This window comes from Pleurodeles waltl, chromosome 6 (assembly GCF_031143425.1).
Source record: "Pleurodeles waltl isolate 20211129_DDA chromosome 6, aPleWal1.hap1.20221129, whole genome shotgun sequence".
Taxonomy (NCBI): Eukaryota; Metazoa; Chordata; class Amphibia; order Caudata; family Salamandridae; genus Pleurodeles; species Pleurodeles waltl.
The window spans coordinates 414889213-414961301 of NC_090445.1; the positions used below are offsets into that span (position 1 = coordinate 414889213).

The 72089-nt window shown below is 45.0% G+C and overlaps 1 protein-coding gene across 1 annotated transcript; it reads left to right on the forward strand.

The window, feature by feature from the left end:
- The first annotated feature begins 32039 nt into the window (after positions 1 to 32039).
- PSMA5 (proteasome 20S subunit alpha 5) lies at positions 32040 to 59913 on the forward strand. The gene is made up of 9 exons (XM_069238371.1): positions 32040 to 32203; positions 35401 to 35467; positions 45816 to 45942; positions 53909 to 53976; positions 55888 to 55995; positions 56516 to 56574; positions 56852 to 56954; positions 58843 to 58929; positions 59605 to 59913. Exons 1-9 carry the CDS (start codon positions 32175 to 32177, stop codon positions 59680 to 59682), a joined length of 726 nt encoding a protein of 241 aa, XP_069094472.1. The 5' UTR covers positions 32040 to 32174; the 3' UTR covers positions 59683 to 59913.
- Positions 59914 to 72089: the final 12176 nt, after the last annotated feature.

A 72089-nucleotide genomic window follows, 5' to 3' on the forward strand; every position in this document is an offset into this window, starting at 1 on the left:
CACTCTCTGCCACTCCACTATTACTCTCTACTCCGCTCTTCGCCATTCCACTTTACAACACTCCTGTTGTACAACATGGCATAGGCGAGACTTATTGCCTTTGCCACTGCCTGTTGTTAATAGTGAGCCTGTGCTGTTGTTCTTTAGTCCTTATGTGGTTCCTCATTGTAAACCTTAGCGCTATTATGTAGCTTTGGCATCCTATGCTACTCTGACCTCCTAGTGCCACTGTACTGGTGCTTGGTTTTTGCTCATTATTAAAAACAATAAAGAGTTTTAAAAAAACATAAACATTACCTTCGCTTGCTCAGTTACAAATTGCTGAAGTTTTGCTACAAAGTGCAAGTTACATTGAGCAGTAAAAGTTTTGAAGTGACTTGGATCTCTGATACACTTTTCAGGTCTAAACAGAGCAAGAGTATGGTGTTGGCCCTGAATGACTCAGTACTAAATTACTTCCTCCTGTATCTGAAGTGGTATTGATCCAGAGAGAAGCAGTGGAATTCATACCTCCTGCCCTCAATGTGCTAGGAAAGTAAAAACAGCATACAACTGCTTCAGAACCATTAAACAAGGTCTCTCTTCCCATTTGTCTTTTTTTCTGTCGATTTGAGCAACACCACATGAATACTACTTGGAAACGTGATGTACAAATGATAAAGCTGTCACTCAATGTTTAAATATCTGTCTGAAAATTTTCAATACAGATTATTTAAAAAATAAATTAATGTGCTGGGAGGCTTGATCATGTCATTCCCCTTTTCTGGGTGACATATGCACACTTGTTGGGCAACTTCATGGTTTATTTTGGATCTTACTGGTCACACATGCCATTGCCTGCAGGGGATTGGCCTCAGACTCCATTTTGTGGGGTCTGACAATCTGCTACAATTGCAATAATAAGATCGAGGCCAACCCATCTGCCCCTTCTTAAATGTCAACTCAGTCCCTTGTTCTGAGTCAACAATACCTTGTACTGAGTCAACGCAGAGATAAACCCACTTCTGAAGAAGCCTTCCGCAGACCGATCAGAGCTGAAGAACTACAAACTGATCTCACTGCTCCCTTTTCCAGCCAAGGTAATCAAAAAAGCAATAAACACTCAGCTTGCCGAGTTCATTGAGAAAAACCACATCTTAGATCCCTCCCAATCCGGATTCAGGAGCAACTACAGCACTGAAACCGCACTACTAGCAACCACGGATGAACTCCATGCCCTATTGGAGCACGGTGAAACACCTGCCCTCATCCTTCTTGACCTCTCTGTCGTTTTCAATACCGTCTCCCATGACACCTTGTGCACCAGACTGTACAACGCTGGTATCATCGGCAAAGCGCTGGAGTGGAACCGCTCCCTCCTCAATGGCCGAACCCAGAAAGTCAGACTCCCACCTTTCGCCTTTAAACTGACAGAAACCAGTTGCCGAGTACCCCATGGCTCCTCTCCGAATCCCACCCTCTTCAATGTCCTCATGACCACGCTCTCCAAGATCATCAGACACCACTGGTTTAACATTGCCTTATATGCTGAACACACACAGGTAATTCTCTCCCTTACCAACAAACCATCGACAGCCAAAAGCAACTTTCACAACATGAAGGCAGTCACCGACTAGATGAAAGACAGCTGCCTCAAGCTCAACTCAGATAAGACAGAGATCCTCATCCTGGGCTCCACCCCCACTGGCTGGGATGACTCCTGGTGGCCCACTACCCTCGGAACTGCCCCATCTCCCAGTGGCCACGCACGCAACCTCAGCATCATTCTCGACTCTTCACTCTCCATAGCCCGCCAAGTCAACACCGTCTCATCCTTGTGCTTCCACACTCTCCCCCTGCTCCTGAAGATTTTCAAGTGGATCCCCATCTACGCGAGAAGAACAGTCACCCATGCACTCATCAGCAGTAAACTTGACTACGGCAAAGCACTCTGTGTTGGCATCAACAAGAAACTCCAAACAAGACTCTAGAGAATACAGAACAAGGCGGGCAGACTCATCCTGGACAACCCCTGCCACAGAAATAACTCTGCCTACCTGAGAGACCTAAATTTGCTTCCCATCAAAAACTTCATTACTTTCAAACTCCTGACATGCTTACGAGGCCCTTCACAACATCGAACCTACCTACCTCAACCACTGCCTCTCCTTCTTTGCACCCACAGGCAACTCTGACCTGCTCAACTGGCCCTCGCCACCATTCCAAGGATCTGGAAGAAGACGGCTGGAAGAAGATACTTCTCCTACCTCACCACACAGACATGGAACACGCTGCTACTTCACCTCAGGCAGTCACCCTCCTTGGCTCAGTTAAGGAAGGATCTCAAGACCTGGCTCTTTGACTGACCCGCATACCCCTTCAGCGCCTGAAGAAACCCCTTGGTGATAAGCTGCGCTCTACAAATGTTTGATTGATAGATTGACTGATTGATTGATCAAGCAATGTTAATGAAGACACAGACTAAGGGAAAATAAGGTGAGGAGAAAGAGAAAGACACACACTCCTGCAGGCTGTTGTAACGTTACAGTTCAGTGTGATAAAAATATCTGTTTTTTTGTTTAACAAATTTACTGTAAAAAGCAAAGGTTAAAGTGAAATTATAGTTAAGTGAAATTTCAGTAACACCATAACTTTTCAACTTCAAAAACTATAGAAATTCACCAGATATATTTATCTCAAGTAACTATAACATGTGCCTTGAGGTAACTATAACTCATGCCCTTGCCATGCACTGCTAATTACCCCACATGTTACACCACTCATTACATCTATGATAATATTGATAATATCATGGCAAGATTTGCAATGAAATTATTGATGAGAAAACTGTGCATGGTTGGGGCGTGACTGAGTCCGGAGGCCTAAGATGACTACCACCACTCCTGGTTGATGTGGTGGCAGCCAATCCGATCTCAGCAGATCTGTCTGCTCTGCGGTTACTTCATGGCATTAAATAAACAATGTTTTGAGCATTAATTGTTCAAAAATGGATTTAACCCAAATCACAAAAAGCAGTTCTGGACCAAGATTTAGCTTTCTTCACAATTTGGTGTGAATCGGTACAGCAGTTTGGGCTGCAGCTGTGTCTAAAATATCTATAGATGAATGAAAAGGGAAAACGCATTTTGGGAGCCCCCTTTTTTCTCAGCTTTCACTAAATAGCTCACCCAAAGCTTTCCGTGTGCAAACAAGTAAAAAAGTAGCAGTTTTTTGGAACGTTTTGTGGACATTCGTCAAACAGAGCCAAAGTTATTAGCAACACAAAAAAGGCATTTCCTATGGACACATGATCCCGACTATAACACGGCCCAACTACCAGGGGCGACTGCCACCAGGGTAATGTGTGCATGTGTGTGTGTGTGTATATATATATATATATACATATATATATATATATATATATATATATATGTATATATATATATATATGTGTGTGTATATATATATATATATTCACTTAAAAAAACAAAGGTTACAAGGACATTATAGTTAGTCTCGCGTTTTAAAAGTATGAAACCAAAGAAATTCACCTGATATAGTTAGAGTTACCTCAAGAAACTATAACTTGTGCCCTAAGGTAACTATGACTCGCGCCCCGCCATGCAATGTTTTTCATCAAAGCTTTTACTGCAAATATTACATTGATATTATCAATGATGTTAGAAAAGTAATCATTAGCAGTGCATGGCTAAGGCACTAGTTATAGTTACCTTAGGGTGCCATAGCAAATGGGTCCGGGTGTCGGTACCCTGGCCCTTCTTCTTTTTTTTTTTTTTGCATTTTTCTCTGAGACTCGGCTCAAGCCGAGTCCCAACATGGCTGACAACACTTCCTTGTTGAAGTGTTGTCAGTCAATCAGATCTCAGATGAGATCGGGAGAGGATGGGAATCCTTTGCACCTCTATATATACAAATTTGGATTTCATGTCATTTCTCTAGAACTACTGAATGGGTTTACACCAAATAATAGTAAGGGCTCTTTCTGGACCGAGGGCTACCTTTCTGCCAAATTTGGAGTAATTCCATCCAGTGGTTATCGCTGTTCAAAACCCCTATGGAAAAATGACTGGGGAAAATGTGTTTTGGGACCCCCCTTTTTCTCTGCCCCTGCTAGACGGATCACCCCGAAACTTCCCAGACAGCAGCTGAAGTGAGGGTGAAAGTTTTTTGCAAATTTTTGTGCAGATTTGTCAAGCAGCGCCAAAGTTATTAGCTTTTTCTTCAATAATGTAACTTCTAATGTTTCATTGATATTTTTATTAATGTTAAAAAAGTTGTCATGAGTGCTGTAACATCTGGAGTAATTAGTAGTGCATGGCATGGTGTCCCTACCCTGGCCCCTTTTCTTTTTTTTCACTTTTTTTAGGGCCTCAGCTGAAGCAGACTCCCAAGATAACTGCCAACACTTCCTGGTTGAAGTGTTGGGAGTCAATCAGAGCTCTGCAGATCTCTGCATGAGCTCTTATTATTTGCAAAGTCATCGGGGAGGATCAGCGGCCCTAGGTATACAAATTTGTATTTCCTTAATTTCTCTCAAATTTATGAACAGATTTACACCAAATAACAAAAAGCGTAAACTGTGGATCAAAAGCTACCTTTCTGCAAATTTGGTGGAAATCCATTCAGTGGTTAGGGCTGTAGTCATGTTCAAAAGTCCTATTGGAATTAACATGAGAAACGTACATTTTTTTAACCTCCCCACCCCTTTTTTCTCAGCCCCCGCTTGACGGATCATCCAGAAACTTTCTGTGCACAACAAGAATCACCGGCACACATGTTCTGAAAAGTTTTGTGAAGATTTGTCAAATGGTGCCAAAGATATAGGCAAGTCAAAAAACGCTTTTTCTATGGAAATATAGTCCTAACTATAACTACTTGCTGGTGACCGCCAGTAGTTAACAAATATATATAACTATATATACACATATCTGTGGGTGTGTAGGGGATTAGACTAGTCTAATAATCTATTAAGAAAAGTAGGGATGTGTGATGTAAAATACTTTGGGTTTTTCCAATGTTCATTTGGATTGTATGTAATGACTGCTGAGACTACCATAATTATTATCATTCTGATACATTAAACTTATGTGCTGAGAGCATGTAATAAATAACCTCTTATTGTAAAAGGGTAAGGGTCCTTGGAAATGAAAGACCTGGTTGTTGGATGTATAACAGAACATCAGCCATATATAGGGAGCTGCGATCTTTCACACTACCTTCCCATTGTTTGCCCAAAGCTGTGCATCGCTTCCTATCCATTCCACCAGAGGTTCTATTACCAAGGCTAAAACAGGGGGGAGAGGGGACAACCCTGACTAGTGCCTCATTATATCGAAAATGTCCAGGACAGTGTACAACTTATACTAACTCTCACCCATGGGGAGCAGTGCAACAGCTTTAGACAGTTTCGAAAGTAGGGACCAAAGTGTATTCATTAAAGTAGTTGGTGAAGGAAGGGTCATTACACAGAGTCAAAAGCCTTTTCAAAACCCACTTTTATCAGTGCTGTCTGCTCCATCACACCCACCTTGCCAGCCAGCACTATTTATAGGGTTCAAATGTAGTGTGTCATTCCCCTAAAGGGCACAAACCAGTTTTGATACTTATCAACTAAGGATCTCACTACCTCGTCACTATCTTCACCTCTATATTTACAAGTGATATCAGGCTATAAGGGGTTTTTGGGCTGTAGAATACCAGCCACTGTAACACCACATAAGTCCATGGGCAGTACCATGATGATAGGCACAAAGGTCTAATTAAGGTCCAGTGTCATCTTTTATACCTGCACCTTTTCTAGTCAAATGTTCTTTTTAAACACATTGATAGAGATGTAAATATCTCTAGTATGAGGCAAATAAATATACACTTGCATTTCTGCAATAGTTTTTTGGAGCCATTACATTTACAATGCGTTCACTACAATTAATGTCACAGCAGCATTCGATCACATGACCAGAACCCTCCTCTGCCCAAATTTTGAAACTGGGAGATACAAGTATTTGCAATGCAATAGATCTCCCATTTTCCAGAGTTAGAGCTATTGGCATTGTAAATTCACAACTGGACTTTTCTTGCCACATAAATTGGTCAACCTTGCCTCATAATTTTGTTTTTTCCTGCCATATATTTCCAGTGGCCGAGCATTTAACTAAAGCACTTCCATTTACCTTCTTTCTCTATCTTAAAACATATACAATTATCATATGAACCTTTATCAGAAATAAACGTTTGGCATTATAGTGTAATCCTCACAACACCATAACAAAAATATAATTTGGGATGGATTGGAGGGTGAAAGGAAATAGGGAGTCGGGAGTAAAGATGGAGAGGACAAGTGGCGTAGTAACGGTGTCATGGGCCCTGGAGAAAGTTAGAAAAATGGTTGACTGCAATTTTGGTAGGAAAATACAGCAGTAATTAGAGTTGAGTGAGGTCCATAGGTCTTTGGGCCCTGGTGCCACTGCACCTGTTGTTCCATTGATAACCAGGCCTCAGGAGAGAAAGAGAATGGTGCAGAAAAAGAGAAAGAAAGAGAAGGGGTTGCAAAGAAAAAAAAGAAAGAAGGGAAAGAAAAAACAAGAAAATGAAAACACAACTAAAAGGAGAAATAGAGCAAACGTGTGAAACAAAGGAAAAAAGGGAAGGAAGCTAGCGAGCCTAATGAAAGAAGAATGAAAGATAAAAAGGAAACATAATGGGAGAAGTGTGAAAAGAAAGAGAAAATTTAACATTAGAGAAAAAAAGAGAGATGGTGAGAGAAACAAGCAGCGAAAGAAGCAGGGCATGTATGTACTAACACATTTCCCACAGACAAAGAATGTGAAAACCACTTTGACACTACGGGCCCCGACAAGTAACTTGTCGCTTCCACATATAGACAGGAAAAAGAGGGATTTATAGTAGAGCATGAAATGACAGATAAGAGATAAGAAAAACACAAAACAAAGGAAGGAAGAAAGATCTAAAAAAACTGACTGAAATGACGCATACTGAGTCAAAGGTAAGAGCAAATAAAAAAGACAAAGAAAGAATGAAGGGAAGAGAAAACAATTGTGAAAGAATGAATGCCTGATGAAGAAAAACGAGCGGAACAAAACAAGAAAAGTAATAACCAAGTTTTCGCAGGTTTGAAAGAGGAGGTAACAAGAGGAAGAGAGAAATTAAAAAAGAGAGAGGTAGAAATGAATAGTTGAAAGAAAGAGTGAAACTGTTAACATATCAATTTTAAAAGCTGGAAAGAGAAAAGTGGAGGAGAAAGGAAAAATTAAAAGTAAACAGAGTAAAGGAAAGAACGGAGTGAGATAGGTGAAACAGACCCTGCCAAATAAAGATGGTAGCTAAGAATAGATTTAATTGGCTGCCCCACATCCTCAAACAGAAGTCAGAGTGTGGAACAGCTGGAGGCACTGCAGAACAGCAGGCGGTGTATTAGCAGAGTTGTATGTGAACTCCAATACAGCAATATTGGAGCACTTCAGATCAGGATTGGGGATATAGATATAGCTGTTTCCTGGCCCAGATAACAGAAAAGCAGCGGGTGAGGAATGAGAAACGGGGTGCTGTGTAATTCTTGGTATTGGAATAATGGGGCACTACAGGATAGGGTTGAGGTGCGCTGACAGAGTTGTATGTGGGCTGCATTACTGGAATAGTAACAGGCACACAAGGTCAGAAGTGAGGTATGTTATTGGAACTATGTGTGGAACCTAGTATTGGCGTGCCAGTGTTGCCGAGTGTTAGAAATGGGGTCTTTGGTTGACAGTCAGGTTACCCCCTGTTCAAGCAAGGACCCTCACTCTAGTTAGGATAAAAGAGAATCACCCTCAGCTAACCCCTGCTTACCCCCTTGGTAGCTTGGCAGAGCAGTAGGCTTAACCTCAGAGTGCTGGGCGTAAAGTATTTGTACCAACACACACAGTAACTTAATGAAAACACTACAAAATGACACAACACCAGTTTAGAAAAATAGGAAATATTTATCTAGACAAAACAAGACCAAAACGACAAAAATCCAACATACACAAGTCAAGTTATGATTTTTTAAAGGTTTAAAATAAAAAGAGTCTTTAGGTAGTTGTAACAACACACTAGCGCTGCTAGCGTGAGAATGTACCTGGTTTGCGGCAAAAATAACCCCGCACGGGCGGTGTGCGTCGAAAATAACCCGGCACGGGTATATGCGTTGAAAACAGCTCGGCTCGGCGAGGCGCGTCGAAAAAGCCAGCCACGCGACGGTCCGAAGTCCCGCGGCGCTGGTTGCGATCTCTCAGCCTTCGTCAGCGATGCTGCGCGTCGTTTCTCCTGCTCCGGGCGTCGATTCTCCGGTCGCGTTTCCAGCGGCGTCGTTTCTCAGCTGCGGAGCCGGCGTCGCGTCGTTTTCTCAGCCGCGATCGGATTCGCGTCGATCTTTTCTCCGCACGGTGCGCGGTGCGTGTATTTTTGTCCTTAGGCTGCCAGCCTCTCCTTTCAGGGTCCCAGGAACTGGAAGGGCACCACAGAGCAGAGTAGGGGTCTCTCCAGAGACTCCAGGTGCTGGCAGGAAGAAGTCTTTGCTATCCCTGAGACTTCAATAACAGGAGGCAAGCTCTACATCAAGCCCTTGGAGATTTCTTCTTCAAGATGGAAGGCACACAAAGTCCAGTCTTTGCCCTCTTACTCTGGCAGAAGCAGCACTGCAGGAAAGCTCCACAAAGCACAGTCACAGGCAGGGCAGCACTTGTTCCTCAGCGATCAGCTCTTCTCCAGGCAGAGGTTCCCCTTGATTCCAGAAGTGTTTCTAAAGTTTGTAAGTTTGGGTGCCCTTCTTATACCCATTTTAGTCTTTGAAGTCACCTTCCTTCAAAGGGGACTCACACCTTCTTGTGAAATCCTGCCTTGCCCAGGCAAGGCCTCAGACACACACCAGGGGGTTGGAGACAGCATTGTCAGAGGCAGGCACAGTCCTTTCAGATGAGAGTGACCACTCCACCCCTCCCTCCTAGCAGAGATGGCTAATCAGGAAATGCAGATTACACCCCAGCTCCCTTTGTGTCACTGTCTGGTGTGAGGTGAAAAACAACCCAACTGTCAAACTGACCCAGACAGGGAATCCACAAACAAGGCAGAGTCACAGAATGGTTTAAGCAAGAAAATGCTCACTTTCTAAAAGTGGCATTTCCAAACTCACAATCTTAAAATCAACTTTACTAAAAGATGTATTTCTAAATTGTGAGTTCAGGGATCCCAAACTCCACATGTCCATCTACTCTCTAGGGGAATCTACACTTTAATCATATTTAAAGGTAGCCCCCATATTATCCTATGAGAGAGACAGACCTTGCAACAGTGAAAACGAAATTGGTAGTATTTCACTGTTAGGACATATAAACCACATTACTATATGTCCTACCTTATCCATACACTGCACCCTGCCCTTGGGGCTACCTAGGGCCTACCTTAGGGGTGCCTTACATGTAAGGAAAGGGAAGGTTTAGACCTGGCAAGTGGGTACACTTGCCAAGTCGAATTTACAGTGTAAAAATACACATACAGACACTGCAGTGGCAGGTCTGAGACATGATTACAGAGCTACTTATGTGGGTGGCACAACCAGTGCTGCAGGCCCACTAGTAGCATTTGATTTACAGGCCCTGGCACCTCTAGTGCACCTTACTAGGGACTTACTAGTAAATCAAATATGCCAATCATGGATAAACCACTTACATACAATTTAAACAGGAGAGCATATGCACTTTAGCACTGGTTAGCAGTGGTAAAGTGCTCAGAGTTGAAAAGCCAACAGCAACATGTCAGAAAAATATAGGAGGCAGGAGGCAAAAAAGTCTGGGGATGACCCTGCAAAAGCAAAAGTCCAACACCGAGTATTAGCCTGGAGGTGCCCTGGTAAAGCTGTGAGTGAGGCCCAGTATAGGAGAGGCATTGCCTCTGAACCACAGAAGCGAAGAGTCTTGAAGGGTGTGTGTGTGTATGAGCCTTAGTACTGAGAAGAAATGTGCACTGAATGTTAAAATTGATGGATTCTGGCAGAGCTGTTGTGGTTTCCATCCACAGTGGTGTTGGATGATAGACTTGAGGTGCACTGACTAAGCTGAGTTTTGCTATTTTCGGTCCAATATTAGCCTGGCAGTGGGACTGAATATTAGAATTGAGCTGTTGTAATGGAACTGTGTGTGACGGGGTCCCAGTATAAGAAAGGAAGGGATCTCGCTGGGGTAGAACTGAAGTGCACTGATAGAGCTGCGCCAGAGGTCCTAGTACTGGAACAGCAGAGTGTACTGGCTGTAAGAACTGAGGTGCTCTGGCAGACAGCCCACATGCGGTTCTGGCACGGACACGGCTGAGGGGCTTGGAGTGTGTGAACTGAGGTGCACCAATGGAGCTGCGTCTGAGGGTCCCAGTACTGGAACAGAAGTGTGTACTGACTGTCAGAACTGAGGTGCTCTGACAGATTGCGTGTGTGGAGTTCTGGCATGGCTGAGGGGCATGGGGTATGTGAACTGAGGTGCACTGATGGAGCTACGTGTGAGGTCCCAGTATTGGAACAGCAGAGTGTACTGACTGTAAGAACTGAGGTGCTCTGACAGACAAGGTGTGGGGTTCTGGCACAGCTGAGGGCTTAGAGTGTGTGCACTGATGGAGCTGCCAGTGGGATTCCCGTATGTAGCAGAAGTGTGCACTATCTCTAAGGATTGCAAAGCCCTGGTAGAGCTGGGAGAGGGGTCCCAGCACTGGAACAGCAGTGGGCACTGAGTGCTTGGAAAGAGGTACTTTGGCTGAACTGCATGTGGGTAGCAGAGCTGAAAGAATAGGGACGACATACAAAGGTTTCCTAGGTGACATCAAATTACATCTGGAGGTGGGGCCTCTGGATAGGGAAAAGCTCCTATATGCTTTTTGGGACAAAAGTGGAGATAGCAGGTTAATTTACAAAGCATTGAATTACTTAATTAGGAAATGTCAGGCACATCTCCCTAAGAAAGCAGGAAATGTCAAGCAGTCACAGTTTATTTCAAAGTTCATGAAAACTATTTGGTGGTGTGCAGATAACACTGCTAATTTTGTTGTAGATCATGATATTAGAGGTCCTGGGCAGCTAGGCTATAAACAATTACAAGCCATCCTCCCTTGCTCTCAGCTCCAGGGACCACAGGCAGGCAGACCAAATGTGACCAAGATAACACCATGATTTATAGCCTTGTTCACAACAAACCTCAGAAATTCATGTGCTGTGGCAGACAGCATGTGTGGGATTCTGGCACGGGTACTGCTGAGGGCTTGGAGTGTGTGGACTGAGGTGCACTGATGGAACTGCACCTGAGGTTCCAGTACTGGAGCAGCAGTGTCCTGACTGGAAGAACTGAGGTGCTCTGGCAGACAGCGTGAGTGGGGTTCCTGGCCCTAGCACGGCTGACGGCTTGGAGTGTGTGAACTGAGGTGCACTGATGGAGCTGCACCTGTGGTCCCAGTACAGGCGCAGAAGAGTGCACGACTACAAGAACTGAGGTGCTCTGGGAGACAGCGTGTGTGGGATTACTGGCACTGGCACGGCTGAGGGCATGGAGTGTGTGAACTGCGGTGCACTGATGGAGCTATGCCTGAGATTCCAGGACTGGAGCAGCAGAGTGTACTGACTGTGAGAACTGAGTTGCTCTGGCAGACAGCGTGTGTGGGCTTCCTGGCATGGCTGACGGCTTGGCGTGTGTGAACTGGGGTGCACCAATGGAGCTGAGCCAGAGGTCCCAATGCAGGCGCAGCAGAGTGTACTGACTGCAAGAACTGAGGTGCTCTAGCAGACAGCATGTGTGGGGTTCCAGGCACTGGCACGTCTGAGGGCTTAGAGTGTGTGAACTGCAGTGCACTGAAGGAGCTGCGCCGGAAGTCCCAGTACAGGAGCAACAGAATGTACTGACTGTGAGAACTGAGGTGCTCTGGCAGACGGCGTGTGTTGGAATCCTAGCACTGGCATGGCTAAGGGCTCGGAGTGTGCTACACCCGAGGTCCCAGTACTGCAGCAGCAGAGTGTACTGACAGCGAGAACTGAGTTGCTCTGACAGACATGTGTGGGGTTCCTGGCACTGGCACGGCTTGTAGTGTGCGAACTGTGGTGCACTGATGGAGCTGCGCCAGAGGTCCCAGTACGGGAGCAGCAGAGTGTCCTGACTGGAAGAACTAAGGGGCTCTGGCAGACAGCGTGTGTGGGGCTCCTTGCACTCGCACGGCTTGGAGTGTGTGAACTGAGATGCACTGATGGAGCTGCAAGTGGGATCTCAGTATGGAGCAGAAGTGGGCACTCTCTCTAAGGATTACAGAGCCCTGGTACAGCTGGGTGCATAGGCTATAAGTAATAACAAGCGATCCTCCGCCCTTGCTCTCAGCACACTGGCAGGCACACTTGATAAAGAAATTCCAAGTCAGAGAAGGGCAGGAGAGAGGGTGCAGAGAGCACAAAAAGACCAAATGTGACCAAGATAACAGCTTGATTTCTCACCTTGTTTACAGCTAAGCTCAGATGAAGGCTGCTCTCCAAATGAAAAGGGAAGCTTCCTTGGACAGCAGCAGGAAACAAAGTTAAAAAAAAAGGCTCCCTACAGGCCAGATAAACAGGACAAAGCATAATAATACAGTAGTTGGTCAATGCTCCCACACAGAAGAAGGCAGGACAAAGAGGCATGACTGACCACTAGCAAACAAGGATTTTAAATGACACTAGAACTAACAAATGAAATAGCTGGAAGCCCACAGAAGAAGTATACTTAAAAGTATACAAGAAGTCATACGCTGACGCTCATCCTAAAAAATCAGGTCCTGGCTGCACTAAACTTGCAGAGAGCCGGGCATGAGGGGAACCTCATAGGTTTATGGGTGTTTTTGGGACCCTTGAAGACATAAGTAAATGGACTTTTGTCCCTCTGAGCCATAACGACATTTTATTTTCCAAGCTCTTATATCAGTGTCTGACTGGCAGCCTTTTTTGTTAAGTTATTTATTTACGCTTACTTACGACAGTGTTTGACTGCAGGACCAAACCACCCTCAAGTCCCCTGTGGGGTCTGACAGGTACCTACATTAAGTAAGTGAAATGACTACAAATATTGAATGCATGCTTTTGTCTTTTGCATAGCCAGTTGCATCACAACTGTTCACAAAATGTAACTCATGGTTTGCAGTGACTATACGAGGAACAATCATCACAGAGTGAGTGTGTTTGTTTTCCACGTCTTCGCATTACACACAATATCACAAGGCACTGCTCGCATCCAATATATGAATATTGTGTTACCAATCACGATATAGCCAACGAAAGTGGAAGTCCCACTTTCTCAATTGTATCATGTGACCACCATGTAGAGAACAATAATATTGAATCTTATTTTCCTATTACAGGTACTATATATCCATTAACCAGGCCAGTAAATGAGTTTCCTTGCATGTAATTTAGTATAACATGCAGTTCAGCATAAGGAAATGCACATGCTTTCACTGGGGCAATGACTGCTAAACTCATCCTGACGAAAGCCTTGAACCATTTTGTTGGCTGAAAAATAGGGGCAGAAACATATTTAGGCACAGAGGGTCATAGGACCTTTATCCTGGACCACTGCTCGATACTGATTTTAACCTGTGTCCATCTGCAGCACCAATAAAGGAATACCTAGGCCTGGATGAGGCAGTTCTATTTATTTAGCTTCACGCGGTCATCAAAATATTCTAAAGTGCTCCCTGGAACACGGCTGAGTTCATCCTGGCTTTTAGGGGCCAGGATGAGACCCAAAGATGAAGCATGCCACTACTAGAGTGGTGAGGGTGTTAATATAAAAAGAAAACATTTTCTTTTTCTCCTTTAACAGGTAGGTCTCCATGGGAAACACACAATTCTCAGTTAGGTAAGGAATATCCGTCTTTTTTAGTTCATGCATTGGGAGAATGTATCCCTTGGTCCTTTGTTTCCAAATGTCTCCCCTCCCTCCCAGTTGGAGGGCCCTTTTTTCCAGCCTTTCATACTGTATATGTTTTATTATATTTTACCACATCTAGCTTTTCATCTTGGTTGTTTTTACGTATTATCAGCTACCATTCAGGTAGAAAAGGATAACACTCCTATGCTCTCATTCTAGAGAATAGGGTGTAGGTAGGGACTTTTATACCTATGTTTATTTCAGGATGTTGGGAGTGTTTATCTGTTTTTCCTAATGGTCACAATCCTGACTGTGGTATGTCTCATTCTCCTAATAATTAAAGTGCACGTTGTTTATCGTATAATGCAGTCATTTACATAAATGTATTGATACTTGTCCTGCATCTCTTTGTTTGCCTCTGCGTGTGTGAGACGTTGTGTAACTGAGAGAAACGGGCATGGTCTGTCAAGGAGTCAGAGTGTCATGCGTTTATACTGCCACAGATCACCTTTACTTTTCAGGTTTTGGTGAGGTACTGTTTGCTAGCCAGAAAGGCCAGTCCGACAGCTCAAGCTGGTGTGGGACTCACTCAATCACTTACACATAGTGGTGCTGCCGTCTAAAACCAGCAGTCTTACCCCCAGGGTAAGAGTCCTACGACATGGCATCACGAGCGATGGTTAGGCACTAATTTAACAGATCTCCCAAATATCTCTGTCTCTCACATGCTAAAGGTACCCTAGTAACCATAATAAAGAAAAATCTGCAGTGTTAGGGAAATATCCTCTTCAGCTAAACAGGTATCACCTAGGCTGTAGGTTGCTCAAGCTTGAACCTTAAGAGGACTTCCCTTGGTGGTGTTCCCAACTCTGATCTCTATCTTTGGATATGGCAAGACCAGTTGAAATAACAGAAAACTGTAGGCAACCAGTCATACAGTATCTACTTGCCAATGGACTAACAGATGAGGCTGAGGAAGGATGTTATGCTCATGGTAGAGGCACACAATGGGTATAGAACAGAAGAGTTCTACTCTTGGGTCACCTTTTCTGCAGTAAACGCAGACTCACATACATTCCATACATATGTAATTGTGAATCTACCCCAGAGGTACAAAGCATACCAATATTTAGAGATACCTCTGACTTATCAAGGACACCAAAATTGGTTTGAAGGCGCCCTCCCACATGTAATACAAAACGTTAGAATAGGTCCCCTATGTAATGGTGGACCTACATTTTCAGCATTAGCCACATATGCACCACATTGTAATGTACAAACTATGCAAGTAGCATAAGTGCGTACTGTATACAACAATCGTGTTGATATATAAAGACATGTAATACACTTTGTAATCTGGACACTAACACCCTCCCAGCAAGAGCTGCTGCATCCATAAATAATTTGGCTCTAACATGGATAAATCTGCAAACTGACCATTCAATAGTGGGTAAAGTACCAACTGAACTGGAGGAGATTCTGTGTTCCCCATACGGGACTACAAAATAAACATGGCATTCTAACAATGTGCTTGCCTTTTGGGATGGTTCCCTCCTTAGAGGATTGTGCATCTTGGGTCACTTTCTTTGCTGCAGCTTATACCACCACGCATGGTACACAGACACTTGTGAATCTTCTGGAAGTGTTAAAACAAATTCAAAATGAACATGGGGCAGCCCCTGCCCTTGACTTAGGGATGAAGCTGATGCACAACTTTGAAACAATGTCCTCAATTATTTTAAGTAACATTAAAGGAGAAGCAGTATCTTTGACAATAAGCCACTGGCTCCGGGATGTTCCTCAAAAGAACCAGGAACGCGAGCTGCCAAAGATTAATCCTGAAACTTACACAAGCATAGGTCGGGATAGTCTAGTGACCAGACCAACTAAACCAAGTAATTTTGGTAAGGAAAACACTAAGCACGCAAAAGAGAGCTTTAAAAAACGCTGGGATAAACAAAAATCCAATAAAGATAAAAGAAGCCAAACAGGAGAATCTCCGCATTCGAAGACCTCAGAAAAAAGATACAACTTTAGAAATAGTAAAACTTTAAAAACTCCTCACAGATATCAGTATACTGATACTCGTTAAATCACGCTCCTTCCAGGGATCACCCGACAAACGAGGTGAGAGAGGAGAGCAGTCAGAGAATCGAAACAAGTACATGAAACAGAGAAAAGAGTCACAACGCTCATCAGGGTCTTCAGTGAAAAAGGAAGAGAAACTTCCACAACTAAAACCCTAATTTAAAAAGAAAACGGTAGCGACAATTCCGGCTAAACATGCCACAAATATAGAGAATATTACTGAAGAACAGGACTTGGGCAGTGACTCGGATAGACAGCATGGCAGAGATCACAATAGTTCACCAGAATCCTATAGATCTTCTGGATGTGACTGAAACTAACAACGTCCTTGAAGTTGAAACAGCGGACAGGCTCTCAAAGAAAATGTGGCTGTTTGCCCCAGGGGTATAGGAGCAGTCCAGGATTCTTCTCTGCCTGTGGGATATCAATATTACATTATATTGATTTGAGACGCTGTTCTATGTGGATGGCATCTATCTCACAGATGATGACCTCAATACACATTTAGCAAGGGTGGATCGCATTATATTCAGATTCGCCACACAGGGCTATAAATTGAATTTCAAGAAAACAAATATTGCTTTTCTTAGTGCCCTATTCCTAGGATATGAATTGTCAGATGAGGGGAAGAGCCTAGTCCCGCAATTTCTAGAAAAATGCATGCAACTACAACCCCCAAATACCATTAAAAAACTACAGTCATCGCATAAAACCACTATATGACTTAATACATCCAGATTTCTCAAGCAAACATTGGACACTCGAACACACATATATTCTTGGAACACCAAAGAGTGACATGCTTGAAGCAAAACACTTACACACATGTAACAACAAAACAAACTTGGTAATCAGGGTAATTCCTGGAGCCAATGGGTTCACCTATGTCACATTTAATGAGGGTGACACAGTACTCATAGTATACAAATCATACTTGTACTCCAACTCAGAACAGCATTTTGTACCAACAGAAAAAATACTGACTGCAGTTCAGATGGTGGTCATCAAGGAGAGGCCACTTGCTCAAGGGAAACGCATTATTGTTGTTACCACAATACTAGCCTTAGAGGCTGTTACAAAAGCAAGTGTTCCGAACGCAAAAGCATTACATCTGCGTTGGATTGAATGGGCAACCTCCCTGACCGCTACTGATGTTGATTATGTTTTTGATCCAAAAACTTAAAACTCAAGAATTCCTATAATATGAACTGGAGTACTAACATCTTGCCTCTTGACCAATACAGAATCATCATTTTCCACGACCGGCTCGTGGGGCGTGGAAGGGATGGGTGGTGCGGGTGAGGGTGGTGGGAAATAAACTTTACATTAAATAAATAAAAAAAACACTTACCCTCTCCGCTCCTGCATTGCTCCTCTGCTCCTCTGCTGCATACACAGTCTCCCAGTCTGCCCTGCAACCAATCCTAACGCTGCTCCCAGCAGCATCAGGATTGGCTTGGAGCGCCCAGCCAGGGTGCTCCCAGGTAGACTGGGAGCCTGTGCAGGCTCTATCCATCCACACACTGTGCAGGTATGTTAGGCCGGTCCGAGACATACATGCTATGTCTCATTCTCCTTATAATCGCAGCTCATGTCTTTTATCGTACAATGCAGTCATTTCAATAAATGTATTGAAACTTGTCCTGTATCTCTTTGTTTGCCTCTGCATATGTGAGACGTTGTAGAAAGGGGTGTGCTCTGTCAACCACAACTTCCCTGAGGAATCAAAGTGTCATGCGTTCAGACTGCCACAAATCACCTCTATTTATCAGAATTTGGTGAGGTGCTGCTTGCTAGCCGGAAAGGTCAGGCCGACAGCTCCAGCCAGTGTGGGACCGACTTAGTCACCTACACATGGTGGTGGTGCCTCCCAAAACCAGCAATTTTACCCCCAAAGTAAGAGTCCTAGCCACATATGTATTTTAATGTACCTGCTGGTACAAAAAGTACAAACATCACCTAAATCTAGTATTTTTACAGTTTATCACTACATACTTTAAACATTATGGGGGATCACTATGACAGAGTTAATGTGGAGGTATCACCACCAACAGGCTGGTGGTGTATACCGCCACATTATGAGTGTGGCGGGTTGGCCGCTGCCAACCCGCCACATCACCACTAATACCGCCATGGCAGTATGAACCGCTGGGGCGGAGATATTAATCTCCGACCCGGAGGCCCACAGAGTAGCGCTGGCGGCATTATGAGCCAGCCTAACGCCATGGTTTCTGCAGCGTAAGCAACGCCATGAAGACCATGGCGGTAGGACTACCGGTGACAGGAAATTCCTTCCCTGTCACCGGTAGGCAGCTCAGGCAAGCACCTAACCCCCCCTACCCACCCCTCATCCAACCTCACCCCCAATTTAAACAAGACCCCACCCCCTATTTAAACACACCCCCGATTCATTCACAGACACCCCCATACACGCACACATCTGCAGACACGACACCCATTCATGCACACGTAGACACGCACCCACCACAGAACTGCCCCAACCCCCAGCCATACACGCACACAGCCACACACACTCACATCACCCCATCCCCCCTACAGTCATGGCACCTCTCACTCCAAACCTCCCTCCACACATACGCGCACACAGATACCCACACACAGCACGCATACACACATTCTCCCACACTTCCATGCACGCATTCACTTACACATACCATCATGCATTCATACAGACATCCAAACACCCATTTAGGCACGCATACACACTGACATGTAGACACGCACTAACTTCAACTTTCATACACGCATTCACTCACAAGCATACACCACAACACTCACATTCACACACACATGCATACACATAGGCAGGAACTACACACTCACAAAAAACACCCCCACCCTCAAACCCCCCTCCCCTGTCGGACCTTGACTTACCTTGTCCGGCGAGGAGGTCGTCCGGCAGGGAACGGGAAGAGGCGCTGCCACCGCCAGCAACGTCCCACCAGCAGGACACCGCAAGGCCATACTAATGACCTTAATACGGCTGGCGGCGTCCTACTGGCGGGGCAATGCGGCGTCCTACTGGCGGGGCAATTCTGGCAGTAGCACCGCCAGGGGGCCATCAGCTGCCAGCACAGCTACTGCAGGATTTCCGTCCTTATTGTGGCGGAAATCCTGCAGTGTCCATAATATGGCAGGTGGAAGACCACCAGCGGTGGTCTTCTGGCACCCTAGGCATCGGCAGTATTCTGAGAATACCGCTGATGTCATAATGAGGGCTTATATGTTATAGGAAAACACTTTAAAATGTGCATAAGGTTATATTTATGAGTTATGCCCGGGCCTTAATCTTAAAAAGTGAACAGATAACCAGTATTTTTAAGTGGGAAAGGTGGCAACCCTAAATAGCACATACAGGCCTCCAGACCCAATTCAGGTGGGAGACTCCTGAGTTTTTAACAGCCTCTAATTCAATAGATGTAAAAGGGGAAAAGATATTCTCCTTCTTTTCAAAGCCTTCTAGCTTTCCTTGTTCTAAAATGTTGACATGCATGATAGTGTCACCTCAAGCGTCACACTTGAGACTGGCAAATGTTAACGCTGAGTTTTTAACGAAATTATTAATGAATATCCATATATTCTGAGTTTTGAATTCGCATAGAAAATAAAATAATATAGAGAAAAATTGGCCACCAATGTTCACAAAGTGTAGTTAATAATGCCTTATTAATATGAAATGTTGAGCTTTTGTTTGATTAATGTAGTAATATGTCATATTGAAGGTTATGCATTATGTCTTAGCTTTATTAATTGTGGGGCTTAACTTACGGAGGTCTTGGCATAGCTGCACAGCCTCAATGTCAAGCTACATTTCTTAGGCGTTTAATAAAATGTCTGCTTAGAGAATTAAATTGTGATTTTCCACTGTGCTGACCTGATGTGCTCGTAGCTAAATGTCTTTCTCATGAGAACTGCTTGCTAGGAGATCTTGTACTTGCTAATGCAACATTGTTGATGTGACGTGTGTAAGACTGACTTTCTCAGGAGAATACAAAGACCACACTGATGAATATAAGCTGCAACAATATTGTTACCTGACGAGCCGGATGATGAGAACAGTACGAAAGAATCCAATCATTGACATGTGAACCATGTACTAGTATAAATGTAGATTTGAAGTTTTTGTTTTATTGGACAAAGTGTGAACATGCGATCCCTTGACCAATAGAGATTTGGGAAGTAATTTTAGGAACTCTAATTTAGCCGGACTGCACAGGGAGATGAGACTGCCATTTCTTTTGAACTGCCCCAATAAGTCACTTTGGCCCATTTTGACCATTTTCCGTCTTGAGAAGAGACATGCTTAACTTGCTCAAAAGACTTTGCCTTTTCTGAATTTTGATGCTGAATCTGAATCCTGATGCCTTGCTGACCAGACTGATGTCTTGAGGACGAATACTGTCACAGCTTACTGATCCAAACTGAGAATAGGTATATTGACTATAATGTTGTTTGCTGTGTCTGTTTTCTTTTGTTTCTAGGTACTAACCGCTATTTTGATAGAGCCATAGTTAGATGTTTTCCCAAATTTGTGTTGACTAAATTGTTTTGCATGAAGCCCAAACATGCTGTTCTAATCTGATGTTAGTTAGGATCCTCACTAATGAAGTTCAATACATGGAGTGACATTTGATGTCTTTTCTTTGCTGAATCTAAATGTATGTAATATTGTTTGCGCAGTTATTCGTGCTATTAATTTGCACTGTGATTTTAGGATGTGTAGTAGCTCAAGCTTCGATTAAATTGCGATTATTTCGTCGTTTCGGTCATCCAGTGTTGTTTCTGTATGTTTATCATTTGATTTTGAGATTAACCTATATCACATTCGCTTTGTTAATATATGGAAATAAATATTATAATTTTTACATAAAGGTGTGGTTATTCATGACTGCAAGGTCATGGTGTGTGACAATTACTGACTCCAATTGATTACTAATGATATTGATTGTTATTATTCATGCTAATGATTAATTATTGATTATTGATCTGCATGTACGGGATATATGTTGGGAATATCTTAAGCGTAGTCAAAAGGTTCATTGATCTATTCGCGACCCCTTGTAAATTTACTTACTAAGGTAAGACACGCTAACACAAATAGCACACTAAAAACCATGCCAATAGACTCAATTCAAGAGGGAGATCTTTGATTTTGAAGCTAGAAATGTCTTTATTTTGTCTGTCTCCCACCTAGGGTGACCAGATTTTGAGGAGCAAAAACCAGGCCAGGTCAGACATAAAAGAAGGACTAAAGACATTACTCTCACTTTTATATCTGGCCTGTCCCTTTTTTAGGGTCGAGCCTGCGTCGCATGCGCTTGCGCATGCGTTTCGCTTACGAGATGCTTTAGGAGTTAGAAAAGGACTCAGAGCCCCATCCATGTCACGTCAGTGTCTTTCTTTGGTGCGTGGGCTTGCCTGTTAAAATCTGCTTGCGTTCATTAGTGGAAGGCATGCATACGTCATGCCTTTTCCGGTGGTTAGCCCTCCTCGAGTGCAGCGACCAAGTACTGAAAACATGCGAGGCTCACTGTTTTCCGTCCGGTTTGTGGACTACTTTTTATCTTTGTTTGCAGCGTGATCTCGCTTGGCAGAAGTTGAGCACTTTCCATGACATCGACCCTGTTACATAGTTAATTGTACTTTTGCCGATTACCTAGATAATTGCACTTTTACCTATAGGTTTCACTACAAGTGAACTGTAGCAGCGCGATCGCACTCTTTTTTTTCCATTTAATGTGGCAAAAAAAGTGCGGTTGGGCGTTTACAACTGCTAATAGCTCTAACTCGGAGAAATGCAAGACCCGTTGCATTGCAAATGCTTGTTTTACATTAGCTTTGTGAATGTGTGCCTATACGTGTGTGTGTGTGTATATATATATATATATATATATATATATATATATATATATATATATATATATATATATATATATATATATATATGTTAGACCTGACATGCCTTAGGGTGGTCACCCCTAACTTTTTGCCTGCCTCCCTCCACTTCTGGACTCTGTTTTTGCTGGCTTTTAGACTCTGCGCACTTTACCACTTCTAACCAGTGCTAAAGTGCATATGCTCTCTCCTTTTAAACATGGTAACTTTGGATCATACCCAATTGGACTATTTATTCTACTTATAAGTCCCTAGTAATGTGCACTGTATGTGCCTAGGGCCTGTAGATTAAATGCTACTAGTGGGCCTGCAGCTCTGGTTGTGCCACCCACTCAAGTAGCCCCTTTACCTTGTCCCAGGTCTGCCATTGCAAGGCCTGTGTGTGCAGTTTCACTGCCAATTCGACTTGGCATTTAAAAGTACTTGTCAAGCCTAAAACTCCCCTTTTTCTACACATAAGTCACCTCTAAGGTGTGCCCGAGGTAACCCCTAGAGCAGGGTGCAGTGTGGGTAAAAGGCAGGACATGTACCTGTGTAGTTTACATGTCCTGGTAGTGTAAAACTCCTAAATTCGTTTTTACACTACTGTGAGGCCTGCTCCCTTCCTAGGCTAACATTGGGGCTGCCCTCATACATTACTGAAGTGGTAGCTGCTGATCTGAAAGGAACAGGAAGGTCATATTTAGTATGGCCAGAATGGTAATACAAAATCCTGCTGACTGGTGAAGTTGGATTTAATATTACTATTCTAGAAATGCCACTTTTAGAAAGTGAGCATTTCTTTGCACTTAAATCTGTCTGTGCCTTACAATCCACGTCTGACTGGGTTTAGTTGCCAGCTCCTTGTGCATTCACTCGGACACACCCCACACAAAGTGTACTCAGCCTCACTTGCATACATCTGCATTTTGAATGGGCTTCCTGGGCTGGGAGGCTGGAGGGCCTGCTCTGACACAAAGGACTGCCACACACCCTACTGGGACCCTGGCAGACAGGATTGAACTGAAAGGGGACCTGGTGCACTTCTAAGCCACTCTTTGAAGTCTCCCCCACTTCAAAGGCCCATTTGGGTATAAAACAGGGCCTCTGCCCTACCACCTCAGACACTTGCTGGAGAAGAAACCTGAACCAGAACCTGCATCCTGCCAAGAAGAACTGCCTGGCTGCTCAAAGGACTCACCTGACTGCTTTCTACAAAGGACTGCTGCCTTGCTGTTGGCCTGCTGCCTTGCTGAACTCTTGCCTTGCTGCAGAAGTGCTGTCCAAGGGCTTGGCTAGAGCTTGCCTCCTGTTTCCTGAAGTCTCAGGACCAAAAAGACTTCCATCTTTCAACTGGACTCCTTGTGCGCAAACAATTCGACGCACAGCTTGTTCCGCGGTGAAAAATTCACCGCACGCCGATCCAGAAAGACGCCGCTCGAACCCGCAAGGAAAAGATCGATGCGACGCCTGCAGTGCGACCGGAACTTCAACGCACGGCCCGTCTGGATAACGCCGCACGACTTCCGGAGAAGAAATCGCTGCAACGCCTGCCGTGAGGAAGAAAATTCCATGCACAGCCCACCGGAACGATGTGCAGCCGGATAACAAGCCCAGGATTCCACGCACAGGCCCCGGGACATCTGGTAATCCCGCGACCCACAGAAGGAGACTGACCGCGCGCCAGAAAACGACGCACGTCTTTCCCACGTGAAAAGTAACGGCGCAAGTCCGTGTGTGAAGGGGCGAAACCGACACACACAACATTTTTCCACACATCTCTTCTGCGGCCCTTTGCAGAGATTTTCCACTCCAAACCAGGTACTTTGTGCTTGAAAGAGACTTTGAGGGTCATTCTGACCCTGGCGGGCGGCGAGAGCCACCCGCCTGGCGGGAACCGCCAAATGGCCGCTCCGCGGTCAGAAGACCGCGGAGGCCATTCTGGCTTTCCCGCTGGGCCGGCAGGCGACCGCCAAAAGAGCGCCCGCCGGCCCAGCGGGAAAGGCCCTGCAACAAGGAAGCCGGCTCCGAATGGAGCCGGCAGAGTTGCAAGGGTGCGACGGGTGCAGTTGCACCCGTCGCGATTTTCACTGTCTGCAATGCAGACAGTGAAAATCTTTATGGGGCCCTGTTAGGGGGCTCCTGCACTGCCCATGCCAGTGGCATGGGCAGTGCAGTGGCCCCCAGGGGCCCCACAACACCCATTTCCGCCATCCTGTTCCTGGCGGTAAAAACCGCCAGAAACAGGATGGCGAGAAGGGGGTCGGAATCTCCATGGCGGCGCTGCTTGCAGCGCCGCCATGGAGATTCAGCCCATACAGGGGAAATCCGGCGGGAAACCGCCGGATTCCCTTTTCTGACCGCGGCTTTACCACCGCAGTCAGAATGGGCTTGGAAGCACCGCCATCCTGTTGGCGGTGCTTCCGTGGTCCCCGGCCCTGGCGGTCTTGGACCGCCAGGGTCGGAATGACCCCCTTTGTTTGCTTTTTAAAGACTTAAGACACTTCATATCACTTTACAGTGATATCTCTACAATTTCTTATTGCATCTTTTATCGTTTTGACCTACAAATACCCAGATAAATATTATATATTTTTCTAAACACTGTGTGGTGTATTTTTGTGGTGCTATATTGTGTTATTGTAGGATTTATTGCACAAATACTTTACACATTGCCTTCTAAGTTAAGCCTGACTGCTCAGTGCCAAGCTACCAGAGGGTGGGCACAGGATAATTTGGATTGTGAGTGACTTACCCTGACTAGAGTGAGGGTCCTTGCTTGGACAGGGGGTAACCTGACTGCCAACCAAAGACCCCATTTCTAACATTGGTGATCATCGGAGAGGATAGGACTTGTATTTGTGCAGTGCCATACAAGTGTTTCACTGCCTACCCACAGTTGAAGGTCAACTTGATTTTATCTCTTTTTGCAAATTCGTTCTTCTTGACAATTTTCAAAAAACTAAATCCTCATTGAAACATGTCTCTGGCTGGGTCTCAAGCAGGCGATTTGAACCTAGCCCTGTTGGAGACATATACTGTCAAACAGCTAAAAGGGTTCTGCAGGGTGATGAGAGTACCCACCCAAGGGGCCTCCAGAAAGGAGGACTTTCAAGTGGCGCTGAGGGCCTGGGCAGAAGCCCATTTAAAGGAGGATGATGAGGAAGAGGAGCCAGAAAATGGCCCTTCAGAGGATTTGTTGCCATCAGTGGGTGATGTTACCACTGCAATTGTGCCCCCTTCCAGACCAGGGAGCAGTGTCTCTGAGCTAAGCCTGACCACAGAGGAAAGGAGAGAAGAAATGGAGTTCCAATTGCAAATGGCAAAACTGAAAATTGAGGCTCAACAGGAGGAAAGAAGGGCAGAGAGAGAAGCCAAGGAGGCTGAAAGAGCAGCCAAACAGATGGAAGCTGAAAGAGTTGAAGCTGCAGCTGAGAGAGCTTTGGCTGAAAAGAAACTATTGTTGGCTCATGAACTGAGTCTCAAGGAGCTGGAGATCAAGGCAAGACAGTCTGAATCCAGCAGTAATGGTGGCAGCATACAGACAGGACCTGCTGGAGAAAAGAAGGTTCATATACCCAAAAATGTGGTGCCCAGTTTTGTGGTGGGAGATGACATAGGTAAATGGTTAGCTGCTTATGAAGTTGCACTAAGGGCTAATGAGGTTCCTGAAGGGCAATGGGGTACAGCTATGTGGGGTTATGTGCACCATTGGGGAGGGACACACTTCTCACATTGGATAAACCAGATCAAAACACATACCCACTTCAGAAAGCCATTTTACTTGCCAAGTTTGGGCTGACCCCTGAGGGATACCGTCAGAGGTTCAGGGACAGCACCAAACAATCCACACAAACATGGGTAGATTTCTTTGACTTTTCCAGTAAGGCACTGAATGGATGGGTGCGAGGCAACAAAGTAGATGATTACAAAGGGTTATATGACTTGATTCTGAGAGAGCATATGCTCAATACTACTTTTACAGAGTTGTGCCAGCACTTGGTAGATAGTAAGCTGACTGATCCCAGGAAGCTTGCTGAGGAGGCGGACCTCTGGGTTAGCACCAAAGTGTCCAGAAAGGTACCTGGGGGGGACACCCACAAAGGTGGTCAGGGTTCCCAACAGAAGAAAGAGGGGGGAGATAAACTTGCAGATAAGGAACTCTCAAAAGGCCCCCAAAAGAATCCCCAGGGAGGGGGTGGCAATTATTCCTCTTCCAGATTTGGGAAAAAGCCAGGGACTTGTGAAAAATCATCAGGGAAATTCACCTCCAAATGCTTAGAGTGCTACTAGTATGGTCACTCTAAAGGTGACTCCCAGTGTTCCAAGAGAGCACCGTCCACTACCGGACAGACACCTGGGTTGACTAGTGTAGCGCTCGGTGGGAGATGGACCCAGATAGCTTTGGGGAGCAGGCAGAGGTTTCCCTAGTGTCCCTGGGAGAAAGAGAAATGATGCCCAAAGCCCACATGCCCCACAATACTTCCAAGTATAGGCAGTTGGTCACCATTGATGGGCAAAAGGTGGAGGCTCTGCGTGACACAGGAGCTAGTACGACTACTGTCAAGAGTCAGCTGGTGTCAACAGAGCAGATAGTCCCTAATACATTCCACCAGGTCATAGTCGCTGACAATCGTCAGAGTCACCTACCGGTGGCTCTGGTTCCCTTTGAGTGTGGGGGGGGTCTCTGGTACTCTGAAAGTAGCTGTGAGTCCTGCCATGCCTGTAGATTTCCTGTTAGGCAATGATCTTGAGCATACTGCTTGGAAAGAGGTAGAGCTCAGATCCCACCTGGAGATGTTAGGTTTGCGTGACTGGGTCTGCATGATCTCACGGTCCATGGCTGCCCGGGAAGGGAGTTAAGGGCGTCTGGAGCCTGGAAAAATGACCCAGACAGCTGCAAAGAGGAAGTGCAAGAGGCGCGGGAAACCCGCCTCAAATTTTCCCACAGTGGTGGACAGGGCCTCTGAGGAGGAGGAGGCCCCTGAGCCAACTGGGGAGGACATAGCTGACCTGTGTAACCTACCTGAACTTGCTTGCTGGCAAGTAGAGGGGGGCCAACCAGGGCAGAATTCTGCAAGGCGCAGAAGGAATGCCCCGCCCTTGAGGGTCTGAGGCAACAGGCCACAGCCCAAGCAGCAGGTGACGCCTCTGGCAATCACCATATTTACTGGGAGAATGATCTCCTTTACAGTGAGCCTAAGGTTCCAGGTCCTGGGGCAGCCCGTGTGCTGGTGGTCCCCCAGTGTTACCGGACCTTCCTACTCAGTCTGGCTCACGACATCCCCCTGGCAGGACACCTGGGCCAAGACAAGACCTTTAACAGGCTTGTCACCCACTTCCATTGGCCCAGAATGAGGACAGCCTCAGATAACTTCTGCAGAGCTTGCCCCAACCTGCCAGGCCAGTGGGAAGACAGGGAAACAGCTTAAGGCCCCCTTGCTCCCACACCCAGTCGTTGGCACCCCCTTTGAAAGGGTGGGCATCGACATTGTTGGCCCCTTGGACCCCAAAACTGCCTTGGGCAACAGGTTTATCCTGGTTTTGGTGGACCATGCCACCCGCTATCCAGAGGCAATCCCTCTGAGAACAGTGACTGCACCGGTGGTGACCAGAGCCCTGTTGGGAATGTTTACCCATTTGGGCTTCCCTAAGAAGGCTGTGTCTGACAGGGGCACAAACTTCATGTCTGCATACATGAAGTCCATGTGGGATGAGTGTGGGGTGACCTACCGGTTTACCACCCCTTATCATCCTCAATCCAATGGGCTTGTTGAGAGATTCAACAAGACCCTGAAGGGCATGATTAGTGGCCTGACTGATGCCATGAGGCGTAAGTGGGACGTCCTCTCATCATGCGTGTAGTTTGCTTACAGAGAGGTGCCCCAGAAAGGGGTGGGGTTCAGCCCCTTTGAGCTTCTCTGTGGTCACCCTGTCAGGGGACCCATAAGCATTGTTAGAGAGGGCTGGGAGAAAGCTCCCAAGTCACCTCCACAGGATGTGGTCAGCTACATGCTGGCCCTCCGCAACCAAAGCCAACGCTTCTGGAAGCAGGCCAAGAGTAACCTCGAGGCCAGTCAAGAGGTGATGAAGGAGTGGTATGACCGGAAGGCCACTCTGGTTGAGTTCTCACCTGGAGACAAAGTTTGGGTGATGGAGCCAGTAGAGCCCAGGGCTCTCCAGGACCGCTGGACTGGCCCCTTTGAGATCAAGGAGCGTAAAGGGGAGGCCACTAACCTAGTGGACCTCAAGAGCCCTAGGCGCCCCCTAAGGGTCCTCCATCACAACCGTCTCAAACCTCACTTTGAGAGGTCTGAGGTCAGTATGCTCCTAGTCACAGATGAGCGCATGGAAGAGGAGAGTGAACCTCTCCCCGACCTCCTCTCTGTCAAAGAAGGGGATGGGTCAGTGGAGGGCGTCATTCTCTGTGACTCCCTGACTCTAACCCAGAGAGGAGACTGCTATGAGCTGTTAGAGCAGTTCTCCCCCCTGTTCTCCCTTACTCCTGGACTGACCCACCTCTGTGTTCATGACATTGACACAGGTGACAATCCCCCTGTGAAGAACAAAATTTACAGGTTATCGGATAAGGTGAAGGCCAGCATCAAGGAGGAGGTCTCCAAGATGTTGTCTTTAAGGGTTATTGAGAAATCCAGTAGTCCCTGGGCCAGCCCTGTGGTATTGGTTCCTAAGGCTACTGCCCCAGGTGCGAAGCCAGAACTCAGGTTCATGTGGACTACCGGGGTCTCAACTCCATAAGCTCGTTGACAGACTAGGCGCTGCCAAGTTCCTGAGTACGTTTGATCTTACTTCAGGGTACTGGCAGATCGGCTGACTGAAGGGGCTAAAGAGAGATCCGCATTTTCCACCCCGGATGGCCATTACCAATTCCGGGTGATGCCATTTGGGTTGAAATATGCCCCCGCTACCTTCCAACGGTTGGTTAACGGGGTCCTAGCTGGTAAAGATGCCTACTGTGCAGAATACCTGGACGACATAGCTGTCTACAGTTCCAGCTGGGAGGAACACCTGCTCCACCTCAAGGAGGTGCTTCAGGCTCTGCAACAGGCAGGCCTGACCATCAAGGCCAGTAAGTGCCAGATTGGGCAGGGTTCCGTGGTGTACTTGGGACACCTAGTAGGTGGTGGCAAGGTGCAGCCACTCCAGGCCAAGATTGAAACTATCAAGGCCTGGGAACCACCTAGAACACAGACTGAGGTGAGAGCCTTTTTAGGCCTCACTAGATACTACCGCAGATTCGTCAAGGGCTATGGCACCATTGTGTCACCATTGACAGAACTCACTTCCAAGAAACAACCTAGGTTGGTGAATTGGACAGAGGCTTGTCAGAAAGCCTTTGATTCTCTGAAGGAAGCCATGTGCACGGCCCCCGTTCTCAAGGCCCCTGACTACTCCCAGGAATTTATTGTGCAGGCAGACGCTTCAGAGCATGGCATATGGGCTGTACTAGCACAGCTAAATGAGGAGGGCTCAGACCAACAAGTAGTCTTTATTAGCAGAAGGCTATTACCACGGGAACAGAGGTGGAGTGCTATTGAGAGAGAAGCATTTGCTGTGTCCTGGGCACTGAAGAAGCTAAGACCCTACCTGTTTGGGACTCACTTCCGAGTTCAGACAGACCACAGGCCCCTCAGATGGCTCATGCAGATGAGGGGTGAGAATCCAAAACTCTTGAGGTGGTCCATTTCCCGATAGGGGATGGACTTTACGGTGGAGCATCGCCCAGGGGTTGACCACGCCAATGCTGATGGTCTCTCCAGATACTTCCGCCTTAGCGATGAGAGCTCCCAGGAGGTCGGGTAGCTCTCCCCACTTTCAGCTGGAGGGGACACATGTTAGACCTGACATGCCTTAGGGTGGTCACCCCTAACTTTTTGCCTGCCTCCCTCCACTTTTGGACTCTGTTTTTGCTGGCTTTTAGACTCTGCGCACTTTACCACTGCTAACCAGCGCTAAAGTGCATATGCTCTCTTCTTTTAAACATGGTACCTTTGGATCATACCCAATTGGTCTATAGATTAAATGCTACTAGTGGGCCTGCAGCACTGGTTCTGCCACCCACTTAAGTAGCCTCTTTACCTTGTCCCAGGCCTGCCATTGCAAGGCCTGTGTGTGCAGCTTCACTGCCAATTCGACTTGGCATTTATAAGTACTTGCCAAGCCTAAAACTCCCCTTTTTCTACGCCACTCGACCCCGCAAGGAAAAGATCGATGCGACGCCTGTGGTGCGACCGGAACTTCGACGCACGGCCCACCTGGACAACGCCGCACGACTTCCAGAGAGGAAATCGACGCGACGCCTGCCATGAGGGAGAAAATTCCATGCACAGCCCACCGGAACAACGCGCAGCCGGATAACAAGCCCAGGATTCCAAGCACAGACCCCGGGACATCTGGTAATCCCGCGACCCACATAAGGAGACTGACTGCGCGCCGGTAAATGACGCACGTCTTCCCCACGTGAAAAATAACGACGCAAGTCCGTGTGTGAAGGGGCGAAACCGACGCACACACCATTTTTCCACGCATCTCCTCCTCTGCGGCCCTTTACGGAGATTGTCAACTCCAAACCAAATACTTTGTGCTTGAAAGAGAATTTTTTGCTTTTTAAAGACTTAAGACACTTCATATCACTTTACAGTGATATCTCCAAAATTTCTTATTGCATCTTTTATCGTTTTGACCTACAAATACCCAGATAAATATTATATATTTTTCTAAACACTGTGTGGTGTATTTTTGTGGTGCTATATTGTGTTATTGTATGATTTATTGCACAAATACTTTACACATTGCCTTCTAAGTTTAGCCTGACTGCTCAGTGCCAAGCTACCAGAGGGTGGGCACAGGATAATTTGGATTGTGCGTGACTTACCCTGACTAGAGTGAGGGTCCTTGCTTGGACAGGGGGTAACCTGAATGCCAAACAAAGACCCCATTTCTAACAATATATATATATATATACACACACACACACACATTTAAAAGACTACATATATAAAATTTGCTATGGGTTGACCTCCCACCCTGCACCCCAACCCTTCCCCCACCAGCCTCTCTCTGCTCCCCACACAATCTCTCTGCTGGAAGCAGACAGGGGACTGTATTGCCTAACAGTAACAGATAAATTACTTTAATTATTTAATACTTTGTAGGCGTGTTTAATTTACGCTTCTATGATGATCTGACCTTTGTCCCAAAAATCGGGACCTTTATTTAGTAATCTGAACTTTGTCCCAAAAACCGGGACATTTATTAAAAATTAAGAGAAGCATCGGGACACTGGGACAGTCCTCTAAAAACTGGGACTGTCCGGGGAAATCCGGTAACTCTGGTCACCCTACTCCACGCTCTGTTTCAATAGAAGTCAATGAGGAAAAAAATACATTCTCCCGATTATTATTTTTTTTTTAATCGTCCACTTTCCTTTGAAAACGTTGGGATGTATGAAAAATAGAAATGTCATACATAAGCAGACGGAAACTTCCCAGCCCTGCCACACAAACTAGGCTCAATATACATGCATTCAACAGACTGACAATCTAGGTTATACTGTTGTCCTCCCAGCGTGTTTAAATGCCGACTTTCGCTGTGGGAAACTATAATCCCCGTGATACCTAGCGCGTTGCAATCGCCAATTGCACATCGTTCATCACGAAGGTGGTGCCATCTTGGACAATACATTTTTCTTAAAAGACTCGACAAGGTTGAGCGGTGAAGCCCCACTCCTCCTCGACATTCATTTAGAATTTTGAAAACTACTCGTATTCGGCCACTACAAATATTGAAATTGCATCTATATAGCGCTTGCTAAGCCGGCGCGGCGCAATTTCTGAAATTCGTATTTTATAATACCACCACCGCAACAAGTATCTTCTTAATAAGGCTTCTTGAACACTTATCCATCACCAAGGGTATTAGTATTTCTCTTTTGCTTGCCCTGTTTCACTTATTTCACTAATTTCAGGCATATCAAATGTTTCTAATAGGGCGACAGCGCTAGCGTTATTCCAAGCATGTCCTGGGTAGTTTGCCTCGTCATTCTTGTCCTTCTTCAGTATCTACCACACTTGGTGGCAGGACCAATGGATTGTGGAGACTGTCAGCCCTTGCACATGCGCATTCTGTACTTTGTGGTTGGCGCATGCGCGTTGTGTCTTAAACCGGCAAGCGGGCCTTTGCGGTGTATGAGAGGTTTCTCAGAGACTTTACTCTAGCGATATATGACTAAATCCTGCTGCAGCACCTAACACAGTCGTCCAAGAGTCTACAATGTTTCTCACGCGCTCCGAATATGACAGGTAATAATCTGAGGGTGGGATGGGGATCTGTGTCGGCCTATAGGTGGCTTAAGTTGTGGTGGTGTAGGCGTGAGATGGTAGATGGGACTTGTGACTGGAGGTTCTGGGTTCTGTAAGGTCTCGGGGTTAGCAGTGGAGGATAGATACTTCGCGTAAGCCGTTAGGTGGGTGACTGTGTTCAGAGGAGTCAACACTTCAAGTATCCCAAGAGGAGTTTATTTCTTAGCACAAAGTTTTCAATCTTTGTGACAACTCCGGAAGTGACATTACTAGAAATGCTGTAACCAAAATTAATGTTTCTGAAGGGCACGGTTATATCTATGCGGTACCGAGCATTTTCTGGAGCTTTACGAAAATAACAAAAAAATCACAATCTGCGTTGTGTGCAATAAACTACTGAAGCTATCTTATTGACATTGGAATGGAATCTGTGATATTGAGCATACACAGATTGCTGTTGCAGACACCCAACTGAACTATCGCATTGGGTTTGAAGCATGTTATCGGCAGTTTTCTCAGTTCGTTGAATGCGGTGAACTCACGACTGTTTATTTCTAGTGTTCTTAAATTCTGCCTGATACAACATGCAGAGACTTTGAAGTCTGGATGCATTGAAGGGCTCAAAGCCTAGATACTGTTCTGAGAACAGTCCTTACTTGCCCCTTGCAAACCTACTAGTGCTTGAATTCCCAACAAATACATTGAAAAATGGGTGACATTTCAGAACCAAGCAGAACCTATGCCATTAAATTTAACAACTTAATCAGAATGGAGAACTAAGCTATTTTAGTGTGACACAAGCAATTTAAAGACTTTTGGTGAATTACACATGTTTTACTGGTAGAGTTACTGCCACAGTGACCCCTCATACTCGGATAGAGGGTCCGTAGTAGGCTATAAGGGACAGTAAATCAACTGGCAGTCAGTGAGGGGCTGAAGTGGGTGATTGGTCTCATGTAATAGGGTTTTTAGAGTGCAGTGAGTTGGTAGACTCGGTGATTGGGTGCCAGTGGCAATGCCATGAGAGAGGTAGGCCTGTGCAGATAGTGCCCTAGGTTGCTGGTGGTCTCTTGAGTGAGAGGCATGTTTATGTGATAGGCGCAACAGTCTTTTGTACAGAATAAAGAGTACCGTAGAGGGTTTTGAGGATTGAACAAACGTCCTCCAATTGTGAGATATATTTTCCCTGATCCTATAGCTGGATTAGTTCATTTTTGGAAGAATTGTATATGGCATGTATAGCCCTTGCTCATTGAAGTGGGCATGTTCTATGAATCTTACTTATGTCTATTCTCGGGAGCAGTGTTCTAAGTGGGCCTGGACTGAGCATGGAATAGTTTAAAAAACACACATTGAACCAGTGCCCTAGGGGCCCACTGTGTCTGTCCTGAGGTAAAAAATAAAATAAAAATTACCTGCCTTCCACACCCAGGAACTGCAGGGTAAACTGGATGTCTTCTTGGTGACATGGGCATTAAGAAACATAATGAATACTGTTGTTAATATGTGTTTTCCAGAACCTAAGATACTGTGTCATTTCAATTGAAAAACGTGCTTGATAAGCCATAACAAGTAGCCGGGGTGCAGTTTTTTTAAATATACCTTGTTGCTAAGGATTTATTGCTTATGGCGGAGCATTGTGGTGCTTTATAAACTGTTAAACAGTATGGGAAGGCAACAAAATATTGTATTTGTCCTGAAAGACTGTATTCATGAATCTGTTCTACAAGGTCTTGCTAAACCCCATGATTCGGTTTCATATGTATTTGCCTCTTGTGGAAGATTCTTGGATACCTTTCTTGTATCACATACATTTGTTTATCCTCCTCAAAGCAGTGGCCATTAGCGATATTGTACCAAGCATGTGTAACAGGTATCTCTTGGGCTTTGCCTTAACGTTTTGGTACAAGACTGGTGTGCTCCTCAGTCCATCTGTACATGTTTATTTTGTGTTAAGTTGTCATCAGCAAATATCTTTAGTCATCTGGAATCCGAGTACGTCACAAAAAGAGGCTTTGTGGCAATATCTAGTTTCAGCATTGTAATTAGAATGTATTCGTTTGTTGTGTTGTACACGCGTGCCTGCTTTGCAACCTCTTGTTTTAGGAAAATATACCTCCAAGTGTAGGTGTGTCTCGTGTGCCTGATTTATCATAAGCAGCCTTTCTTTACTTGCACTTCCTTTTAGTGCCATGGAAATATTTATATTTGAAGATGATAAACAAACCTGGGCTACTCTGATTATGCAACAACATGAGATCTCTGAAATTTTCACCCTTCCGAACATCGATAGCACTACTCATTTCTTTGTCCTTGTCAAACACAAATTAACATTTTGGGCCTGTTCCTTTTTCTGACCCCACTCTTCTCTTTTTTTGCATACAAATGCTTCCCCCTCACTATTGAATTCATTTTAACTATGTAAACGTTTTCAGGGTCGTTGCCACAAGCTGTTTGTTTTGAAACTGATAAGTCAGAAGTGTGTTCTTTACTGAAATGGGTTTTTTAATACTAGGGCAGTTTTTTGTGTGGGATCTGTTGTTTACCATTGGGTTTCTGAGGCCAGAATACTAATGAACACAATTGAAATTACGTACTCCATTTAATCTGAAGGAATAGTGAAATGTATCATTAGTAGATCAAGTTTTCAGGTCCAGCTTGCCAAGAGTCACGAGTTGACCCACTCTTTGGTAGTCGTTTGTCCTTGGAAGTACATAAATTTCAATACACAAAATCGCCACTTCACCTCCATTTGTAGACGTTTATACATTTGAGCTTGTAATTAGCCAATGGAAGCAACAGACGTGAAACAGCTACGGTAAAGCTTGACCGTGTACACGATTTGTCAAAAGTAACCTGTGAATTGGCCATTTAGCATGTTCAGTGAGCTCGTTGGCTACTTTTTCTATGTAGGTTGCTCTTACCCTCAATTTTAGACAATTCGGAATTACGCACGAAGATCCCTAATGCCGTACGCGGGATACCTGCCCTGGCACAGTGGGACACCTATACTTTCTGCAAACATTACCACCATTCTGCATCTTCCCACTATATCTCTGTTGATTCTCTTTCTGTTAGCCATGGTTACATAATCTCTCCCCCCTCCAATTTATGAGTAACGAAAAGTATATTAAATCTGATTGTCCCTTCTCTGGGCGCAGCCAAAAGATGTGTTTTTTTATTTTCTCTCTCGACAGGGGCGTCAATACCTTCTCTCCCGAAGGGCGGTTGTTTCAGGTGGAATACGCCATCGAGGCAATAAAGGTATTTACGGTTTCTTCTCAATACTATCTTGCTATTTTCTTTCTCTTTGTTGTGCTGTCCAAGTTCTGATTTGTGCTGATTTGAACTGTGGTGTTACTTACATAGCAATTATGACGTGTGTTATGTCTAATATGTAGTTGCTGATAGTCTGCTGTGCTCTTCACAAATCCTGTCGTGTTCTCGTTTGCTGAGAATAGGCCTTTGACGTTTGCTGAGTCATTAGGCCGCATCTACCATTGATCCGAAACTGAAAGCAAGTTCCTGTTCTGTGCTAAGGACTTTGTGTGCTTCCTACGTTTTTTTACGGAGCCCATCTTCCTGCATGAACCCGTTTTAAAGAGGCAGGTGTAACCTTTCATCGAGCCCCTTTTCTGGTTGCTGAAAAGCTGACTAACAACCCGGTGGAAAAACTACATTTTGGTGTAATTACACAGAGCATTTGTAGATATCTTGGAGAGACCAGAATATTCCTTTCTTTTAGTGCACTACCTAGACTCCCGAAGTAGCTGGGGTGTCTGTTCAAAGCCTGTGCTCATAGTGTCTTTTATTGCAAAGAAACCCTATAGTAGTTTCGGAGGATTGTATAGTGGGGTAGGGATTTACTTGACAAACAGGTATACACACAGTTGTTGCGACAAACAGATAACGACAAAATAAAAGGACCGCAGTAGGTACAAAAGGGCAAATTACAACAAATACATGCAAAAAGGCATTGAGATGTCATAGTGGATGGCATAACAGAGTGTGAAGAGTAATGTACAATAAGGATAACCATAGTGCCAAACGAGGAAATGCTGACACGAGTGTAAGAAAGGGGGACATGTAAGGCAAGCAGGGAGCTGGAAAAAGGGCGTGCACTACACGACTAGGTGCTCAGTATGGGACAGACATTGAAACTGTACCGACATGGTGATGAACACTGAAGAGTGAGGTAAATATGTATGGGTTGAAAGAACTGGGTGCGAGATTCACCCAAGAAGTGAGGAGGAATGGACAGCACGCACAGGATCGGCACAGGTAGCATGATTAAGTATCCAAGTGCCTGTTTTTTTCAGGAAGTAGATTTTAAGTGAGGAGTAGGAGCGTTCGCCATATGTAAAGATATGGCATTCACATTTCGGGACTATTACCAGGGAAACAACCCGCAAAATGTGTTAGAACTATGGATTAGTCTCTTGGTGGAAAACACCTCAAAGCATCATTATCTGTTATGGGCATATAAATAATTGTAATTTATTTAGGGCACACTCCTTACTCCATGTCAGTCCTTCCATACTAACGTTCTTTGGCCGCAACTGATTGTACACGTGGATTGACCTTTTTATACATCTTCGAGTTAACAAGTATCTTTTATGAAAGTAGGTAGTAAAGAAAATAAAAATACTCATTGGTTTTGCTCGAGTTCCATCATCCTTTTTATTTACTTAATTATATTATTGGGATCGAAGATCAGCACACCAAACAAAGCCTTCCCTTCGTTTCCATACTACACCCTTTGTCACGTGTGATAACATCAACTGACAATCATAGTAGCTTTTTTTGTAGTTTAAGCCATGCTTCTGTTAAACGCAACTGAGTTTTCGTCATATATGTTCTTAATGTGCGTTCTGGGCAAAGCCGGGGCAGATATGACAGTCTTGCTTGCATCTGGCTATCTAGTTGGCTGGGGGTAAATAGTTTGCTATTACAGTGGCCACATATGTTTTCCTGAGGGCTTAATATTGAGTATCTATATTGGCTTGTTAGAATGTTGTATGAACGCTGTTCCCAGTAGACTTTTAAGTGGTCCGGATGGTGAGCCTCCTCCTCATCCCCCTCCCCCTTCGTACAGTACAGTACTCCTAACCAAAATCTAACACGGCAGGCTCAGATGCACATTTGTGTTGGCTGTTTAAAAAATCGTTCTTAAAATCGTTTTTACACCCGTCTTCTCCGAATTGCTGATTTTATTTTCCTTCAGAAATATTGTTTTTAAAACGTATTAAATCTGATAATTTTATGCCGCGTTAGTTTTGGACATATCCCTGCAACCTACTACGTCCTCTAACAAAAGTTAACAAGATAACTTGATCTAGTAAGACACGTTACTCTGTATCTCAGCCACGTGGCTTGTTGAAAGGTCCTACAGCTGGCTAAGATCGAGATTCAAAGTTTACTAAATATGTGACCGGTAAAGAAACAAGTTCTTCCCTGCAGCCTTAGCTGGTTATTGGCAGGGACTTTTGCCACGAGCTTGCCTAACCATAGTTATTTAGGGCCCTGTTTCTCCTATTGGTGCACTCTTGCAGAATGGGAATCACTGAAACCAACAGATCGCATGCCATTGGGTGCCTTAGCTTCCCTCGGCATCCCTAACAATTTTTCCCAGAGGTGCTTTTGTCCCTGTGCACATGTTGGTGGCCAAGAGTGCATGTTTCGAACCGGCAGAAACAGTGTGCTTGCTACGAGCAAAAGTGATTGTATAGCTTGTATTGACTACCAAAGGTTTTTTTCTTGCCTAAGTTGGCCATCTCTTCATGAGAGCCAATTCCATGGCTGAACATATTCTGAGTCATCAGGGATTGGAGGTATTCTAATATGTACATATAAATATAATTTTCTTGCTTGCATGTATATTGACAGAAATCCAATAAAAAAATAAAGGATTTTAAATACAAAAAATATATGTATTTTATAGATGCTCAGTAGTTAAAAACCATTGGATACAAAATTGCTAAAATAATTCTTGCACATACAATAATAGTCATGTAAACCTTCACGTTTTACCAATGTTTCATGAGTTGAATTCACTGGATTTTGAGTTTTTCCATTAAAAAAACAAAAGATAACCAAGAGATCAGGCTATATATCATGAACATTTGGCAGAATGATTGTCTAATTGCAGTCTCAAATTAGTTGTCATCTTTACATGAGACGTTCTAGAAGAGCTCAGCCAAAGGAGCAGGTTGAGTAACTTGAATAATGTACTCGACCTAACTGTAATGTACTTGATCTGTAAACAGGTCTCAAATTGTGTGATCCTAGGCAAATATTTTAGCTACAGAGTGACTGTTTTTTTCATTCTCACATATGAGTGCACCTTCAAATATATGAGCTCAGCATTTCTGCTGTACAAAAAAATCTTTTGTTTAGGTAAATAGATTAAACATTTGATCCATGTATAAGAATCTAGCCCCCTATGTACGGGATACATGATCCATGATTTACCTATTAGTTTACTAATAGAATTGCCATCAGGGCAGGAGTGTTTCTCAGTTTATGATTAAACACACACTTTAGATAAATATATTACTAAAGCATGACGTGGTAATACTGTCATTACAGACAGTAATTTTCCAAGAAAGGTCAAAAAACCTTACCTTTAACTTGCAGCTTTGCTGATAAAACTATATAATGTATTAAAAATCTGTGAGAATTGGGTTTTGGAAGACATATTTATCCTTTGCACATCACCAAGTAAAGTGTTCTGATTTGTTTTCATCTTGTAAACAGTGGGCTTTCACAGCTACTGAAATATATATTTCGAAATGCATGTACATTTGACTTAGTTCGCTGCCAGGCCTTTTCCCCTCATGTGCTGTGCCTTTTTTAGGCTATTTGGGGCAGTTTGCGCTTAGGCCCTCATAACTTTTTGTTCACATAAGCTACCAACGCCAAATTTGCATCCTTTTTTCCAACGTCCTAGGGATTCTAGAGGTACCAAGACTTTGTGGGTTCCCCTGAAGGAGACCAAGAAGTTAGCCAAAATACAGCAAAACATTTGTTTTTGTTTTTTTTTTTGTTAAAAAAAATGGGGAAAAAGGGCTGCAGAAGAAGGCTTGTGATTTCTTTCCCCTGAAAATGGCATCACCAAACTGTTTGCGGTGGTAAAATCACCAGCTTTCAGGAACAGGCAGACCTGAGTTAGAAAACACAATTTTGACATTGTCCTGGGACATACCCCATTTTTACTATTTTTGTGTGCTTTCAGCCTCCTTCCAGTTAGGGACAGAAATGGGTGAGAAACCAATGCTGGATCACAGAAAGCTAAACATTTCTGGAAAGTAGTCAAAATTCTGAATTCAGTAAGGGGTCTTTTGTGTAGATCCTACAAGTGTTTCCTACAGAAAATAACAACTGGAATAAAAGAATATTGAAATTTAGGTGAAAAAAACCAGCCATTTTTCCCCACGTTTTACTCTGTAACTTTTTCCTGCGATGTCAGATTTTTTAAAGCAATATACCGTTACGTCAGCTGGACTCTTCTGGTTGCGGGGATATAAAGGGCTTGTAGGTTCATCAAGAACCCTAGTTAGCCAGAGCCAATAAATGAGCTGCACCTTGCAATGGGTTTCATTCTATACCGGTTATACAGCAGTTCATTTGGTGAAATATAAAGACTGAAAAATAGGTCTTAAGGAAACCTTTGTATTTCCAAAACGACCACAAGATAAGGTGTTGAAAAGCAGTGGTTATTTGCACATCTCTGAATTCCGGGGTGCCCATCTTAGCATGTGAATTACAGGGTATTTCTCAAACAGATGCCTTTTTTTACTCACTGTCTTACATTTGGAAGGAAAAAATGTAGAGAAAGACAAAGAGCAATAACACTTGTTTTGCTATTCTGTGTTTCTGAAAACTAGATACCCGAGGGAGTCCAGGGAGGTGTGACTTGCGTGGATCCCCCAATGTTTTCTTACCCAGAACCTTCAGCAAACCTCAAATTTAGCTAAAACATCATATTTTTCCCACATTTCTGTGTATGATCACAGCACCGGGACAAATTTCATACCACCCAACATTCCCCTCAGTCTCCCGGTAAAAATGATACCTCATTTGTGTACGTGGGGCAAGTGTTTGTGACAGGGAAGAGCCAAAAACATGTTGAAATTGAGGGGGAACCAAAGTGGGTCCAAAAGGGCAGTTTGAAAAAAAACATTTTTAGGCTGACAAGTGCAGCAGAATTTTTATCGGTATAGATGAGACAATGCTGGGTGGTAGGAATTTTGTGGATTCCTGCAGATTCCAGAAGGTTCCATCACAAAAATGTGGGGAAAATGTGTGATTTCCAGCAAAGTTGGAGGTTTGCAGGGCATTGTGTGTAAGAAAATGGTGTGGGGTGCATGTGAAACACACCACCCTGGAATTACCCAGATGTTTAGTTTTCAGGTGTGTCTAGGACGCTGCCATGTAGAAAAATCCACAAGACCTAAAGTCCAGCTCTCCCCATTCCAAGTGGGAATAATTTGAGAGTTAGACAAGCTCTCATGGCCCAAATGTAAAACCAAAACCCAAAATAATCAAATGTTTTCTTGCTTGCTGTGGGATAAGACGTTTTAGTGTGCAAGGGAAAACTGAAAGACTGTTACCCCCTTCAGTTGGGGTGGGAGCATAACCAGACCCATGCTGGTTGGTAGCCGCCACCCCCAAAAAATGATCCCTGGTGCCCATACCTGGTGTTTTTTTGTTTATTTTTTAAATTTCCAAAACGTTAATGTTATCACTGAAATATTTACCTGTCTATAACGTTACTTTTACCTCCTGTTTTTTTTCAGTGATATGTTTATATACTAATATGTATTGACACTTGTTTTGGCAAATCAGCCAATCCTAGAGCGGTGCACTGATTTCTGTGCTCATTGGTTGTGGAGTCTGTGCCTACCTGTCCAATGTGTAAGCAAGGTAGAGCAATGCTCTGCTGATGAGTGGATACCAAACAGCCAATCCTAGAGCTGGACAGATTTCTTAAATGTGCATTGGCTGCAGAGTGTACGTGGCTCTGCGGTGTTGGAAGCACTCATAAGGGCCCCGCTCTGTTTGTTTTCAACAGTGTATCGGGGCAGGCAGCAGAGGGTTAAATCACCAGTCTTAATTACCAGTCTTAACAGACGTCTGATAACAGAGGGTGCAGGTTCCACATCCCTCCGGTATCCGTCCATACCAGTGCTTTATGGCTGCTGCGGTGAAATGATTCACTGCTGACTGCTTGAGCACATCTGCCGCCCAGGAGAAAGGGCATACAAGCTCTCCTACAACCTCATCCCCTTCAGGTTTCCCTAACCTCGAGACCTGCTGCCATGACTTTCTTCCAGAGTCGCCTGGTGCTTTTGTCACAAGTCTGCGTGTAGCTTAAGGACCTTGAGCTGTTTGTGGAGCCGGAGGAGGATCCTCAATCAGAGCACCTCCGCAGCACTAAGATGTTTCCTAACACTATTATCGAGTCGCTGCTGTGTGGTTGTTTACATATACTATCCACGGTGACTCACGGAGGCGGGCGCTGACCAGGATTCTTCACCTTCAATGAGTACACGATAAAACATGATTGTAATTAATTAATACCACTGAACAGTAAATACGTAAAATAGTGGAATTTTCCGAAATGAACCAAAATGCAATGTTCCGAGTATTAAAAACCTCATTCACTCCCACTTTCACTCCGAACTAGAGGTCACTCACATTGTGAAGTCTCCGTACTGCCTTTGACTCAGACGGCTCTGGCTTTATTCAACAATATCTGCCCACTAAATGTTCTCTCAGCTTTTATCCCATCAGCACACGTTTGCCAGACATCTTGTATGAGGGAAAGGTGGTAATCGCGTTGTATAGAAAGTGCAGCCCACAGACAGACTTTTCTATAATTGTGTTTTTTTTTCCTGTGAAACATCACAGCGAAGGTTTCCTAATCACCCCACACGAGTATAAGAAAGGCTTGAGTTACTCGCTAACACCCCACCTCTGCAACTCCCTCTGTCTCCCCTATAGTAAAGCTGCTAATGTCCCAACAGAGTGCAGTGCTCTTCAAGTATATCAGCCCTCAGATTAAGCTGGGACACACGTATTGCAGCACCTGCATGTGTTGTCACCCTCTCTGCAGCTACGGTTGTGCAAATGTAATGCCTGTGCACACTCTGCTGTTATTATTTGTCAGATTTTTCAGATGTTTGATCTTCAAAGCAAATATGGTAGGGCAGATACAAACAAAAAGTGCAAACTTTCACAATCCATGACCATCTCATCTAACCTTTGATCATGTCTTTGTGACCCACTCACGTGCTTAGATTAAACTGCAGGAGGGATTACTGTACAACTGTTGCCCTCTTTATTTGAAATACAAATAACACCATGACTTAATTGAATGGAAGGGGGTCTCTAATATAGTCTGCCTTTAACTTCTTGTCTGACATGGCTAAAATATGCTTACTTTGCTTGTGGTAGCACATTAAACTCACACCTATTGGCTTTGCCACTGATTATGTTTAATTTGTCTGTATTGTTACTATGGTTGCACTTTCTTTGAGTTCTCCTCGGTCTCTTTTAGATCCCATTGCTTGGCTTCTTTCACCTGGTTCCGCTGAATTCATGTTTAGTGCACCCCTCCAGCACCATGCTTGCGTAAGGGAGAGGCTTCAGCCTCTGCTCAAACACTAGATTAGCGGGACCCCAGGGCCTACATTTAAAAAATAAAACGGATTCCAGATACATGTACTCGGTGCAGGGGAAATTCCTGTCCCCACAATCAACCACAATCTGTGGGAAAGGCTGAAGAATCTCAGGATAGAAAATGTTGGGGGAGGGGGGCTGAATCGTGCCAAAACAGAGTTTCCATTCATATTTGTTTCCGAGTTAGTTGAAAGGAACAAACTCATATGACCTAATATAATGGTGATATCCACATAACTTGAAATAGGTAAATGCTAGGGGTTCTTCTAGGTAACATGCTTCCTTCAGGGCCATAATCTATTAATGTGACTCGCCCCCGCATCGCCCAAGTATGCCTCATCAAAAGGATCATTCACTTCATTGACCATGCTCTACATTTTCCAATATTCTTATCAGTCTTGTCTTGATTATGCGAATCCAGTCTAGGATGCTGAAATAAAAATATGTCAAAAATTGCATTATTATCGGTTATTTACATTGGTTAACCATTTGACCTTGGGTAGCCATTAAGGTCTAACAATTGTATACATGGTAGTACTCTTGATTGCCACTTGCCCGGCTAATAGGTGCCCTCTCCCAGGTCCTTACATGTTTCACTGCTTTTGCTCTCTGATGTTGTCATCTCTGGGTACCATGCTTTTTCAATGGCTTCCACCAAACTTTGGATTTCCCTTTCTTTAGATGTCCTCGCTGAATCAAGCCTAATTGGCTTCAGTCAGCAGTTGAATACTTGTTTTTAGCAACATTGTTAGAGAATATAAGGTGAATAAAATCCCATTCTTGAAAGGAACCCTAGTGTGGGAAGCCCTATCCGTTCCTAGTGGGTCACTGTTGTTTTATCGCAACTCAGCACACTTGCCAGCAACATAAGTGTTAAATTGGGGATATAAGTGAGTATGTCTTTTGCCTGCTGTAGCGCCATCTAACAGCAGTATTCTGCTACTCTTTGGAGGCAGGGAGCTGTGTTCTGTGGTAACTTCGGCCGGATGAGCCAACCAGCGAAGTGTAAGACCTTGACCTATTGCTGCCCGATTCTGAACTCGCCTAGGTTCGTCTGAGCTAGCGAGTGAAAGCCATTGTGTCTGAGCTACTAGATGATGCAGCTTTCAATCTGGGACCCCCCTGCATTACCTGTCTCATGATGTCTAAGGCCATCCTAAGGCGGCTGCCATTCCAGATCAAGTCTAATAACAAGCTGTCCACCTCTTTAAAATGTTGCCTAGGGAGAATAGTTGGTAAATTAGGATAATAATAAAGGAGAGACTCCAGCATTATCATTTTAAAAAGGGATATCCACCCAGCAACCGTAAGGGAAAGAGAGTAGCAGAAGGTCACTTGAGAGTGGAGAAACCTCATGGCCTGTCCAGTATTGCCCACAATGACGACTGTTCTCTCGAGATAAAACTGTGTTTCCAAGTGTTTGAAGGTGGATGCCTCCCATTTTTACCGAGTAAATATAATGGCTCATCCATTGAGTGGTGGGGTCTAGGTCTCAATGGAAACAATCTAGTCTTCTCTCAACTCCTCTTCAGCCCAGATAGGCTGGCTAAAACATCAGTGACATTAATTTCTGTCTCCTTCGGGTACAATAGCAGGTCACCCACAGAGAGAGAGACTTGTGCATGCCACTATTTGAAATTCCCCCAGTTTCCACAGATGTCAGGCGTAGTACAGATGGCTCAATCGCCAGCGTGAGGGGGGGGGGGGATGGAGCAATCTTGCCTGGTGCCCCTCCCTGGCATTGCTCTGATATTACACAGCCTGTATGATCCCTTGTATGATCTTAACCCATCTGTGGAAGGTGCTTCCGATACCATAATGGTCTTAACACCTCATGAAGGTATCTACAATTTAGGAAATTAAAGGCCTTCTCCATGTCGGCTAATAAAACAGCATCCGGTCACCGCTGAGAGGCCTTTTTCAATATTTTTAAAAGACGGCATATATTTTCTGACATGCTACAGCCTGGGGTGAAGCCACTTTGATCGACATGGATACCGCATGGCATATAAGGAAGCAACTTGTTGGCAAATAGCTTTCAGGGTATTTTATAGCCTATATTTAATATGGAGAGGGAGCGGTATGTGGTTAACTCATCATGGGCTTTCCCGGGTTTTAACGGGCTAACCAGTGCTTCACGAGATGTTAGGGGGGAAAGTCACCAGTTTCAACGCTTCATTGTAAAGCTTCACCAGCTGGGCACCAGATAATCCCCAAAGGAGGCATACAATTCTGTGATTGTGAGCTCAAAATCTCACATGTAAACTCTTTTGTCTTGAACGGGACATTGTCTGATCCATCGTTTGCATGAGTAAGTTCACTTTGTTGAATGCACAAATGTAATGCAAATTGTGCTTTCACACGATTATGACATTTTAAGCAGTCTATTTTCTTTGTCTTATCCAGATTGGTTGAATGTTTTATTCTTTGCTGGCCTTTGTAATTGTTTTGGTTTCTCCAATACTGGCACATGGTCCTTTTCACACCCTCCCAAACCATCTTTCTTTCTCTCACAGGCACACTGCCAGAACATAATCCTCATTACACCCAACGGGTGATCCGCTACACCAGCACATATACACTTACATTCGAACACACACACCGGTCACATAAACACACACACAGGTCACTTTTTACACACTCACTCTGAGGGAAGCGTGCATTTGCTGTAACTAAAGTGTTTGTGTGTGGCAATGTTCGTTACTGCTGCCTGTGCTTAATGGTTGTAAAATATTCTCTTATTGCTCACCATGTTGTACATGTACTATACTTTAATAGAGAGTCTGTAACTTTTCCCGCATTCTTGGAATGATGATCGCTGGTTTCCTCGGTTCTGTGAAGACGCATTTGCGTCTGCCTCTGTGTAACTCCTGTTTGGATTGACCTTCGTGATGCTCACAATTGCCCTCACTGTGTCTGCTCCTTCCAGCTCGGATCTACTGCGATTGGGATCCAGACCTCCGAGGGAGTATGTTTGGCTGTGGAGAAGAGGATCACGTCCCCACTCATGGAACCTGCCAGCATAGAAAAGATTGTGGAAATAGATTCTCACATTGGTAAGCATGCCACCCGCTTGGCCCTGTAACCGCCCGTGTGGAAACAGTATTCCACTTTCCAGCGCTTTATTGGGACTAGACGTTTACTTTACTACCCGCTGGCCTCTTTTGCTTATGATAACGTAACTCGTCATTTGCATTACTAAAGATAAACGTGACTGTAAAGTTGTGTTGTGCATTGCACCTTCTGTGCTGTACCTCCTTCCTCCCAGTCTTTCACGTAAGCAAATTCTGATCAATCATCACTTCTGCACTTTAGGAATTCAAAATTTGACGGACTGTATGTAAGTAAGCACAGTCCATCGGGCACAGTGTGCTCCTGTCTGGAGTCTGTATCCAGGTGTATTCCAGTGCCCTGAGCAGTATCCAGGAGTGATACTGCCAGCAGTAGCCCAGTGTCCAGCTGGGTCAAACGTATGCAGTGTTCAGGGATGAAGTTCAGCTGCTGTGTGTAGATCGTGTGAAGCAGAGCTGCAACGTGTAGCAGTGCTTGGGGAAAGAATTGGCTTTGTATACTGACCAAGGTAACTGCTGTATGAGGCACAAAACCCACGTTCTCGAGTTGGCTTGTTACTCCATTTAAGTCCGAGTGATCGAGCAAGCTTACCTTTGTGCTTCAGCTGTATAAGTAGCAGATTGTGCATAACCCGAGTTTTACTCACAGTCCTCACCTGGTGCTGCAGATAGGCGATTTTGTGGATCGAGGGATTAGCTAAAACAAAAACAAAATACACCCGTTTACCTTTCTCATTATTTAACTTCGCAAAAATACTTTCTCCTTCGGCTACCCCTTAACTTTCCTCGAATCCTTTGCTCGTGCCTCCTTATCAGAGTGGTGATCTGTTATCCATTTAAAAGAATAGCAGATATTAATTCAAAGAAACGGGCAACCAAGGATATCTGAACAAATAGATTGAAAGTCAGGAGTCACAGACACGCACACACAGCCCCCCCACACACCTCCCTTTAGCATAGATGTCCAGAGCGGTAGCGTCCTTAATTCGGGATGGCCAGACTTTTGGTTAGTTGAAGGGTGTCTGGGCAGGAACTGTCGGGCTATTAGGTAACTCTGTATACGTTTTTAAGATGCTGGGGGAAAAAGGGAGTTCTCTAATATCAAATGGGGACAAAATGCCAATGTAATGTAATATAACCACGAGCGAGAAGGTTCTGAACTGGGACATAGCTCATGGCTAGTCAAGTGGTGTTGAGAAGCAGAACAAAGGACGTGGCCGGTAGATATCACTGTGGCTAATAAAGGTATAGCTCATGAATAGTCTAGAAAAGCAGAAGGACTGAGTTGAGCAGGTTGCTGTACTTGGCTGGCGAAAAGCCAACCCACCTGGTGGAATGTGTAGTGATGTCAATAAAGGTTGAAGACTGTTCATATGGTTCTACCATGTCTACTTCTTTCATGCTGTCTGTTATGCTTAACAGTTCCTCTGCACCCCACGGGCATCGACACACCTTTACAGTGCTCCAGGTCCGGCACATGCAGTGGCCTTAATTGTGCAATATTAAACAACAAAACTCGAATGAAATACATTGTGTCCTCTGTCACGCTGTTTCCACTACAGACGCAGGATGCTTAAATGTTCTGCTCATGCCGGCTAGAATAGTGGTGAACAATTAAATGAACTGTTGTCTCTGTGAGTTGCCCATTTAAAAAAAAAAAAAAAACAAATACGATTTTGTTTTCCGTATTGTTATATGTCAGCATATATTAATGTCATCATGCCACAAAAAGGCTTCCGGTATCCCCATGCTTTCATTGAGTTGTGATGATTCCTAAAATGCCCCCAGTAAATTATTGTCCCTCGATGAAAGACCACCAAATTTAAGTCTGTCTGAAATGTACAGTCACTGTATATATACCGCTTACATTGATATTCCTTTTAAATAAAGTGTACCCTACATAAACGTGAATCTTTTTAAGTATTAAAGGTCATTGTTATTTCACTACACATCGTGCAATATTAATTGCATGACCTTTACATGGTGTTTTTAATCTGTTCTATTTTTGTAAATTACCACACACATTGAAGTTTGAAAAAACTGTAGGCTCCTAAATGTTGTGTTCATCTTCAATGTATTCAATGTAATGCAAATTATAATTGTTCCCAAGATGCCGTCTCCCTTGACTCGTATCATTGAAGGTTTAGAGAATATGAATAATATTCATAGCATCTGATAGAGACTTCTAGCTGCAGCTTTCTTACCTTAGAATTCCCTGGCGTCCGCTTCGAATCCAGAGTTTTTTCTGAGCAGTACCCTGCGCGCCATCGGGTGGCGGCGTTCCGATCCGCGTGCGTCGTTGGAGCAGTCTATGATGTCACGGTTGTCTATAAAGACGCCGTCTCGGCGTGCGTACGTCAGTTCTTTTCCTTCCGCGCCCGTTAAGCGCAGTTTTGGAAAGAGCTACCATGCTTCGACGGTTTGTCGATGCTTTTTTGACTGTTTGGAGTCATGTCTTAGAGAGAGACAGAATTCAAGCCGTATGGTGCGTGTCATCGCACCATGTCGGTGACGGATCCGCACCGAGTTTGTCTTTGGTGCCTGGAGAAGGACCACGATTCCACCTCGTGCTCCGACTGTCGGGCCATGGCGCTGAAGGCCTTGAGGGAGAGATCCCTTAAGCTTCTTGCGGCCCGACATTCGTCTTCGGTCGGCGCGACTCCATAGAGGTCATGGTCCCGCAGTAGGAGGAGGTCACGGCACCGCTCCCGGAGCCCCAAGTCCTCTTCCTCGCATTCGAGGTCATCCGAAGGTAAGAGGCACAAGAAGAAGAAGAAGTCCAAGCGGACTTCGTCTTCGCTATGCCCGTCGGCCGACGAGGCGTCTAGGGAACGTCGACATTCCGAGCGCAGTTCTGCGGAGCCGTCACCAGGGTCGACTCAGCGTCTTCCCACTTTCCGGGGACCGGATCGATCCCCGCTCAGATAAAAGAATTCTACGAGGCCATGCATCTCGTTTTTCAGTGGGCTGCACCTTTGGGTGGGTCTTCGGACCCCGTGGGGTCAGCAGGGGCCCCTTCGGATTAGACGCCGGCAGCTTTGGCCTCGGCGCCGTTGGGGACCCCAGGATCCGATACCGGATCCGGACCGTCGCCGGTCTCTCACAGTCTGCCTCCTTCGGCACCAGGTCCGACGTCGACGATTCCGCCACCGGCGCCCACCGCTGGCAGCCCCATCCTTATTCCGGATGATCCGGAGCGACTGCGTCGACTCCAACTTCAACAGAGCCAATTCGGCCCAGATCATTGTCTGAGCATTATTTAGAACAGCCAGGCGCAGGAGAGGAATGCGAGGGGTCTGAGGACCCTTTAGAATCTGGATTGCAACAGGACTGGTATAAGGATCTAGGGGAGGCCAGTGGACTGGACACGTCTCCAGATACTGGTATGCTCTCTCCTCCTAATGTGGCTACGGAGGAGGGTGCTTCTTTCGCTATGGTGGTGCGTAGGGCAGCTGAGGTCTTGGACCTAGATTTGCCTACGGTGCCAGTCAGGATGAATATCCTGACAGAAGTGCTTCAGCCGGGGGTGTCAACATCGGAGCCGTTGTTGCCCTTCAATGAGGCTCTTACAGATGTCCTTCTGGGTACGTGGTCCAAACCCAGCACAGGGGCTCCTGTGAATAGGACGGTCAGCCGCCGGCATAGACCCGCTCCCAGCGACCCTAGTTTCCTGACACAACACCCCACTCCTGAGAGCTTGGTTGTCCAAGCCTCTACTTCCCGTGGTGCCTTCCCTTCCGCTCCCCTGGATAGGGAATCCAAGAGGCTGGATCATCTTGGGAAGAAGATGTTTTCTTCCACCAACACCTCTTGCGTATTGGGCCGTTATTCCCATACTTTATGGGATACAGTGGCACAAGTGCTGCCGGGACACTCTCACCCAGGCTGTAAAGGATGGGAGAGATTCAGCCAAGTTTACGATCCAGTGTGGCTTGGACACGACCGACTCGCTGGGCAGAGCGATTTCATCGCCAGTGGCTCTACGTCGCCACGCCTGGCTACGTTCTACTGGTTTTTCAGGGGATGTCCAGTCCAGCTTGATGGACATGCCCTTTGATGGCTCTCGCCTTTTTGGCGAAAAGGCAGACTCCACGCTTGAGAGGTTCAAGGATTCTCGAGCCACGGCCAGATCCTTGGGCCTTTCAGCACCGGCACGACAGCAGTCTGTCTTTCGCCCCTTTTGAGGCTTCAGAAGGGGCGTGGTACCACGCCAGCCACAGTTTAGCCACCGTCCTCGGGCTTCACAGCATCCCGGAAGAGGGCGTGGTCGTGGTACCATCAGACCCAGAGGGTCTGGCCAGAGGTCGGCCGCCACACAGACCCCCTCCACTGCGCCCAAGCCCTCCTAGTGTGGTTCTGCGGGATCATGTCTGTCCAGTTGGAGGTAGGATTCGTTTTCATCTCCCTCAATGGCTTTCCATCACCACGGGCAAGTGGGTCCTGCAGATCATACGGAAGGGCTACTCCCTTCCCTTCCAGTCTTTCCCTCCTTCTATCCCTCCGACAAAGGAATGGCTGATGGAGGACCATCTAGCTTTGCTCCGCAAGGAAGTTACAGCTCTCTTGGCCAAGGGAGCCATAGAAAGAGTCCCGATATCAGAAGTAGGCAGTGGTTGTTATTCCCGCTCCTTTCTGATTCCCAAAAAGAACAAAGGCCTTCGTCCTATCTTGGATTTAAGGGACGTCAATCTCTTCCTCAAGAAGGAGAAATTCAAGATGCTCACTCTTGCTCAGGTTTTGTCTGCCCTAGACCAAGGAGACTGGATGGTAGCGTTGGAATTGCAGGATGCATATTTCCATATTCCTATCCTGCCAGCCCACAGGCGTTACCTGCGGTTCACGGTGGGCCACGAGCACTTTCAGTTTACAGTGCTTCCTTTCGGTCTCACCAGTGCCCCTCGGGTGTTTACAAAGGTGATGGTGGTGGTGGCAGCTCATTTGCGCAAGTCAGGGATTTCAGTCTTCCCCTACCTAGACGATTGGTTGTTGAAGGCTCCTACGTCCCAGGCTCTCATCACCCACCTCCAGACGACGGCGGACCTCTTGCATTCGCTGGGGTTCAATATAAATGTTCCGAAGTCACACCTGACTCCCTGTCAGAAGCTCACTTTAATCGGAGCTGTTCTGGACACAGTGCCAGTATCGGGATTATCCTCCCGATCAGCGGGTTCAGGATATTCAGGTTATGATTCCGATGTTTCGGCCTCTATCCTGGATCTCGGTGAGACAGACTCTGAGGCTGATGGGATTCATGGCTTCCTGCATCCTGTTGGTCAAGCATGCCAGATGGGGCATTAGGGCTCTGCAGTGGGACCTGAAGTTCCAGTGGGCACAGCTACAGATCTGTAGTGGTGGTTAGTGAACTGCGAGTGGGTCAAGGGCAGACCGCTCTCCCTTCCCCAACCAGATCTAACGGTAGTGACAGATGCCTCACTTCTGGGATGGGGAGGCCATCTGGGGGTGGCGGAGATCAGAGGTCACTGGTCTCCGGCGGAATCCGGGCTCCACATCAACTTGTTGGAGCTTCGGGTGATCCGGCTAGCATTAAAAGCATTTCTTCCTGTTGTGAAAGGGAAGGTGGTGCAGGTGTTCACGGACAACACTACCGCAATGTGGTACTGCAACAAGCAGGGCGGTGTGGGGTTGTGGACCCTTTGTCAAGAGGCTTTACGTCTCTGGACATGGCTGGAACAGCAGGGCATGACCCTGGTGGTTCAACACCTGGCAGGTTCTCTGAACGCCAGAGCAGACGAACTCAGCCGAAAATGCTTAGAGGATCACGAATGGTGTCTCCATCCGGAGGTGGCGCAAGGACTCTTTCAGCAGTTGGGAGAGCCTTGGTTAGATCTGGTCGCCTCCGTAGAGAACGCACAATGTCAGCAGTTTTGCGCGTTGGAGTTTCCAAGGGGGCTATCGCTAGGCAACACTTTTCGTCGCTAGTGGAGTTCAGGCCTCCTGTACGCCTTTCCGCCTATACTACTTCTGCCCAGAGTTCTCAAGAAAATCAAGAACGACCGGGCCCAAGTAATCCTAGTGGCTCCGGATTGGGCACGGAGAGTTTGGTATCTAGAGCTTCTCAAAATGAGCATTGGTCCTCCAATCAGGCTCCTTCTTTGGGAGGATCTTCTTTCGCAGCAGCAGGGGAAGGTTCTCCACCCGAACCTGTCAACTCTGCGCCTTCATGCGTGGAGATTGAGCGGCGACAGTTGATGGTTTATGACCTCCCTCCTGAGGTCTGTGATGTCATTCTGGCAGCCAGGCGTCCCTCTACTAAGTCGTTCTACGCCTGCCGTGGGAAACGTTTTGTTTCATATTGTTCAGAGAGATCTATTGATCCTCTTCTTCTCTGTCTAACATCCTTTTTGTTTATTTTGTCTCTCTCCCAGCAGGGTCCCTCCTTGGGGACTCTCAAGGGCTATCTTGCAGCCTTATCTGCTTTTCTTCATTTGCCCGATCAATCATCTCTGGTCCCTATAGTACAGAGGTTTTTGAAAGGGCTTGTACATCTATTCCCGCCTGTGCCTTTCGTTATGCCCCAGTGGGATCTTAATTTGGTTCTTACCTTCCTTATGTGTGCTCCCTTCGAGCCCTTGCATAACTGTCCTCTTCACCTGCTAACTATTAATACAGCTTTTTTGGTGGCAATTACATCTACCAGAAGAGTTAGTGAGCTACTGGCTCTGTCATCAAAACCGCTGTATCTCACAATCTTTCCTGAAAAAGTGGTTCTCAGAACTCGTGCCTCTTTGCTCCCCAAGGTGGTGACCCCTTTCCATCTGGGTCAAAATATCACCCTGCCCACCGTCTTTGCACCACCGCATCCCTCTAAGGAAGAGGACCGTCTCCATCGGCTGGACCCAAAAAGGGCGTTATCATTCTACCTTGACCGCACTAAAGAGTTCCGGGTGGACGACCAACTCTTTGTGGGGGTACGTTGGTGCAAAGAAGGTTCTGGCAGTGCAGAAACTATCCATTTTGCGCTGGGTCGTTCTCTGTATAAAAATATGCTACTATTTGGCGAAGAAGCAGCCTCCCGAGGGCTTGAGAGCTCATTCTGCTAGGGGGAAAGCTGCTTCCACTGCGTTAGCACGTGGCGTACCGGTGGTGGACATTTGTCAGGCTGAAACGTGGGCTTCTTTGCACACGTTCGCAAAACACTACTGCCTGGATAGCCAGGTGAGAAGAGAGGGGCATTTTGCCCGGTCTGTTTTGCAAGACTTTCTTGTGTAAAAATCTCCTGCAGACCCACCGCCATGGGTTATAGCTTGGGTATCTATTCTAAGGGAAGGAAGCTGCAGCTAGAAGTCTCTATCAGATGAACAAGTTACTTACCTTCGGTAACGAGGTATCTGGTTGAGACTCTATCTAGCTGCAGATTCCTTACACCCACCCAATTTTTCTCATGTAGATATGTATTTATGTGTACATATGTATATTTTTGATCTTGGCATTTTTTGCCTTTCTTAAAGGCATGAAAGAATTTTTACTCCAAACAGTCAGAGATAAAATACATAATGGTTGGTTCTTCCATGACTGCGCTTCTGGCGTGGGAAGTTGTGTAAAAGAACTGACGTACGCGTGCCGAGGCGGAGTCTTTATAGACAACCGTGACATCATAGACGGCTCCAACGACGCTGACGCCGCCCGCGGATCCGAACGTCTCCGCCCGAAGATGCACGCGCAGGGTACTGCTCAGAAAGAAACTCCGGATTCGAAGCTGACGCCAGGGAATTCTAAGGTAAGGAATCTGCAGCTAGATAGTCTCTACCAGATACCTCGTTACCGAAGGTAAGTAACTTGTTCTTCTGCTTCACATTTGTCCCACACCAACGGTGTCACCCGTGAAAAGGGTTTCAAGTACTTTTTGTTTTCTACCACCAGGGCAAAATGTTGGATTCCTCACCTCTTCGAACCTGCTGACAGCTAACACTAACCTGACCTTCTCTTTCAGGTTGTGCCATGAGTGGATTAATAGCTGACGCAAAGACTTTAATAGACAAGGCAAGAGTGGAGACGCAGGTAAACATTCCTATCTTTCAGTACAATTAGACAGCACAATAATTCAGCTAACTGACAGTGTGGCCACATGCATCGCTGCTCCACATAAAATGCCCTTCTCAGAATAATTAATAGCGGAAGTAACATATAGGATATGTGTTTCAGAGCAAGGAATGGTTCTAGGCATGTGTTAGACATGTGAACTCTGCTCTTCATGGCTGAGGGCTTTGGTCAAGCATTGTGGCACCAGGGCTTATAGGGAGCCTCTTCTACTGTCTAACCGTACTAGACTCTAATACTTTTAATGGCAAGACTCCCCTTAGTTTCTTTAACTCTCTTCGGTAGCTGTAGTAGAGCAGGCCAGGTTCCCCTGTTTCAGCCTTAGTTTCAGAAACAAGTTAATATGTTCTTACACTTATTAAACGTCACTTTTTTTTTTTTTTTTTTTATTGCGTAAGAACCGCCATTGAGAAGCGGTGAAACACAAAATCGGCAAGCAATTAGGATTCCAGAGACTTAAACCCATTTAGGTTTACATCGGTTAATGTGACAAAGCAGTGTAGTAGCTACTGCCTGTACTTAGCTTGTGGAAGTGTTATTCTGTGATTACACATGCCTTGGATCACCACCATGCGTAAAAAGACAATGAATGTATACCGGGAATTGAAGTATTCTAGAAAGATGTAACACAACAGTCACCTGATATCTGGTTGGGACTCTAAAACTCTTCAGTGGATTTTATTGATGATCTCTGGTTTTAGGCTAACATTCTGGTAACGTTCAAATAAACTGGAATAGAAATAGTTTGCTTAATAACTAGTAACTAACAACCTCTCATGTATTGTGTCAATCCACCAGTGTTTGTGTTGGTTCACAAAGTCTGGTTAGGTGTACCATGTGAAAGCAAATGACGATTAGCTTGTAACTGGCGGTTGATGGGCTACTAAGATGGATTTTGGAAGTGTCCAAAGAACCCTTAAGATAGCTATTTCTTGAGATACACCAGTCAGAGTTGGATGATTAATTCACTGTAGGGTGACCAAATCTCGAGAACCAAAAACTGGGACATTTTGCAAAAACAGAAGAAGGGCTACAATTGTACATCTGTGGAGCGGTGTGGAATGAACGCTCTCATCAACACAGGAAGACAGAAGGGGCACTAAGAAAATAAATAAAATGTAATTTAATCCAGAACACCTGGTCACCCTAGTTCACTGCTACCTCCCTACTAACCTAATACGCCTTTGGGGGGGGGGGGGGTGGAGAATAGGCTTTGGAGCGTCATGGCAGGGAGGGACCTTTGGTTACTGTAAGAGGGCCAAAGAAGATTACTGTTTGGATCTTGACTAGCAGTTTCTAACTCTCAGCACCTTACCTGGTGGAACATCTGCACTTCTTGGTCCTGATCTGGATCTGCGCCTCACCTTCTGCTTGTCCTCACAGCGACTGGAATTGTGGCCTCTGGCAGACAGGTGGGCCCCGTGGATTTTTCTACAAAGTATGGAGATCTGCAGATGACTTGGAGGAAGAAATGCAACAGAGTGTCCTCGAAACTGCTTGTGCGAGATGCATGCCCTACAAAAATTATAGGCTGTGTGAAATAGGTTTCTTTCATGTAGGAAAAGCTGTGTTGGCTGTGCCTTTAAAACACAGCCTATGAGGGAGTGTGTGTGTGGTGTGCATCAAACCAAGGAGAAATGATTGGTACTTATATAACGCATGTCCACAAAGTACAGTGTCGCAGACTAATCTGTAGCCTGAGTATGCGAGATCAATGTTCCTCCGAGTAAGTGAAATTGCTCTCCAGACAGTTGGCAGTTTGAGGTTTTTTTGAGGTGGACAATGTCAATGCACTCCCCTCATGGAACAAAGTTGAGGCTAGAGATTTGTAGATCTGGCGGAATAATCTCTCACTCTGTCCTCTGTCTTCAGAACCACTGGTTCACGTACAACGAGACGATGACTGTGGAGAGTGTGACTCAGGCCGTTTCCAATCTGGCCTTGCAGTTTGGGGAGGAAGATGCAGATCCCGGAGCCATGGTGAGTGCGCCTCGCTGGGGAGTTTTACTGATAATCTTCCCTACAGTTTTGCGGAGCAGGTGTCCTACTTGTGCTCTGATATAACCCTGCTCTTTCACAGGACGCGCCGTTCTTCCAGATTCTGTGTTGTCTTGTGTTTGTATCTGCACAACGTAAACGCGTCAAGGGCCTGTCTGTTCCCAGACGCTCTTCGCTTTGCCGAGAACTCTCCTGAGAAGAGCTGCTACCAAAAGTAGTCGCTCGGACGGGCCCAAGCCTGTGAGGCACCGAATCGTTCTCCGCGGTATGGTGCAAGCAAAAACACCTAGAGTACAGTTTATGCTTATAACAGTTTAGCTTGCACGTTTTGCCATGGGCTGCTTAAAATGTACGTCAGTGTCAAGAAGTTGCCTTTGTCGCCTCCACGCGTGACACCTACGTGCTTAGACGCTGTACTTGTGGGTGGGTGTTATCACCACGGTCCCTTCTTGCAGGTGTTCTTCTAGTGATGTTTCTCGCTGTTGTTTTTTTCTCGTTGCAGAGCCGCCCATTCGGAGTGGCCCTGCTGTTCGGAGGAGCGGACGAGAAAGGACCCCAGCTGTAAGTACAGACTTCTCTTGCCTGTAGTAAAGAATTCACTCAGCTTAGGAACTTTACCCGTTCTCGGGGCTTGCGAGGTTAAGAATGGGTAGCTCGACCTGTGTCCGGATAATGTAGAAGGCAGGGAGGGTTATTGGGCGTAATAATAAAGGGTGGGGGGGTGGGGGGGGGGGGGGGGGAGCGGTTGCCGAAAGGTCCGGGTGGAGAGAAGAGCAGTGAGTGACCTCGTGCTGGGGGAACCCCTTCAGACTGTCACCCCTTCCTGTTTTCGTTTCAGCTTCCACATGGACCCTTCAGGGACCTTCGTTCAGTGTGACGCGCGAGCTATCGGCTCTGCCTCCGAGGGTGCACAGAGCTCCTTACAGGAGGTGTACCACAAGGTAAGGAGTGTTGTCTTATTGCAGCTACTGGACCAGTGTGCTTCTGTCCCTCTATCCCCTCCCCGCGTGAATCCAGATGGAAAAGCGTCGAGCACGCATCCCTTTGCCGCCTATCACTTTATTGATTTTTGTTGTTGTTGTGTGTTTGATTGATACTCTGACTTTCCAGTGTCACGGAGTAACGTGGTGTTGCCCACAAGGTGGCACTGTCATTCTGTGAATGGTCGTATGGAATCCTTCCACAGGAACATAGACACTATTCCGAAAGGGAAGAGGGACGTCTATCTACATCAGCCTCTAGGAAGGGCCCCTAAAATGATGTACATTGGCGGCCGCTGCGTTTTCCGCAAAATTGTGGATATGCTTCATAATATGCCATCAACTACTTAATCTGCAGTTTTTTTACAAAACAAATCTTTGTAGCTCAAACGGATCAGAAGTTACTTAAAACGCAGTGACCCGTTGTCTCGCATTGGAAGACAATTTAGTCAACCCTGCCAATTCCAGTGGCCCTGGCTACGGGGGAGCACTTTAGTGTCACAGGGGCTCATGGCTTCAGGTTTGCTCTTCCTGGAGGAACACAATCTTGAAGAGTGGGGATGATTCACGTAAGACAGGAACAGAGAGGAAGGAGCAGTTGTTGAGGATTGGTAAATTCAGCAATGAAGAATGGAAATGACGAACGGGAGGTCTGAGTGTTTGTGCAAGTTTAAGTTTGTAGGAGTGTAGTAAGTCACTGTTGTCTTGAAAAATTAAAATGGCAACGTGTGATGTTAAACCTCAAGGCACCACTGTCACTGAGGACAAGATGTATGGATTATGAATCCCTCGCATAATATTACCATACATTTGAAATCTGAAGAGACATTTTGAAATTGTCTGGTAAAAATCAATGAGCTCCTGCACCATCTCTTTCGGAAGGTGCATAGGTAGACGCTAGGCAGACAGTATCTCACACTTTTTACACTTTCTTCACCAAAACGCTTATAGAAAATTACCACAATTGAATGATTTACTCGTTTGGTATAACATTGCAGGGTCCATGATATTTGATTATTTCTGCTTAGGTGGAACAGTCCTCATTACGTTTTTAACATAACATGGAAGTTAGTAACCACCACTGTACATCTGTCTGTTTGATTTTATTAGCATTTTCTATGATGTTTTTATCTAAGTAATCTTAGTGGCGATTTAGCAAAATAAGTACTAATCTAGCTCAGTTTCTTAAATAGCATTGTTCTCTTTTTAAGGTTAAGATTTGGCTCTATACGCATTGCCAGTGGTAGTTTGTTCCTGGGGCTGATGTTCCCGAGTCACCATTTTTCATGGCTGTTGTAGGGATTCTGTTTTCTCGCTAGCACTCTGTATTCCAGATGTACATCACTTTTAATGAGTGCTTAAAGCAACCTGGAAACTGCCAATCCTGTCAGTGGCCCTATCCTGCAAAGTGAGCAACGCCTGCAATACGCACCTTTCCTGCCCCAGTCAACTGTGTTGACACTGGTCCCTGAGCCCAGCATGGAAGACTGCCTCCTCTGATGAGCAACCCTGCTCACTGGACCTACATGCGTACACTGATGGGTGACTTGGTCTTGAGTGTGTGTTTGACAGTCGTCATTGCAGAGCTAACGACATCTGCACTGCTTTGCTGAGTCAATGCTAGCAGGATTGCATAATCGTTTCATGTAAGCTTCACAGTGAGGGTCCACTTCTGGGTTTAGTCTTGAAGTAATGACCTAGTGGGTACATTCAGTTGAAATGAATGAATGCCTGCAGAATGGTCATATTTGTTAAATGAAAGCCCATGGCTAGCAGCCTGGTGTTAGATTCTGAACACTTAGCTGGCCCTGTGTTCTGATGTTGACTTAAATATGGTGTTTCATTGTAGTCCATGACGTTGAAGGAGGCTATCAAGTCTGCCCTAACCATCCTGAAGCAAGTAATGGAGGAGAAGCTGAACGCCATCAACATTGAGGTAGGTGTGGTCTGAGTGTGAAAATACTGCACAAATGCAGGGGGCTCCTGCCAAAATGATGGTGTCTGCACCATTCTGGCAGAGCCGGCTAAATCTGTGAGTGGTGAAACCTTGTGTTTTGAGGATAAATTGCTGTTGGGACCTTACTTGTATACTTCAACAGTGCTGTCCCTCAGGGCTCTTAGTACACAGTGTGGTAACGTTCTCTGAAGCATTACTTAATATCCTCGTGGCTTTACTCGTACAACACTATATCTGACACCTTTTCTGCGACAGGAAAGCAATGCTCCCCCCCACATGAAATATGCATCTCCTCACTCAGTACTAAACTGGTTATCATGTGGTGCAGCTTGTCCTGCACCGGCTTGCGATCCAGGCCTTTGCACGAAGGGAAGTTCACATAGAAATGTCCCTGCTGCACAGCCAGGTGCGACTCTGTATGGTCCAGTTACAACGCGCTCTCTGTCTGCTGGGCATGATGGAGATTCTGCCTGACAAGTTATTTCTGGAACGGTGGTTTATTTTAAGCTGTGGGCAAGTGTCTGGCCCTGAGTGAGGCTAAGATTCCCCAATGACTGCATCCGTCAGCGAGCACACTGCAGCTGTTCAGCCCGCACATTCATTGGTATCACACTCTGTCCTGCTTCCTAACCTCCCTTCTCTTTCCCTTTGCAGCTTGCAACAGTGGAGCCCGGCAAACTCTTCCACATGTACTCCAAAGAGGAGCTGGAGGAAGTCATCAAAGACATATGAGCCTCTGCAGCACACTGCTCCACTCCACGGCCCAGTGAGGTCATCCAGCCGGGGGGAGGGAAGGGCTGTTTTTTTGTATTTTTGTTTTTCTATCCATGATTCTTAGTTTCTGGTTTGCGAGTGGATGCACCGCACCGAACACATTCGTGTGTCTGGAGTTTGTTCTTACAGATTCTGTACATAATTATAATTCTAGACTGGAAAACAATAAAAATGAAACGTTTTGTTAAAGTCTTGTTTTTCCCCTAATTATTTTGCATGTCTAAAAATTAGATACGATGTGTAGTTCTGGGTTCCTATAGCACTCTCGTTTTTTTTCTTTTTTTTAATGCCTCAGCAGCGCATGCACTTTCACTTGCGAGAGATAATGTATTGAATAAGGGTTTTGGAGCCCGTTCTGCTTATCATCCATTGACGCGCTTTTTTTTCTGCCTTCTAATTGGGCAGCATATGCTGGCTACAGTTCCTCTTCTTTCCTCTGGAGCATGGACCAAGTACAGATTTCTTCATCATGATTAGGGTCCTTATGCTGCTGTGACTGAAGTACTATTTGTTTTTTCTTTTTACTGTTGTGTTGCTCATACTGTATCTAAATACATTATCTCTGCATTATGTGCATCATATACACACGTGTTATGCGCATACTGAATGCATTCTATACAATGCATTTGTCCATTACTTGCATGCAGTATAAGAATGAATCCTGTACCCTGTGCAGCGTGTGCATGTGTTCTGCACGCTCTCTGTGTATACGTATGTTCTCTGAACTTGAGGCACTGTGAACGCTTGTGAGAAGTGTTCGTGTTGTATGTAAACATGTCTGTAACCTATTTCCACAAGGCATGCTTCAAGTCTATCTGGCTCAAGGCAGATGAAACCGAATGATTCTCAAATGAGGAAGGACTGTGCATCGCGTTCCGAAATTGTTTTTGCAAACAATCATTGGCAAAGCCAATATATCTTGCGTATATGAGAGCTATTGGCTTTGCCAGTGTCTTTTAGCTATTTGGTGTATACCCTGTTGCTGCTATGTAGCATGGCTAAACTTTATATAAAAAGTGCTGTAAAATTTGGGGGGGGTGGGGGGAGGGGGGGGGGGTCAGGGCGCTGTGACAAACAAAAGCATAGAAATAACGCAATTTTTAAAAATAACTTTTAGCCATGGTCCACAGAAGCCACAATGCTCTGCAACACGGCTCAAAAACATCCAAGTCAATGGCTCTTACATCATCGAGACCTATTGGCTTTGCCAGTGCTGAATTTTATGGGTGTGAGCAGTTCTGGCTTGGTATCTGCAAATCATATGCTATCAGGTGAAAGGATATAAAATGTTGCAAGGGTGTGAGCTAGAACTTGGTGATGCTAATATGCCTGAGGTTCGGATATGATCCCATGTGTCTGTCTATCCTTGGTAGTTCACTTCGGCCAGTGCCTGTACTGAACAGAAACCCAGGTGTGTGCCTTTCCTGAGTGGTGTCTTGTATTCCCATCTTCTGGTCTGTACCTCATAGATCTGTCTCCCCTGGTGTGTGTTGAATGAATCACCCTTCTATGGCCTTTACCTGTTTACTTTCACCTCAAGATGAGAGCCTCAGACCTACAAGGCAATAACTGAAAGGAAAAACCAATATGAAGTTGACGGGAAGGTATAAATCCTGTTCGGTGCCTCGTGAGCCTACCCATTTGCTTTTATTGTGCAATGGGTTGGGTTACTCTTGGGCTAAGGGTGAGGGAGGAATTTTTTCCTCCTTGTTGTAGTCTCACAAATGAGTGTAATGCAAGTGATGTTTACTTCTCACATGTTCCACGTGCTCTTATTCTTAAGAGGGAGTCACAGAAGACATGTCTTTTTGGCTTTTCAGTCAGAAAAACATTACAAATGTACAGAAAGCTTATCTGGGTTGTGGGTTCAGCTTTCAAAGAGTTTTTGATTTTGCAGTTCCAGGCAGTTCTATAGTCGACTGCTGAATAGAACCCCCTAGGCAGGAAGAACTTTGTGTTGGTAATATCTGTTTGATGAGGGCGGCGGTGCCAAGCGGTAGTTGCTTCATCCCTGTGTTTGGACTTGGCCATCTCTTTTACCTTCACCTCTCCTCTTTTCTGAACCCATTTCTGTTGGCTTTTAGGGCCCTGTGTACTTTACCACTGTTAACCAATGCCAAAGTGTTTGTGATTGCTCCTTTAAATGTGGTAAAACAGGCGTACACCAATTTGACACATTTAAATTTACTTATAAGTCCCTAGTAAAGTGGTACTACTTGTCCCCAGGGCCTGTAAGTTAAATGGTACTAGATGGCTTGCAGCTCCAATAGTGTAATCAACTACACTAGCCTTTTGAAACGTGTCTCAGGCCTGCCATTAATGCCTGTGTGCAGTTTGGAACTGCCAATTCAATTTGGCCAAATAGACTTTTTCCCAAGCCCAAAACATTCTTTTTAATACATATACCACCCCTAGGTTTGGTCCTAAACAGCCCATTTGGGCAGAGTGCATTGGATTTAAAAAGTTGGACATATACATTTTTCTTGTCATGGTAGTGGGGAAAAAATCTAATTCGTTTTTCAATACACAGGATAACATTGAGTTAGCTTTTTACTTTTAAGAATTGATAACGTTTTTTGGGAACAGGTATAAATATCATGTTTGCTGTCTAAGGAATTGTAATTTTAAACCCTCTTAACAGTAAACTTGAATTTTAAGTTACAATTCTGAAAATGCCCCTTTTGAAAAAATTGGCATTTTCTTGTCCTAACCATTTGTTGCCCTCAGCCTGTTTCCTGACACATGACTAGGTGTAGATGGCAGTTGGTCTTTGTATATTGTTTCCAGACAGTTAGACAAAGGAGCATGTGTGTTGGCAAGATAAGCCAGTTCTGACTTGATGAGGGGGAGCAGTTGCCTCCTACCACACTCACAGATAACAAAGGCTCTGCTTGAGCACACTCACAAATGGTTTGACACTAGACTACTATGACCTCACAGAAACGTTGGTAACAGAGCAGAGAGGCAGGAAATTCCAAGCACCTCTGGGGGTGGAAACCCAACCATTTGGTGCCTGTTACCTGGGTCACTACTAGGTGTAGTTCACAGTTGGCCTTCGTGAATTCCTGGCGGAGCAGTGCACACCACCACTTAATCTTCAAAGACCCTGCCTCAGCACACAAAAAGAACTTTACACTAGCCTTTTGTGGCTCCTGACATCCTAGGGGGGGAGGGGGGGGGGGGGGGGGGAGGAAGGAAATTTCAGACACTTCTGTAGGGGTGAAAACTCCTGAAGCTTCTTGCACTTCAAAGCTGGCACCAGGTGTAAAATTGGGACAATCTGACCCGCTCTTCAGATCACTTCTGGACCTGCAGAGTACTCTGAGGACTGCCCTGCTGCTCAAGGGCTGCTCTGTGCCCCTAGCGCAGCCTTGTTGCTTGAGACCCAGGACATGCAGAGTGACTCCAAGAGTTAGCTGGCTGGGGGAGAGAATAGGCTCCAACCATCTTGAACACGCACCTGGACCCAGCCTGAGTGAGTCATGACCTTCCAAATGGTGCCCTTCCTGTCCTGGACCCTAGGAAGTGTCACTAAAGGTGCCCAGATAGCCCAAATCCAAAACCTGGGACTGCCAAAAAGTGCCCTGAGAAGCAAGAAGGACCAGTCCACCCAAGGTGCATCTCCAGTCGGCCTGACTCTGTGGTAGTTGTCACTGCGTTTGTCTCTGCAGCAGCTAATTTTTTTCAACAGGTCCTCTCTGGAACGGTGTCCAGCCTACCGGAACCCTCATTAGATAGACCCTGCAGCCTCATCCTGCTGGAGATTTTCGACTTCCAAATAAGAGACCAAGTCTGAACGTAGAAATCTTCGCCACAACTTTGTCCTGTGTCTCCTCTACGATGACGCCTCCTCCTCGGACACTGACGGCTGCCTTGTCCCCCCTGAACTTTTGCTTCTCAGACCTTTTTCATCAAAATGTCTTTTAAGTCCAAAGGTAGACACAACACCCAATCCACTATTTGAATCCGAACCATGCTTCATTGCGGTCAGCCATTACTTTCGGCTTAGCTCTGATTTCGCACAACTAGGTGTCCGTTTTACTTTTTACTTGCAGTTTTCCTCTTTAAACTTTAAAAGTTCATAACTCCAATTTTAATGATTGGATTTCTGTTGTTTTGGTGTCAAATAATTTATTGAAATGTGCTCTGTTTGTCTAAATTGGTGCAGTTTTTCATGTGTTGAGATTTTCACTTCATTATTAAGTGCTGCATAAATACTTTATACTTTGTCTCCGAGTTAAACCTGGCTGCTTTTGTGCCACGCTACTATAGGAATAAGCACAGATTAATTCAGTGACTTTTGTGGTTCACCCTGACAAGGATTACGGCTGTTGCTTGAGTGGGGTTTCGCTCGTCTCAACCACCAACCACTTTCTTACACCTGTTTACTCATGTAGGGAATTCATGACCCTTGCCAGTTTCATGCTGATTAAGCGAAACCTACAGTGACTAGGCATGAGGAGGCCAGGGCAAAGTGTATGTAGGGAAATATACACAAACCGTTATTAGGACGGACTGAAAGGGTGGAAACCTTGAAGATTAGTAGTTTGGGAATGGGGTGAAGCATAACAGAAACGCCGCCCCTGAGCAACAGGTCCTTAATGGGGGCTGCCTCACGTCATAAATATGTTCCTTCAGAGCTGAAACAGTACAACTGTGGTGGCTCCTGTAACTTGAAGCAATAAGATGAGTCCTCTGCAGCCAGAAACTTCACCACAGAGGCGATATCCAGGCTCTGGGTAGACAGCAAGTTTTGAGAATCCCTAAGTGCTCTAGGTAAGCGCATCATGGTCCATCCAAGTCCTGATTCTTCTTTAGAACGTATGCCCTGTCTCAAGCCCTTATCACATCTACCCATTGTCATACCCAAATGACCCATATATTGAGAATTTCTATAAATAATTTTGAGCGTCCTGCTCCTTCGTGTTTTGTTACTTAGCCTTGAATACTGAAGTACTAAAGGAAAAACACTGCAAAGCCTAGTAATCTGCATGTACAATACTTATTAGTGTCTGTACTTACTGGATGTCTTCTTTAAGATCTTTGTCTGAGAATGTGTGGCATGCATTTCCTGTGCTGTTCTTTTCTCCTACAGAACGCCCCACATCCAGCAGTACATTGAGATCCTGCATCCAACAGGTAATATTCGACAGAGGACCTCATGCATCTGACATACTGAAGATACACAGTGTAGTTTGCTTGCAGAGCACACACACACGCTCTCTCCTGGGTTAATGCTGAAAACGTCAAATGTAACACATTTCATGGTGTGCTGCACACCCATCTGTCACGCTCATGTAGCTTGCTATCAAGGAGCCCACCACAAAACAAATGAAAATAAACAGCACACGACTGCGCATACGAGATGTCACTGGTTAACTGCAGATCCCAAAAGGAAAAATCCAGCAGAAAGCATTAGAACAGTTATATCTGTTTCAGTGCATGTTTCTATGTGTGGATTTGTTGGTGTGTCTTATGGTAAGGAATGTTTTTGGTTGGCGTGCTGTTTGGATCTTATGGTTTGAACCGGGGAGGGGCAGGTAGAGTCTTTCCCTGTGAACAGCGCAGTGCTATCTGGAGTAGCCTGATTATTGCATCTTTCTTCCACCGGTGGACTGGCCTTTTGGGCAGCCTGTTTTTTTTTTGTTCTCTGGACCGTGACGGAATAAAAAGAAATAGCCGACACAATAGCCCTTTCCCAGCTGGATCGTCTGGCAGTACCACAGTGACAGAATACTTGACAAGCCAGTCCAGTATTGCTCTTTTCACCCAGCACCTTCTGGACTCTTGCCTCATTTAGATTCACCGAGAACACTCAACACACATCCCAGCATATCTCAGATATTCTATACTGTTGGGCATTCTAGTTCACAACAGCACCATCCATAATAAATACGCCTTGATCATAACCTTCAAAATACAACTTTACTTACAAACCAGCTTGGATGTACTGTGTAGTTAGACCTCACTTTGCCACAACAGTGCTCAACTCTTCATAGAAACAAGCTACTGCTCCACGACAACACTAACCCAATCCTAGCACAACACCCACAGCTGAATGGGTATTGTGAAACCCTAAGATTCTGTTAACGTCAGAGATACGCTTCAAGCTGGGCAGTGCGAATACAAATCCTCCCCTATGCCGCACATCTGTATTGCTAGAGACTTGCACAATCGACTAATCACTATAGCACATGCGACAAAGCACATTCATCCAAGCAGCATATTAACCACCCTGAGTTATTAGAAAGGATTTAAATAACCAGAAAACAGACTCTGGTCTGTAAAGATAACTTTGAGCCAGCGTATGAAGGTATGTGAACCATGACAGCAGTGCAGGGCCCTAATGGCAGACCACGTAATTTTGAAAACTGACAACGTAAAAAAATGCATTAGTCTAAAGACTTTCATACATTTTAACATCATTTGAAATTCATACAGTGGTCAATCTCATAATACGTTTCACCACGTTGTTAATAAACCCATATAGCCCAGTAACTCATTAACTCATAAAGCCTGATTTAGTGATTACTGGGCAGTCCCTAATGTCAGTAAGGGATGGGGGCGTCCACTGTTCCTTTGGCAGACGATCCCCTGACACATTTTCCAGATCCCTGCCAGGTATGGGTGGAAGTCTGTACCACTTGCTGAAGGCACTAATACTTTGCAGAGCTCACACCATGTTCAATGCTTCCACTTGCCATATTTTTTTGTTTTAAAAAAATGAGGGTTTGTTATAGAAAAAGAAAAACAAATAACCATGACCTGCTGTGTTTTTCTCCCACCATCTGAGTATCATTTTGTATTGTTAATTGTGTTGGAACATCTTCCATAATTTGAGTAAATTGTCTCACCTACATAGACTGATGACACAGTGCTAAGCATGCCACTGATCAAAAGTTTTTGTTGGTGGAGTAACTGGAACTGCATACAGGAAGATGGCAGTTTTCCTGACTATAAATTGTTGCAGGAGAACTGAGAATTCACCAAATGCCATGCATCTGCCAAAATCTACCTAACACCCAAAACTTTTCATTCTTTTTAGGTCAGACGTACGCGTACAACCTCTTGTATAATTCTGAGTATACTTCTTCTGTGGAATTCTAAGCTATTTCATTTGTTAGTTTCAGTGTCATTTAAAAATCCTTGTTTGCTAGTGACCAGTCATGTCTCTTTGTCCCTCCTTTTGTGTGGGAGCAGGGACCAACTACTGTATAGTTACGCTTTTTCCTGTTGATCTGGTCTGTAGGGGACTTTTTTTTTTTTTTTTTTTTAACTTTGTTTCCTGCTTCTGTCCAGAGGAGCTTCCCTTTTCGTTTGCAGAGCATTCTCCCTCTGAGCTTAGCTGTAAATAAGGCTGTTATCTTGGTAACATTTGGTCTTTGTGGGCTCTCTACACCCTTTCTCAGCTGTCTGGCTCCCGCTCTTCCTTGGCTTGGTTTTCTTTACCAAGTATGCCTTCCTTTGTGCTGAGAGCAAGGGCGGAGGATCGCTTGTAATTGCTTATAGCCTAGGCACTCAGATCTACCAGGGGTCCGCAATCCTTAGAGTCAGTGCCCACTTCTGACATACTGGGATCCCACTCGCAGCTCCATTAGTGCACCTAAGTTCACACACTCCAAGCGCTCAGCCGTGCCAGTGCTAGGAACCCCACACACGCTGTCTGCCAGAGCACCTCATTTCTTGTAGTCAGTACACTCTGGTGCTCCACTACTGAGACCTCAGGCGCAGCTCCATTAGTGCACCTCAGTTCACACTCTAAGGTCTCAGCCGTGCCAGTACAAGGACCCCACACATGCTGTCTGCCGGAGAACCTCAGTTCTTGCAGTCAGTACACTGTGCTGCTCCAGCACTGGGACCTCAGACGCAGCTCCATCAGTGCACTGCAGTTCACACACTCCAAGCCATTAGCCGTGCCAGAGCCAGGAAATCCACACGCTGTCTGCCAGAACACCTCAGTTCTTGTAGTCCGTACACTCTGCTGTCGAGTACTAGGACCTCAGGCGCAGCTCTATCAGTGCACTTCAGTTCTACCCAGGCGAGGTCACTTCCTTTCCTATACTGGGACCCTGCTCACATACAGTACCATTATAGCATCTCATTTCTGATATTCAGTCCTACTGCAAAGCAAATACAGGACCCAAAAGAGCAAAACACAGCTCAGCCAGTGCACCTGAAGTCTAACATCCAATGCCACTGTTGATGGGAACCACCACAGTTTTGCCAGAATCCATCAATTCTAACATTCAGTGCACATTTGTTCTCAGTAATAAGCTTCACACACACACACACCCTTTAAGCGCAGCTCCATCAGTGCACTTCTGTGCTCACTTCTGTGGTTCAGCAGCACTGCCACTCCCATACTGGGCCCCACTTGCACCTTCACCAGGGCACCTCCAGGTTAACACTCGGCAACACTGGCATGCCAATAATAGGTTGCACACATAGCTCCATTAACATACCTCACTACTGACCTTGTGTGTCCGTTACTATTCCAGTACTGCAGCCTGCATACAACTCTGTCAGTGCACCGCAACTCTAACCTGCAGCGCCCCAATATTCCAATACCAGGAATTACACTGCGATCTGTTTCTCATTCTTCACCTGCTGCCTTTCTGTTATTCCAGCACTGGGCCGGGACATAGCTCTGTCTACCCCCAAACCTGATCTGAAAAGCCCTAATATTGCTGTATTAGGGTTCACATATTACTCTGCTTATGCATCTCCTGCTGTTCTGCAGTGCCCCCTGCTGTTCCACACTCTAACTTCTCTTTGAGGACGTGGGGTAGCCAATTAAATCTATTCTTAGCTGCCATCTTTCTCTGTGGGTCTGTTTCATCTATTTCACTCCGTTCTTTCCTTTACTCTGTCTACTCTCAATGTTTTCTTTCTCCCCCACTTTTCTCTTCCCAGCTCTTAAAATCTACATGTTAGCAGTTTTGCTCTTTCTTTCAACTTTTATTTCTACACCTCTCCCTTTTTTTTAAAATTTCCCACTCCCTCTTGTTACCTCCTTTTTCAAACTCTGAAAAACATTTTCTTTCCTTGTTCTTCTCTTTTTCCTTCATGCGGCATTCATTCTTTCACTATTTGTTCTCTTCCTTCATTTATTTTGTCTTTTTTATTTGCTCTTTCCTTTGACTTGGTATGCATTCTTTCACTTTTGTTTTTATCCTTCTTCCTTCCTTCCTTGGGTGTTTCTTATCTTTATCTGTCAATTCACATTTTACTATAAATCCCTATTTTTCCCGTCTGTACATAGGAGCCACAAGTTACTTGCCCAGACCTGAAGTGTCAAAGTGGTTTTCCCATTCTGTGTCTGTGGGAAATGTGTCAGTACATACATGCCCTGGTTCTTTTGCTGCTTGTTTCTCTCACCCTCTCTCTTTTTTCCTCTAAAGTTAATTTTTCTCTTTCTTTTCACACTTCCTTTATTATTTTTTCCTCTTTATCTTTCGTTCACTAGCTTCCTTCCCTTTTTTCTCACACATTTGCTCTATTTCTTCTCTTATGTGTGTTTTCATTTTCTCATTCTTTCTTTTCCTGCTTCCTTTTATTTCTTTGCAACCCCTTCTCTTTCTTCCTTTTCTCTGTTGTGTTCTCTTCGCCTCTATTTTTTTTGCCCCATCCACTTTCTCTCCTGAGGCCTAGTTATCAATGGAGCAACAGGTGCAGTGGAAGTGGGGCCCAGAGACCTATGAACCACACACAATTCTAATTACTGCTGTATTTTCCTACCGACAGTGAGGTCAACCATTTTTCTTTCTTACTCCAGGGCCCATGACACCGTTACTACGACACGTATCCTCTCCATCTTTACTCCCTATTTCCCCTTTTCTTTCACCCTCCAGTCCGTCCCAAATTATATTTTTGTTATGGTGATTTAAGCATTACACTCTAATGCCAAAGGTTTATTTCTGATCAAGGTTTATATGGTAATTGTATATGTCTTAAGATAGAGGAAGAAGGTAAATGGAAGTACTTTAAATGCTGGGCCTCTGGAATTATATGGCAGGAAAAGACCAAATTATGAGGCAGGTTTGACCAATTTATGTGGCAAGAAAAGTCCAGTTATGAATGTACAATGCCAATATCTGTAACTTAGTGATACTCAAAGTACGGCCCGGGGCCAGATGCCCTTTTGACCTTTACATGCGGCCCCCAGGGCAGCAGTAGCACTAGGCGGCTGTTTACTCGATTTAACAGGGGACACATTATTTAAACATGATTGAAGATTAAGAAAGGAAGTAAGGAATTTGTCCTGCACCTCTTTAACTGCAGGAACACTTTCATTCTTTAAGATATCTTGCAGCAAATGTCTACAACTAAGTGTTCTTAAAAATCCAAAAAGTATATTTCATTTACACACAGAACCATTTAATCTAAGTACATAAGATTATATCAGTGCATGGAGAAGTATTTTTTTTAAACAAGAGATTTCAAACATAAATTCAGAAACTTTCATTTTTTTCCCCACTCCCAACATTCATTCTTACCCCCACCTTGATAACAATGCCAATAGTGAACTAAGAGGCAAGTAATTTGTTATCTGCACTCTTTGATTGGCCTGATTTGCTATTATACATGGACAACTTTATTTAATCAAACACAGGAGAAAAGTTTGCACAGCGCACATACCAAAGTCATGCATTGTGAGGTCCTCCTACATACAATAATGAAGAAAAAGAAGGGAACATGAAATAAAACAATTGCCTAGGATCACACAGTTTGGTAAAGTGCGGAAGCTGGGATTAATGCCAGGTTTTCTGGTTTCACATTGTGCGATTCAGCCACTAGATCTATATGCTTTGCTGCCCCCTATCACCACCATAACACCACAAACCCTCCCCAACCAGAGCCCCCTCCTCCCTTTGATCGGCATGCTGCTAGCATCAATGCAGCCCTCGGTCACACCACAGACTAAACTTTGTGGCCCCTGGGAAAATGTTTGCGAGTACCCATGCTCTAACTCAAGAAAATGTGAGGCCTATTGCATTGTAAATGCTTGTTCTTTGATTGCTTCCTTCCAGAAGCTTGTTGACATGGTCACGTAAGATTTCTTGACCATTACCTACAACGGCTCTGATTCGTTTTTTGGGGGGGAGGGTGGAAGTGAGGCCTTTTACCTGGCCTTCCTCCAGTTTCACTTGGCCAAATATGTTGTCAGGAGGCGGGAGAGATTCTCAGAGTAATTAACACAGAACGCTTAATACTCGGAATAGGGATTTCAGACCCATTTTCCTCTTAATGAGGATCAGTAGGCGTTACAGTCCAGCACGTGCTGGTATTCCCCTCGTTTACGGCAGCGATGTGTTTTTAGGAGCAGAAGATATGGCTCAAAGCAGAGTTCAACTTCCTTAGGCTGTATTATGATTTAATAGATAAAATCTGCTGTAGATACATGCACTGGCAAAACCAATAGGTCTTGTTCTTTTGATGTTCTGGCTTTGTCAGTGCGTTGTACTGATGCAATGCTTCACTAATGTACAAAAAAATCTCAGAAAGTGCACATTGGCTTAATAGTCCGAGGCACTGAAGAAAATAACTTTGTAAGCAGATGTGCTCCTTGTGAAATGACAGAATGCTGTCACTCACAGTGCAGTCTTCCTATGGGTGAAGCGGGCTGGCCACTGCCCTATGTTATACGCTGGGAGAAATATTTGACTGATACAATAACAGCCCGGCTAAGTAAAAGACCCCATATTTAAATAATGTATGTTTATATTTTTAGTAAAATCAAAGGTTGTGGCTAACACCAGACCTAAGAAAAACAAGGAAAATTAAGGCCTAATAACTCAATCAGTGCACGTTGTTCCATAGGAGAGCTCATGCATTATAATGCGTGCACATGCAATTGAAATGATGCTAGGGTACTTTTATTTTGTTAATTTACCGATCCAACCTGGTCGCTGACATTTGGATCGATAAACTAAAAAAAAAAAATAATAATTGTTGTGCAAAAGTGCTTTTCTCACTACAGGCCTGTCCAGTAGCTGCTGGGCCCTCCAAAGAACATAAAATAAAACCAAATATGTAGAGTACTGCAAAGGGTTCGAAAGGCAGTGGGGGAGCTGAGTTGAAGAGGGTTAATGGGGGAAGCAGTAGGGAGGTATGGGGCGATGTAGCAGTGGAAGTGCTGAGGGCAGGGAAGGCCAAATAAATAAACAAGCATTTGCAATGCAATGGGTCTCGCGTTTGCTTGAGCTAGAGCAATTAGTATTGTAAACTAACCAGACGTTTCTTGCCACATACATTGAAAATGAAAATAAAACAGTTTCACATAACTAACTGGACTTTTCATGCCATATAAACTGAAAAGTAAAAGTTTCACAAAAGCGAGCTGAAGCCACCATCAGTGCAAAGCA

What these genes read in the sequence shown, in the direction of transcription:
- PSMA5 (XM_069238371.1), top strand. Translation starts at nt 32,175, where the DNA reads ATGTTTCTCACGCGCTCCGAATATGACAG. An exon ending in ACGCGCTCCGAATATGACAG is followed by an intron (nt 32,204 to 35,400) that starts GTAATAATCTGA and finishes CTCTCTCGACAG; the next exon opens with GGGCGTCAATACCTTCTCTC. An exon ending in AGGCAAGAGTGGAGACGCAG is followed by an intron (nt 53,977 to 55,887) that starts GTAAACATTCCT and finishes CTCTGTCTTCAG; the next exon opens with AACCACTGGTTCACGTACAA.